Here is a 69,659-nt window from a genome sequence, read left to right on the forward strand (position 1 = left end):
ACTCGTGGGGATGCCGGCTAAGCTCACTCGGGAAGTACAAGTGCCAGAGATCCTTTCCGGGGCACCATCAAGAGATCAAATTCGTAGCATGCGGGTAAAGCTTTACTCCTAACCTGTGCATTCGCAGGGAGCTTCAAGTTGTTGTTTTGTGGTTACACTCTCGTGGAGAGGCCGGCTAAGCTCACTTGAGAAGTACAAGTGCCAGAGTTCCTTTCCGGGGCACCATCAAGACATCAAATTCATTGCAGGCGGGTAAGGTTTCCTCCTAAACTGTGCATTCGCAGGCAGGTTCAAGGTGTTCCTTTTGTGGATAGACTCTCGTGGAAATGCCAGCTAAGCTCACTTGAGAAGTACAAGTGCCAGAGTTCCTTTCCAGGACACCATAAAGAGATCAAATTCGTAGCATGCGGGTACTGCTTTCCTCCTAAGCTGTGCATTCACAGGCAGCTTGAAGCTGTTCATTTTGTGGATAGAGTCTCCTGGGGATGCCGGCCTAGCTCACTCGGGAAGTACAAGTGCCAGAGTTCCTTTCGGGGGCACCATCAAGTGATCAAATTCGTAGCATGCGGGTACTGCTTTCCTCCTAAGCTGTGCATTCGCAGCCAGCTTGAAGGTGTTCATTTTTTGAATGGATTCTCGTGGGGATGCCGGCTAAATTAACTTGGGAAGTTCAAGTGCCAGAGTTCCTTTCCGGGGCACCATCAAGAGATCAAATCCGTACCATGCGGGTAAAGCTTTCCTCCTATGCTGTGCATTCGCAGGCAGCTTCAAGTTGTTGTTTTGTGGTTACACTCTCGTGGAGAGGCCGGCTAAGCTCACTTGAGAAGTACAAGTGCCAGAGTTCCTTTCCGGGGCACCATCAAGAGATCAAATTCGTAGCATGCGGGTACTGCTTTCCTCCTAAGCTGTGCCTTTGCAGCCAGCTTGAAGGTGTTTATTTTTTGGATAGAGTCTCGTGGGGATGCCGGCTAAGTTAACTTGGGAAGTTCAAGTGCCAGAGTTCCTTTCCGGGGCACCATCAAGAGATCAAATTCGTAGCATGCGGGTAAAGCTTTCCTCCTAAGCTGTGCATTCGCAGGGAGCTTCAAGTTGTTGTTTTGTGGTTACACTCTCGTGGAGAGCCCGGCTAAGCTCACTTGAGAAGTACAAGTGCCAGAGTTCCTTTCCGGGGCACCATCAAGACATCAAATTCGTAGCAGGCGGGTAAGTTTTCCTCCTAAACTGTGCATTCGCAGGCAGGTTCAAGGTGTTCCTTTTGTGGTTAGACTCTCGTGGAAATGCCAGCTAAGCTCACTTGAGAAGTACAAGTGCCAGAGTTCCTTTCCAGGACACCATAAAGAGATCAATTCCGTTGCATGCGGGTACTGCTTTCCTCCTAAGCTGTGCATTCACAGGCAGCTTGAAGGTGTTCATTTTGTGCATAGAGTCTCGTGGGGAGGCCGGCTAAGCTCCCTCGGGAAGTACAAGTGCCAGAGTTTCTTTCGGGGGCACCATCAAATGATCAAATTCGTAGCATGCGGATACTGCTTTCCTCCTAAGCTGTGCATTCGCAGCCAGCTTGAAGGTGTTTATTTTTTGGATAGAGTCTCGTGGGGATGCCGGATAAGTTAACTTGGGAAGTTCAAGTGCCAGAGTTCCTTTCCGGGGCACCATCAAGAGATCAAATTCGTAGCATGCGGGTAAAGCTTTCCTCCTATGCTGTGCATTCGCAGGTAGCTTCAAGGTGTTGTTTTGTGGTTACACTCTCGTGGAGAGTCCTGCGAAGCTCACTTGAGAAGTTCAAGTGCCAGGGATCATTCCGGGGCACCTTCAAGACATCAAATTCGTAGCATGCGGGTAAAGCTTTCCTACTAACCTGTGCATTCGCAGGCAGCTTCAAGGTGTTGTTTTGTGGTTACACTCCCGTGGAGAGGCCCGCTAAGCTCACTTGAGAAGTACAAGTGCCAGAGTTACTTTCCGGGGCACTTTCAAGACATCAAATTCGTAGCTTGCGGGTAAAGCTTTCCTCCTAACCTGTGCATTCGCAGGGAGCTTCAAGGCGTTGTTTTGTGGTTACACTCCCGTGGAGCGGCCCGCTAAGCTCACTTGAGAAGTACAAGTGCCAGAGTTACTTTCCGGGGCACCTTCAAGACATCAAATTCGTAGCAGGCGGGTAAGGTTTCCTCCTAAACTGTGCATTCGCAGGCAGGTTCAAGGTGTTCCTTTTGTGGTTAGACTCTCGTGGAAATGCCAGCTAAGCTCACTTGAGAAGTACAAGTGCCAGAGTTCCTTTCCAGGGCAGCATAAAGAGATCAAATTCGTAGCATGCGGGTACTGCTTTCCTCCTAAGCTGTGCATTCACAGGCAGCTTGAATGTGTTCATTTTGTGGATACAGACTCGTGGGGATGCCGGCTAAGCTAACTCGGGAAGTACAAGTGCCAGAGATCCTTTCCGGGGCACCATCAAGAGATCAAATTCGTAGCATGCGGGTAAAGCTTTCCTCCTAACCTGTGCATTCGCAGGGAGCTTCAAGTTGTTGTTTTGTGGTTACACTCTCGTGGAGAGGCCGGCTAAGCTCACTTGAGTAGTACAAGTGCTAGAGTTCCTTTCCGGGGCACCATCAAGACATCAAATTCGTTGCAGGCGGGTAAGGTTTCCTCCTAAACTGTGCATTCGCAGGCAGGTTCAAGGTGTTCCTTTTGTGGATAGACTCTCGTGGAAATGCCAGCTAAGCTCACTTGAGAAGTACAAGTGCCAGAGTTCCTTTCCAGGACACCATAAAGAGATCAAATTCGTAGCATGCGGGTACTGCTTTCCTCCTAAGCTGTGCATTCACAGGCAGCTTGAAGCTGTTCATTTTGTGGATAGAGTCTCGTGGGGATGCGGGCCTAGCTCACTCGGGAAGTACAAGTGCCAGATTTCCTTTCGGGGGCACCATCAAGTGATCAAATTCGTAGCATGCGGGTACTGCTTTCCTCCTAAGCTGTGCATTCGCAGCCAGCTTGAAGGTGTTCATTTTTTGCATGGATTCTCGTGGGGATGCCGGCTAAGTTAACTTGGGAAGTACAAGTGACAGACTTCCTTTCCGGGGCACCATCAAGAGATCAAATTCGTACCATGCGGGTAAAGCTTTCCTCCTAAGCTGTGCATTCGCAGGCAGCTTCAAGTTGTTGTTTTGTGGTTACACTCTCGTGGAGAGGCCGGCTAAGCTCACTTGAGAAGTACAAGTGCCAGAGTTCTTTTCCAGGACACCATAAAGTGATCAAATTCGTAGCATGCGGGTACTGCTTTCCTCCTAAGCTGTGCATTCACAGGCAGCTTGAAGGTGTTCATTTTGTGCATAGAGTCTCTTGGGGATGCCGGCTAAGCTCACTCGGGAAGTACAAGTGCCAGAGTTCCTTTCGGGGGCACCATCAAGTGATCAAATTCGTAGCATGCGGGTACTGCTTTCCTCCTAAGCTGTGCATTCGCAGCCAGCTTGAAGGTGTTTATTTTTTGGATAGAGTCTCGTGGGGATGCCGGCTAAGTTAACTTGGGAAGTTCAAGTGCCAGAGTTCCTTTCCGGGGCACCATCAAGAGATCAAATTCGTAGCATGCGGGTAAAGCTTTCCTCCTATGCTGTGCATTCGCAGGTAGCTTCAAGGTGTTGTTTTGTGGTTACACTCTCGTGGAGAGTCCGGCAAAGCACACTTGAGAAGTTCAAGTGCCAGAGATCATTTCCGGGGCACCTTCAAGACATCAAATTCGTAGCATGCGGGTAAAGATTTCCTCCTAAACTGTGCATTCGCAGGCAGGTTCAAGGTGTTCCTTTTGTGGTTAGACTCTCGTGGAAATGCCAGCTAAGCTCACTTGAGAAGTACAAGTGCCAGAGTTCCTTTCCGGGGCACCATCAAGAGATCAAATTCGTAGCATGCGGGTACTGCTTTCCTCCTAAGCTGTGCATTCGCAACCAGCTTGAAGGTGTTCATTTTTTGGATGGATTCTCGTGGGGATGCCGGCTAAGTTAACTTGGGAACTACAAGTGCCAGAGTTCCTTTCCGGGGCACCATCAAGAGATCAAATTCGTAGCATGCGGGTAAAGCTTTCCTCCGAAGCTGTGCATTCGCAGGCAGCTTCAAGTTGTTGTTTTGTGGTTACACTCTCGTGGAGAGGCCGGCTAAGCTCACTTGAGAAGTACAAGTGCCAGAGTTCCTTTCCGGGGCACCATCAAGAGATCAAATTCGTAGCATGCGGGTACTGCTTTCCTCCTAAGCTGTGCCTTTGCAGCCAGCTTGAAGGTGTTTATTTTTTGGATAGAGTCTCGTGGGGATGCCGGCTAAGTTAACTTGGGAAGTTCAAGTGCCAGAGTTCCTTTCCGGGGCAGCATAAAGAGATCAAATTCGTAGCATGCGGGTACTGCTTTCCTCCTAAGCTGTGCATTCACAAGCAGCTTGAATGTGTTCATTTTGTGGATAGAGACTCGTGGGGATGCCGGCTAAGCTCACTCGGGAAGTACAAGTGCCAGAGTTCCTTTCCGGGGCACCATCAAGAGATCAAATTCGTAGCATGCGGGTAAAGCTTTCCTCCTAAGCTGTGCATTCGCAGGGAGCTTCAAGTTGTTGTTTTGTGGTTACACTCTCGTGGAGAGGCCGGCTAAGCTCACTTGAGAAGTACAAGTGCCAGAGTTCCTTTCCAGGGCACCATCAAGACATCAAATTCGTAGCATGCGGGTAAGGTTTCCTCGTAAACTGTGCATTCGCAGGCAGGTTCAAGGTGTTCATTTTGTGCATAGAGTCTCGTGGGGATGCCGGCTAAGCTCCCTCGGGAAGTACATGTGCCAGAGTTCCTTTCGGGGGCACCATCAAATGATCAAATTCGTAGCATGCGGATACTGCTTTCCTCCTAAGCTGTGCATTCGCAGCCAGCTTGAAGGTGTTCATTTTTTGGATGGAGTCTCGTGGGGATGCCGGCTAAGTTAACTTGGGAAGTACAAGTGCCAGAGTTCTTTTCCGGGGCACCATCAAGAGATCAAATTCGTACCATGCGGGTAAAGCTTTCCTCCTATGCTGTGCATTCGCAGGCAGTTTCAAGTTGTTGTTTTGTGGTTACACTCTCGTGGAGAGTCCGGCGAAGCTCACTTGAGAAGTTCAAGTGCCAGAGATCATTTCCGGGGCACCTTCAAGAAATCAAATTCGTAGCATGCGGGTAAAGATTTCCTCCTATGCTGTGCATTCGCAGGCAGGTTGAAGGTGATCATTATGTGGATAGAGTCTCGTGGGGATGCCGGCTAAGCTCACTTGGGAAGAACAAGTGCCAGAGTTCCTTTCCGGGGCACCATCAAGAGATCAAATTCGTAGCATGCGTGTAAAGCTTTCCTCCTAACCTGTGCATTCGAAGGCAGCTTCAAGGCGTTGTTTTGTGGTTACAGTCCCGTGGAGAGGCCCGCTAAGCTCACTTGAGAAGTACAAGTGCCAGAGTTACTTTCCGGGGCACCTTCAAGACATCAAATTCGTAGCAGGCGGGTAAGGTTTCCTCCTAAACTGTGCATTCGCAGGCAGGTTCAAGGTGTTCCTTTTGTGGTTAGACTCTCGTGGAAATGCCAGCTAAGCTCATTTGAGAAGTACAAGTGCCAGAGTTCCTTTCCGGGGCACCATCAAGAGATCAAATTCGTAGCATGCGGGTACTGCTTTCCTCCTAAGCTGTGCATTCGCAGCCAGCTTGAAGGTGTTCATTTTTTGGATGGATTCTCGTGGGGATGCCGGCTTAGTTAACTTGGGAACTACAAGTGCCAGAGTTCCTTTCCGGGGCACCATCAAGAGATCAAATTCGTACCATGCGGGTAAAGCTTTCCTCCGAAGCTGTGCATTCGCAGGCAGCTTCAAGTTGTTGTTTTGTGGTTACACTCTCGTGGAGAGGCCGGCTAAGCTCACTTGAGAAGTACAAGTGCCAGAGTTCCTTTCCGGGGCACCATCAAGAGATCAAATTCGTAGCATGCGGGTACTGCTTTCCTCCTAAGCTGTGCCTTTGCAGCCAGCTTGAAGGTGTTTATTTTTTGGATAGAGTCTCGTGGGGATGCCGGCTAAGTTAACTTGGGAAGTTCAAGTGCCAGAGTTCCTTTCCGGGGCAGCATAAAGAGATCAAATTCGTAGCATGCGGGTACTGCTTTCCTCCTAAGCTGTGCATTCACAAGCAGCTTGAATGTGTTCATTTTGTGGATAGAGACTCGTGGGGATGCCGGCTAAGCTCACTCGGGAAGTACAAGTGCCAGAGTTCCTTTCCGGGGCACCATCAAGAGATCAAATTTGTAGCATGCGGGTAAAGCTTTCCTCCTAAGCTGTGCATTCGCAGGGAGCTTCAAGTTGTTGTTTTGTGGTTACACTCTCGTGGAGAGGCCGGCTAAGCTCACTTGAGTAGTACAAGTGCTAGAGTTCCTTTCCGGGGCACCATCAAGACATCAAATTCGTTGAAGGCGGGTAAGGTTTCCTCCTAAACTGTGCATTCGCAGGCAGGTTCAAGGTGTTCCTTTTGTGGATAGACTCTCGTGGAAATGCCAGCTAAGCTCACTTGAGAAGTACAAGTGCCAGAGTTCCTTTCCAGGACACCATAAAGAGATCAAATTCGTAGCATGCGGGTACTGCTTTCCTCCTAAGCTGTGCATTCACAGGCAGCTTGAAGCTGTTCATTTTGTGGATAGAGTCTCGTGGGGATGCCGGCTAAGCTCACTCGGGAAGTACAAGTGCCAGAGTTCCTTTCGGGGGCACCATCAAGTGATCAAATTCGTAGCATGTGGGTACTGCTTTCCTCCTAAGTTGTGCATTCGCAGCCAGCTTGAAGGTGTTCATTTTTTGGATGGAGTCTCGTGGGGATGCCGGCTAAATTAACTTGGGAAGTACAAGTGCCAGAGTTCCTTTCCGGGGCACCATCAAGAGATCAAATTCGTACCATGCGGGTAAAGCTTTCCTCCTATGCTGTGCATTCGCAGGCAGCTTCAAGTTGTTGTTTTGTGGTTACACTCTCGTGGAGAGGCCAGCTAAGCTCACTTGAGAAGTACAAGTGCCAGAGTTCCTTTCCGGGGCACCATCAAGAGATCAAATTCGTAGCATGCGGGTACTGCTTTCCTCCTAAGCTGTGCCTTTGCAGCCAGCTTGAAGGTGTTTATTTTTTGGATAGAGTCTCGTGGGGATGCCGGCTAAGTTAACTTGGGAAGTTCAAGTGCCAGAGTTCCTTTCCGGGGCACCATCAAGAGATCAAATTCGTAGCATGCGGGTAAAGCTTTCCTCCTATGCTGTGCATTCGCAGGTAGCTTCAAGGTGTTGTTTTGTGGTTACACTCTCGTGGAGAGTCCGACGAAGCTCACTTGAGAAGTTCAAGTGCCAGAGATCATTTCCGGGGCACCATCAAGAGATCAAATTCGTAGCATGCGGGTACTGCTTTCCTCCTAAGCTGTGCCTTTGCAGCCAGCTTGAAGGTGTTTATTTTTTGGATAGAGTCTCGTGGGGATGCCGGCTAAGTTAACTTGGGAAGTTCAAGTGCCAGAGTTCCTTTCCGGGGCAGCATAAAGAGATCAAACCCGTAGCATGCGGGTACTGCTTTCCTCCTAAGCTGTGCATTCACAAGCAGCTTGAATGTGTTCATTTTGTGGATAGAGACTCGTGGGAATGCCGGCTAAGCTCACTCGGGAAGTACAAGTGCCAGAGTTCCTTTCCGGGGCACCATCAAGAGATCAAATTCGTAGCATGCGGGTAAAGCTTTCCTCCTAAGCTGTGCATTGGCAGGGAGCTTCAAGTTGTTGTTTTGTGGTTACACTCTCGTGGAGAGGCCGGCTAAGCTCACTTGAGAAGTACAAGTGCCAGAGTTCCTTTCCGGGGCACCATCAAGACATCAAATTCGTAGCAGGCGGGTAAGTTTTCCTCCTAAACTGTGCATTCGCAGGCAGGTTCAAGGTGTTCCTTTTGTGGTTAGACTCTCGTGGAAATGCCAGCTAAGCTCACTTGAGAAGTACAAGTGCCAGAGTTCCTTTCCAGGACACCATAAAGAGATCAATTCCGTTGCATGCGGGTACTGCTTTCCTCCTAAGCTGTGCATTCACAGGCAGCTTGAAGGTGTTCATTTTGTGCATAGAGTCTCGTGGGGAGGCCGGCTAAGCTCCCTCGGGAAGTGCAAGTGCCAGAGTTTCTTTCGGGGGCACCATCAAATGATCAAATTCGTAGCATGCGGATACTGCTTTCCTCCTAAGCTGTGCATTCGCAGCCAGCTTGAAGGTGTTTATTTTTTGGATAGAGTCTCGTGGGGATGCCGGATAAGTTAACTTGGGTAGTTCAAGTGCCAGAGTTCCTTTCCGGGGCACCATCAAGAGATCAAATTCGTAGCATGCGGGTAAAGCTTTCCTCCTATGCTGTGCATTCGCAGGTAGCTTCAAGGTGTTGTTTTGTGGTTACACTCTCGTGGAGAGTCCTGCGAAGCTCACTTGAGAAGTTCAAGTGCCAGGGATCATTCCGGGGCACCTTCAAGACATCAAATTCGTAGCATGCGGGTAAAGCTTTCCTCCTAACCTGTGCATTCGCAGGCAGCTTCAAGGTGTTGTTTTGTGGTTACACTCCCGTGGAGAGGCCCGCTAAGCTCACTTGAGAAGTACAAGTGCCAGAGTTACTTTCCGGGGCACTTTCAAGACATCAAATTCGTAGCTTGCGGGTAAAGCTTTCCTCCTAACCTGTGCATTCGCAGGGAGCTTCAAGGTGTTGTTTTGTGGTTACACTCCCGTGGAGCGGCCCGCTAAGCTCACTTGAGAAGTACAAGTGCCAGAGTTACTTTCCGGGGCACCTTCAAGACATCAAATTCGTAGCAGGCGGGTAAGGTTTGCTCCTACACTGTGCATTCGCAGGCAGGTTGAAGGTGTTCCTTTTGTGGTTAGACTCTCGTGGAAATGCCAGCTAAGCTCACTTGAGAAGTACAAGTGCCAGAGTTCCTTTCCAGGGCAGCATAAAGAGATCAAATTCGTAGCATGCGGGTACTGCTTTCCTCCTAAGCTGTGCATTCACAGGCAGCTTGAATGTGTTCATTTTGTGGATACAGACTCGTGGGGATGCCGGCTAAGCTCACTCGGGAAGTACAAGTGCCAGAGATCCTTTCCGGGGCACCATCAAGAGATCAAATTCGTAGCATGCGGGTAAAGCTTTCCTCCTAACCTGTGCATTCGCAGGGAGCTTCAAGTTGTTGTTTTGTGGTTACACTCTCGTGGAGAGGCCGGCTAAGCTCACTTGAGTAGTACAAGTGCTAGAGTTCCTTTCCGGGGCACCATCAAGACATCAAATTCGTTGCAGGCGGGTAAGGTTTCCTCCTAAACTGTGCATTCGCAGGCAGGTTCAAGGTGTTCCTTTTGTGGATAGACTCTCGTGGAAATGCCAGCTAAGCTCACTTGAGAAGTACAAGTGCCAGAGTTCCTTTCCAGGACACCATAAAGAGATCAAATTCGTAGCATGCGGGTACTGCTTTCCTCCTAAGCTGTGCATTCACAGGCAGCTTGAAGCTGTTCATTTTGTGGATAGAGTCTCGTGGGGATGCGGGCCTAGCTCACTCGGGAAGTACAAGTGCCAGATTTCCTTTCGGGGGCACCATCAAGTGATCAAATTCGTAGCATGCGGGTACTGCTTTCCTCCTAAGCTGTGCATTCGCAGCCAGCTTGAAGGTGTTCATTTTTTGCATGGATTCTCGTGGGGATGCCGGCTAAGTTAACTTGGGAAGTACAAGTGACAGACTTCCTTTCCGGGGCACCATCAAGAGATCAAATTCGTACCATGCGGGTAAAGCTTTCCTCCTAAGCTGTGCATTCGCAGGCAGCTTCAAGTTGTTGTTTTGTGGTTACACTCTCGTGGAGAGGCCGGCTAAGCTCACTTGAGAAGTACAAGTGCCAGAGTTCTTTTCCAGGACACCATAAAGTGATCAAATTCGTAGCATGCGGGTACTGCTTTCCTCCTAAGCTGTGCATTCACAGGCAGCTTGAAGGTGTTCATTTTGTGCATAGAGTCTCTTGGGGATGCCGGCTAAGCTCACTCGGGAAGTACAAGTGCCAGAGGTCCTTTCGGGGGCACCATCAAGTGATCAAATTCGTAGCATGCGGGTACTGCTTTCCTCCTAAGCTGTGCATTCGCAGCCAGCTTGAAGGTGTTTATTTTTTGGATAGAGTCTCGTGGGGATGCCGGCTAAGTTAACTTGGGAAGTTCAAGTGCCAGAGTTCCTTTCCGGGGCACCATCAAGAGATCAAATTCGTAGCATGCGGGTAAAGCTTTCCTCCTATGCTGTGCATTCGCAGGTAGCTTCAAGGTGTTGTTTTGTGGTTACACTCTCGTGGAGAGTCCGGCAAAGCACACTTGAGAAGTTCAAGTGCCAGAGATCATTTCCGGGGCACCTTCAAGACATCAAATTCGTAGCATGCGGGTAAAGCTTTCCTCCTGCACTGTGCATTCGCAGGCAGGTTGAAGGTGATCATTTTGTGGATAGAGTCTCGTGGGGATGCCGGCTAAGCTCACTTGGGAAGAACAAGTGCCAGAGTTCCTTTCCGGGGCACCACCAAGAGATCAAATTCGTAGCATGCGTGTAAAGCTTTCCTCCTAACCTGTGCATTCGAAGGCAGCTTCAAGGCGTTGTTTTGTGGTTACACTCCCGTGGAGAGGCCCGCTAAGCTCACTTGAGAAGTACAAGTGCCAGAGTTACTTTCCGGGGCACCTTCAAGACATCAAATTCGTAGCAGGCGGGTAAGATTTCCTCCTAAACTGTGCATTCGCAGGCAGGTTCAAGGTGTTCCTTTTGTGGTTAGACTCTCGTGGAAATGCCAGCTAAGCTCACTTGAGAAGTACAAGTGCCAGAGTTCCTTTCCGGGGCACCATCAAGAGATCAAATTCGTAGCATGCGGGTACTGCTTTCCTCCTAAGCTGTGCATTCGCAGCCAGCTTGAAGGTGTTCATTTTTTGGATGGATTCTCGTGGGGATGCCGGCTAAGTTAACTTGGGAACTACAAGTGCCAGAGTTCCTTTCCGGGGCACCATCAAGAGATCAAATTCGTACCATGCGGGTAAAGCTTTCCTCCGAAGCTGTGCATTCGCAGGCAGCTTCAAGTTGTTGTTTTGTGGTTACACTCTCGTGGAGAGGCCGGCTAAGCTCACTTGAGAAGTACAAGTGCCAGAGTTCCTTTCCGGGGCACCATCAAGAGATCAAATTCGTAGCATGCGGGTACTGCTTTCCTCCTAAGCTGTGCCTTTGCAGCCAGCTTGAAGGTGTTTATTTTTTGGATAGAGTCTCGTGGGGATGCCGGCTAAGTTAACTTGGGAAGTTCAAGTGCCAGAGTTCCTTTCCGGGGCAGCATAAAGAGATCAAATTCGTAGCATGCGGGTACTGCTTTCCTCCTAAGCTGTGCATTCACAAGCAGCTTGAATGTGTTCATTTTGTGGATAGAGACTCGTGGGGATGCCGGCTAAGCTCACTCGGGAAGTACAAGTGCCAGAGTTCCTTTCCGGGGCACCATCAAGAGATCAAATTTGTAGCATGCCGGTAAAGCTTTCCTCCTAAGCTGTGCATTCGCAGGGAGCTTCAAGTTGTTGTTTTGTGGTTACACTCTCGTGGAGAGGCCGGCTAAGCTCACTTGAGAAGTACAAGTGCCAGAGTTCCTTTCCAGGGCACCATCAAGACATCAAATTCGTAGCAGGCGGGTAAGGTTTCCTCCTAAACTGTGCATTCGCAGGCAGGTTCAAGGTGTTCCTTTTGTGGTTAGACTCTCGTGGAAATGCCAGCTAAGCTCACTTGAGAAGTACAAGTGCCAGAGTTCCTTTCCAGGACACCATAAAGAGATCAAATTCGTAGCATGCGGGTACTGCTTTCCTCCTAAGCTGTGCATTCACAGGCAGTTTGAAGGTGTTCATTTTGTGCATAGAGTCTCGTGGGGATGCCGGCTAAGCTCCCTCGGGAAGTACAAGTGCCAGAGTTCCTTTCGGGGGTACCATCAAATGATCAAATTCGTAGCATGCGGATACTGCTTTCCTCCTAAGCTGTGCATTCGCAGCCAGCTTGAAGGTGTTCATTTTTTGGATGGAGTCTCGTGGGGATGCCGGCTAAGTTAACTTGGGAAGTACAAGTGCCAGAGTTCTTTTCCGGGGCACCATCAAGAGATCAAATTCGTACCATGCGGGTAAAGCTTTCCTCCTATGCTGTGCATTCGCAGGCAGTTTCAAGTTGTTGTTTTGTGGTTACACTCTCGTGGAGAGTCCGGCGAAGCTCACTTGAGAAGTTCAAGTGCCAGAGATCATTTCCGGGGCACCTTCAAGAAATCAAATTCGTAGCATGCGGGTAAAGCTTTCCTCCTATGCTGTGCATTCGCAGGCAGGTTGAAGGTGATCATTATGTGGATAGAGTCTCCTGGGGATGCCGGCTCAGCTCACTTGGGAAGAACAAGTGCCAGAGTTCCTTTCCGGGGCACCATCAACAGATCAAATTCGTAGCATGCGTGTAAAGCTTTCCTCCTAACCTGTGCATTCGAAGGCAGCTTCAAGGCGTTGTTTTGTGGTTACACTCCCGTGGAGAGGCCCGCTAAGCTCACTTGAGAAGTACAAGTGCCAGAGTTACTTTCCGGGGCACCTTCAAGACATCAAATTCGTAGCAGGCGGGTAAGGTTTCCTCCTAAACTGTGCATTCGCAGGCAGGTTCAAGGTGTTCCTTTTGTGGTTAGACTCTCGTGGAAATGCCAGCTAAGCTCACTTGAGAAGTACAAGTGCCAGAGTTCCTTTCCGGGGCACCATCAAGAGATCAAGTTCGTAGCATGCGGGTACTGCTTTCCTCCTAAGCTGTGCATTCGCAGCCAGCTTGAAGGTGTTCATTTTTTGGATGGATTCTCGTGGGGATGCCGGCTTAGTTAACTTGGGAACTACAAGTGCCAGAGTTCCTTTCCGGGGCACCATCAAGAGATCAAATTCGTACCATGCGGGTAAAGCTTTCCTCCGAAGCTGTGCATTCGCAGGCAGCTTCAAGTTGTTGTTTTGTGGTTACACTCTCGTGGAGAGGCCGGCTAAGCTCACTTGAGAAGTACAAGTGCCAGAGTTCCTTTCCGGGGCACCATCAAGAGATCAAATTCGTAGCATGCGGGTACTGCTTTCCTCCTAAGCTGTGCCTTTGCAGCCAGCTTGAAGGTGTTTATTTTTTGGATAGAGTCTCGTGGGGATGCCGGCTAAGCTCACTCGGGAAGTACAAGTGCCAGAGTTCCTTTCGGGGGCACCATCAAGTGATCAAATTCGTAGCATGTGGGTACTGCTTTCCTCCTAAGTTGTGCATTCGCAGCCAGCTTGAAGGTGTTCATTTTTTGGATGGAGTCTCGTGGGGATGCCGGCTAAATTAACTTGGGAAGTACAAGTGCCAGAGTTCCTTTCCGGGGCACCATCAAGAGATCAAATTCGTACCATGCGGGTAAAGCTTTCCTCCTATGCTGTGCATTCGCAGGCAGCTATAAGTTGTTGTTTTGTGGTTACACTCTCGTGGAGAGGCCAGCTAAGCTCACTTGAGAAGTACAAGTGCCAGAGTTCCTTTCCGGGGCACCATCAAGAGATCAAATTCGTAGCATGCGGGTACTGCTTTCCTCCTAAGCTGTGCCTTTGCAGCCAGCTTGAAGGTGTTTATTTTTTGGATAGAGTCTCGTGGGGATGCCGGCTAAGTTAACTTGGGAAGTTCAAGTGCCAGAGTTCCTTTCCGGGGCACCATCAAGAGATCAAATTCGTAGCATGCGGGTAAAGCTTTCCTCCTATGCTGTGCATTCGCAGGTAGCTTCAAGGTGTTGTTTTGTGGTTACACTCTCGTGGAGAGTCCGGCGAAGCTCACTTGAGAAGTTCAAGTGCCAGAGATCATTTCCGGGGCACCATCAAGAGATCAAATTCGTAGCATGCGGGTACTGCTTTCCTCCTAAGCTGTGCCTTTGCAGCCAGCTTGAAGGTGTTTATTTTTTGGATAGAGTCTCGTGGGGATGCCGGCTAAGTTAACTTGGGAAGTTCAAGTGCCAGAGTTCCTTTCCGGGGCAGCATAAAGAGATCAAACCCGTAGCATGCGGGTACTGCTTTCCTCCTAAGCTGTGCATTCACAAGCAGCTTGAATGTGTTCATTTTGTGGATAGAGACTCGTGGGAATGCCGGCTAAGCTCACTCGGGAAGTACAAGTGCCAGAGTTCCTTTCCGGGGCACCATCAAGAGATCAAATTCGTAGCATGCGGGTAAAGCTTTCCTCATAAGCTGTGCATTCGCAGGGAGCTTCAAGTTGTTGTTTTGTGGTTACACTCTCGTGGAGAGGCCGGCAAAGCTCACTTGAGAAGTACAAGTGCCAGAGTTCCTTTCCAGGGCACCATCAGGACATCAAATTCGTAGCAGGCGGGTAAGGTTTCCTCCTAAACTGTGCATTCGCAGGCAGGTTCAAGGTGTTCCTTTTGTGGTTAGACTCTCGTGAAAATGCCAGCTAAGCTCACTTGAGAAGTACAAGTGCCAGAGTTCCTTTCCAGGACACCATAAAGAGATCAAATTCGTAGCATGCGGGTACTGCTTTCCTCCTAAGCTGTGCATTCATAGGCAGCTTGAAGGTGTTCATTTTGTGCATAGAGTCTCGTGGGGATGCCGGCTAAGCTCCCTCGGGAAGTACAAGTGCCAGAGTTCCTTTCGGGGGCACCATCAAATGATCAAATTCGTAGCATGCGGATACTGCTTTCCTCCTAAGCTGTGCATTCGCAGCCAGCTTGAAGGTGTTCATTTTTTGGATGGAGTCTCGTGGGGATGCCGGCTAAGTTAACTTGGGAAGTAAAAGTGCCAGAGTTCTTTTCCAGGGCACCATCAAGAGATCAAATTCGTACCATGCGGGTAAAGCTTTCCTCCTATGCTGTGCATTCGCAGGCAGCTTCAAGTTGTTGTTTTGTGGTTACACTCTCGTGGAGAGTCCGGCGAAGCTCACTTGAGAAGTTCAAGTGCCAGAGATCATTTCCGGGGCACCTTCAAGACATCAAATTCGTAGCATGCGGGTTAAGCTTTCCTCCTATGCTGTGCATTCGCAGGCAGGTTGAAGGTGATCATTTTGTGGATAGAGTCTCGTGGGGATGCCGGCTAAGCTCACTTGGGAAGAACAAGTGCCAGAGTTCCTTTCCGGGGCACCACCAAGAGATCAAATTCGTAGCATGCGTGTAAAGCTTTCCTCCTAACCTGTGCATTCGAAGGCAGCTTCAAGGCGTTGTTTTGTGGTTACACTCCCGTGCAGAGGCCCGCTAAGCTCATTTGAGAAGTACAAGTGCCAGAGTTACTTTCCGGGGCACCTTCAAGACATCAAATTCGTAGCAGGCGGGTAAGGTTTCCTCCTAAACTGTGCATTCGCAGGCAGGTTCAAGGTGTTCCTTTTGTGGTTAGACTCTCGTGGAAATGCCAGCTAAGCTCACTTGAGAAGTACAAGTGCCAGAGTTCCTTTCCGGGGCACCATAAAGAGATCAAATTCGTAGCATGCGGGTACTGCTTTCCTCCTAAGCTGTGCATTCACAGGCAGCTTGAAGCTGTTCATTTTGTGGATAGAGTCTCGTGGGGATGCCAGCTAAGCTCACTCGGGAAGTACAAGTGCCAGAGTTCCTTTCCGGGGCACCATCAAGAGATCAAATTCGTACCATGCGGGTAAAGCTTTCCTCCGAAGCTGTGCATTCGCAGGCAGCTTCAAGTTGTTGTTTTGTGGTTACACTCTCGTGGAGAGGCCGGCTAAGCTCACTTGAGAAGTACAAGTGCCAGAGTTCCTTTCCGGGGCACCATCAAGAGATCAAATTCGTAGCATGCGGGTACTGCTTTCCTCCTAAGCTGTGCCTTTGCAGCCAGCTTGAAGGTGTTTATTTTTTGGATAGAGTCTCGTGGGGATGCCGGCTAAGTTAACTTGGGAAGTTCAAGTGCCAGAGTTCCTTTCCGGGGCAGCATAAAGAGATCAAATTCGTAGCATGCGGGTACTGCTTTCCTCCTAAGCTGTGCATTCACAAGCAGCTTGAATGTGTTCATTTTGTGGATAGAGACTCGTGGGGATGCCGGCTAAGCTCACTCGGGAAGTACAAGTGCCAGAGTTCCTTTCCGGGGCACCATCAAGAGATCAAATTCGTAGCATGCGGGTAAAGCTTTCCTCCTAAGCTTTGCATTCGCAGGGAGCTTCAAGTTGTTGTTTTGTGGTTACACTCTCGTGGAGAGGCCGGCTAAGCTCACTTGAGAAGTACAAGTGCCAGAGTTCCTTTCCGGGGCACCATCAAGACATCAAATTCGTAGCAGGCGGGTAAGGATTCCTCCTAAACTGTGCATTCGCAGGCAGGTTCAAGGTGTTCCTTTTGTGGTTAGACTCTCGTGGAAATGCCAGCTAAGCTCACTTGAGAAGTACAAGTGCCAGAGTTCCTTTCCAGGACACCATAAAGAGATCAAATTCGTAGCATGCGGGTACTGCTTTCCTCCTAAGCTGTGCATTCACAGGCAGCTTGAAGGTGTTCATTTTGTGCATAGAGTCTCTTGGGGATGCCGGCTAAGCTCACTCGGGAAGTACAAGTGCCAGAGTTCCTTTCGGGGGCACCATCAAATGATCAAATTCGTAGCATGTGGGTACTGCTTTCCTCCTAAGTTGTGCATTCGCAGCCAGCTTGAAGGTGTTCATTTTTTGGATGGAGTCTCGTGGGGATGCCGGCTAAATTATCTTCGGAAGTACAAGTGCCAGAGTTCCTTTCCGGGGCACCATCAAGAGATCAAATTCGTACCATGCGGGTAAAGCTTTCCTCCTATGCTGTGCATTCGCAGGCAGCTTCAAGTTGTTGTTTTGTGGTTACACTCTCGTGGAGAGGCCAGCTAAGCTCACTTGAGAAGTACAAGTGCCAGAGTTCCTTTCCGGGGCACCATCAAGAGATCAAATTCGTAGCATGCGGGTACTGCTTTCCTCCTAAGCTGTGCCTTTGCAGCCAGCTTGAAGGTGTTTATTTTTTGGATAGAGTCTCGTGGGGATGCCGGCTAAGTTAACTTGGGAAGTTCAAGTGCCAGAGTTCCTTTCCGGGGCACCATCAAGAGATCAAATTCGTAGAATGCGGGTAAAGCTTTCCTCCTATGCTGTGCATTCGCAGGTAGCTTCAAGGTGTTGTTTTGTGGTTACACTCTCGTGGAGAGTCCGGCGAAGCTCACTTGAGAAGTTCAAGTGCCAGAGATCATTTCCGGGGCACCTTCAAGAGATCAAATTCGTAGCATGCGGGTAAAGCTTTCCTCCTACACTGTGCATTCGCAGGCAGGTTGAAGGTGATCATTTTGTGGAAAGAGTCTCGTGGGGATGCCGGCTAAGCTCACTTGGGAAGAACAAGTGCCAGAGTTCCTTTCCGGGGCACCACCAAGAGATCAAATTCGTAGCATGCGTGTAAAGCTTTCCTCCTAACCTGTGCATTCGAAGGCAGCTTCAAGTTGTTGTTTTGTGGTTACACTCTCGTGGAGAGGCCGGCTAAGCTCACTTGAGAAGTACAAGTGCCAGAGTTACTTTCCGGGGCACCTACAAGACATCAAATTCGTAGCAGGCGGGTAAGGTTTCCTCCTAAACTGTGCATTCGCAGGCAGGTTCAAGGTGTTCCTTTTGTGGTTAGACTCTCGTGGAAATGCCAGCTAAGCTCACTTGAGAAGTACAAGTGCCAGAGTTCCTTTCCGGGGCAGCATAAAGAGATCAAATTCGTAGCATGCGGGTACTGCTTTCCTCCTAAGCTGTGCATTCACAGGCAGCTTGAATGTGTTCATTTTGTGGATAGAGACTCGTGGGGATGCCGGCTAAGCTCACTCGGGAAGTACAAGTGCCAGAGTTCCTTTCCGGGGCACCATCAAGAGATCAAATTCGTAGCATGCGGGTAAAGCTTTCCTCCTAACCTGTGCATTCGCAGGCAGCTTCAAGGTGTTGTTTTTTGGTTACACTCCCGTGGAGAGGCCCGCTAAGCTCACTTGAGAAGTACAAGTGCCAGAGTTACTTTCCGGGGCACCTTCAAGACATCAAATTCGTAGCAGGCGGGTAAGGTTTCCTCCTAAGCTGTGCATTCGCAGGGAGCTTCAAGTTGTTGTTTTGTGGTTACACTCTCGTGGAGAGGCCGGCTAAGCTCACTTGAGAAGTACAAGTGCCAGAGTTCCTTTCCGGGGCACCATCAAGAGATCAAATTCGTAGCATGCGGGTACTGCTTTCCTCCTAAGCTGTGCCTTTGCAGCCAGCTTGAAGGTGTTTATTTTTTGGATAGAGTCTCGTGGGGATGCCGGCTAAGTTAACTTGGGAAGTTCAAGTGCCAAAGTTCCTTTCCGGGGCACCATCAAGAGATCAAATTCGTAGCATGCGGGTAAAGCTTTCCTCCTAAGCTGTGCATTCACAGGCAGCTTCAAGTTGTTGTTTTGTGGTTACACTCTCGTGGAGAGGCCGGCTAAGCTCACTTGAGAAGTACAAGTGCCAGAGTTCCTTTCCGGGGCACCATCAAGAGATCAAATTCGTAGCATGCGGGTAAAGCTTTCCTCCTAACCTGTGCATTCGCAGGCAGCTTCAAGGTGTTGTTTTTTGGTTACACTCCCGTGGAGAGGCCCGCTAAGCTCACTTGAGAAGTACAAGTGCCAGAGTTACTTTCCGGGGCACCTTCAAGAGATCAAATTCGTAGCATGCGGGTAAAGCTTTCCTCCTACACTGTGCATTCGCAGGCAGGTTGAAGGTGATCATTTTGTGGAAAGAGTCTCGTGGGGATGCCGGCTAAGCTCACTTGGGAAGAACAAGTGCCAGAGTTCCTTTCCGGGGCACCACCAAGAGATCAAATTCGTAGCATGCGTGTAAAGCTTTCCTCCTAACCTGTGCATTCGAAGGCAGCTTCAAGTTGTTGTTTTGTGGTTACACTCTCGTGGAGAGGCCGGCTAAGCTCACTTGAGAAGTACAAGTGCCAGAGTTACTTTCCGGGGCACCTACAAGACATCAAATTCGTAGCAGGCGGGTAAGGTTTCCTCCTAAACTGTGCATTCGCAGGCAGGTTCAAGGTGTTCCTTTTGTGGTTAGACTCTCGTGGAAATGCCAGCTAAGCTCACTTGAGAAGTACAAGTGCCAGAGTTCCTTTCCGGGGCAGCATAAAGAGATCAAATTCGTAGCATGCGGGTACTGCTTTCCTCCTAAGCTGTGCATTCACAGGCAGCTTGAATGTGTTCATTTTGTGGATAGAGACTCGTGGGGATGCCGGCTAAGCTCACTCGGGAAGTACAAGTGCCAGAGTTCCTTTCCGGGGCACCATCAAGAGATCAAATTCGTAGCATGCGGGTAAAGCTTTCCTCCTAACCTGTGCATTCGCAGGCAGCTTCAAGGTGTTGTTTTTTGGTTACACTCCCGTGGAGAGGCCCGCTAAGCTCACTTGAGAAGTACAAGTGCCAGAGTTACTTTCCGGGGCACCTTCAAGACATCAAATTCGTAGCAGGCGGGTAAGGTTTCCTCCTAAGCTGTGCATTCGCAGGGAGCTTCAAGTTGTTGTTTTGTGGTTACACTCTCGTGGAGAGGCCGGCTAAGCTCACTTGAGAAGTACAAGTGCCAGAGTTCCTTTCCGGGGCACCATCAAGAGATCAAATTCGTAGCATGCGGGTACTGCTTTCCTCCTAAGCTGTGCCTTTGCAGCCAGCTTGAAGGTGTTTATTTTTTGGATAGAGTCTCGTGGGGATGCCGGCTAAGTTAACTTGGGAAGTTCAAGTGCCAAAGTTCCTTTCCGGGGCACCATCAAGAGATCAAATTCGTAGCATGCGGGTAAAGCTTTCCTCCTAAGCTGTGCATTCACAGGCAGCTTCAAGTTGTTGTTTTGTGGTTACACTCTCGTGGAGAGGCCGGCTAAGCTCACTTGAGAAGTACAAGTGCCAGAGTTCCTTTCCGGGGCACCATCAAGAGATCAAATTCGTAGCATGCGGGTACTGCTTTCCTCCTAAGCTGTGCATTCACAGGCAGCTTGAAGGTGTTCATTTTGTGCATGGAGTCTCGTGAGGATGCCGGCTAAGCTCACTCGGGAAGTACAAGTGCCAGAGTTCCTTTCGGGGGCACCATCAAGTGATCTAATTCGTAGCATGCGGCTACTGCTTTCCTCCTAAGCTGTGCATTCGCAGGTAGCTTCAAGGTGTTGTTTTGTGGTTACACTCTCGTGGAGAGTCCGGCGAAGCTCACTTGAGAAGTTCAAGTGCCAGAGATCATTTCCGGGGCACCTTCAAGACATCAAATTCGTAGCATGCGGGTAAGGCTTTCCTCCTACACTGTGCATTCGCAGGCAGGTTGAAGGTGATCATTTTGTGGATAGAGTCTCGTGGGGATGCCGGCTAAGCTCACTTGGGAAGAACAAGTGCCAGAGTTCCTTTCCGGGGCACCACCAAGAGTTCAAATTCGTAGCATGCGGGTAAAGCTTTCCTCCTAACCTGTGCATTCGCAGGCAGCTTCAAGGTGTTGTTTTTTGGTTACACTCCCGTGGAGAGGCCCGCTAAGCTCACTTGACAAGTACAAGTGCCAGAGTTACTTTCCGGGGCACCTTCAAGACCTCAAATTCGTAGCAGGCGGGTAAGGTTTCCTCCTAAACTGTGCATTCGCAGGCAGGTTCAAGGTGTTCCTTTTGTGGTTAGACTCTCGTGGAAATGCCACCTAAGCTCACTTGAGAAGTACAAGTGCCAGAGTTCCTTTCCGGGGCAGCATAAAGAGATCAAATTCGTAGCATGCGGGTACTGCTTTCCTCCTAAGCTGTGCATTCACAGCCAGCTTGAAGGTGTTCATTTTTTGGATGGAGTCTCGTGTGGATGCCGGCTAAGTTAACTTGGGAAGTACAAGTGCCAGAGTTCCTTTCCGGGGCAGCATAAAGAGATCAAATTCGTAGCATGCGGGTACTGCTTTCCTCCTAAGCTGTGCATTCACAGGCAGCTTGAATGTGTTCATTTTGTGGATAGAAACTCGTGGGGAAGCCGGCTAACCTCACTCAGTAAGTACAAGTGCCAGAGTTCCTTTCCGGGGCACCATCAAGAGATCAAATTCGTAGAATGCGGGTAAAGCTTTCCTCCTAAGCTGTGCATTCGCAGGGAGCTTCAAGTTGTTGTTTTGTGGTTACACTCTCGTGGAGAGGCTGGCTAAGCTCACTTGAGAAGTACAAGTGCCACAGTTCCTTTCCGGGGCACCATCAAGACATCAAATTCGTAGCAGGCGGGTAAGGTTTCCTCCTAAACTGTGCATTCGCAGGCAGGTTCAAGGTGTTCCTTTTGTGGTTAGACTCTCGTGGAAATGCCAGCTAAGCTCACTTGAGAAGTACAAGTGGCAGAGTTCCTTTCCGGGGCAGCATAAAGAGATCAAATTCGTAGCATGCGGGTACTGCTTTCCTCCTAAGCGGTGCATTCACAGGCAGCTTGAAGGTGTTCATTTTGTGCATAGAGTCTCGTGGGGATGCCGGCAAAGCTCACTCGGGAAGTACGAGTGCCAGAGTTCCTTTCGGGGGCACCATCAAGTGATCAATTTCGTAGCATGCGGGTACTGCTTTCCTCCTAAGCTGTGCATTCGCAGCCAGCTTGAAGGTGTTCATTTTTTGGATGGAGTCTCGTGGGGATGCCGGCTAAGTTAACTTGGGAAGTACAAGTTCCAGAGTTCCTTTCCGGGGCACCATCAAGAGATCAAATTCGTACCATGCGGGTAAAGCTTTCCTCCTAAGCTGTGCATTCGCAGGCAGCTTCAAGTTGTTGTTTTGTGCTTACACTCTCGTGGAGAGGCCGGCTAAGCTCACTTGAGAAGTACAAGTGCCAGAGTTCCTTTCCGGGGCACCATCAAGAGATCAAATTCGTAGCATGCGGGTACTGCTTTCCTCCTAAGCTGTGCCTTTGCAGCCAGCCTGAAGATGTTTATTTTTTGGATAGAGTCTCGTGGGGATGCCGGCTAAGTTAACTTGGGAAGTTCAAGTGCCAGAGTTCCTTTCCAGGGCACCATCAAGAGATCAAATTCGTAGCATGCGGGTAAAGCTTTCCTCCTAAGCTGTGCATTCGCAGGTAGCTTCAAGGTGTTGTTTTCTGGTTACACTCTCGTGGAGAGTCCGGCGAAGCTCACTTGAGAAGTTCAAGTGCCAGAGATCATTTCCGGGGCACCTTCAAGACATCAAATTCGTAGCATGCGGGTAAAGCTTTCCTCCTACACTGTGCATTCGCAGGCAGGTTGAAGGTGATCATTTTGTGGATAGAGTCTCGTGGGGATGCCGGCTAAGCTCACTTGGGAAGAACAAGTGCCAGAGTTCCTTTCCGGGGCACCACCAAGAGATCAAATTCGTAGCCTGCGGGTAAAGCTTTCCTCCTAACCTGTGCATTCGCAGGCAGCTTCAAGGTGTTGTTTTGTGGTTACACTCCCGTGGAGAGGCCGGCTAAGCTCACTTGAGAAGTACAAGTGCCAGAGTTACTTTCCGGGGCACCTTCAAGATATCAAATTCGTAGCAGGCGGGTAAGGTTTCCTCCTAAACTGTGCATTCGCAGGCAGGTTCAAGGTGTTCCTTTTGTGGTTAGACTCTCGTGGAAATGCCAGCTAAGCTCACTTGAGAAGTACAAGTGCCAGAGTTCCTTTCAGGGCCAGCATAAAGAGATCAAATTCGTAGCATGCGGGTACTGCTTTCCTCCTAAGCTGTGCATTCACAGGCAGCTTGAATGTGTTCATTTTGTGGATAGAGACTCATGGGGATGCCGGCTAAGCTCACTCGGGAAGTACAAGTGCCAGAGTTCCTTTCCGGGGCACCATCAAGCGATCAAATTCGTAGCATGCGGGTAAAGCATTCCTCCTAACCTGTGCATTCGCAGGGAGCTTCAAGTTGTTGTTTTGTGGTTACACTCTCGTGGAGAGGCCGGCTAAGCTCACTTGAGTAGTACAAGGGCCAGAGTTCCTTTCCGGGGCACCATCAAGACATCAAATTCGTTGCAGGCGGGTAAGGTTTCCTCCTAAACTGTGCATTCGCAGGCAGCTTCAAGGTGTTCCTTTTGTGGTTAGACTCTCGTGGAAATGCCAGCTAAGCTCACTTGAGAAGTACAAGTGCCAGAGTTCCTTTCCAGGACACCATAAAGAGATCAAATTCGTAGCAGGCGGGTACTGCTTTCCTCCTAAGCTGTGCATTCACAGGCAGCTTGAAGGTGTTCATTTTGTGCATAGAGTCTCGTGGGGATGCCGGCTAAGCTCACTCGGGAAGTACAAGTGCCAGAGTTCTTTTCCGGGGCACCATCAAGTGATCAAATTCGTAGCATGCGGGTACTGCTTTCCTCCTAAGCTGTGCATTCGCAGCCAGCTTGAAGGTGTTCATTTTTTGGATGGAGTCTCGTGGGGATGCCGGCTAAGTTAACTTGGGAAGTACAAGTGCCAGAGTTCCTTTCCGGGGCACCAACAAGAGATCAAATTCGTACCATGCGGGTACTGCTTTCCTCCTAAGCTGTGCATTCACAGGCAGCTTGAAGGTGTTCATTTTGTGGATAGAGTCTCGTGGGGATGCCGGCTAAGCTCACTCGGAAAGTACAAGTGGCAGAGTTCCTTTCCGGGGCACCATCAAGTGATCAAATTCCTAGCATGCTGGTACTGCTTTCCTCCTAAGCTGTGCATTCGCAGCCAGCTTGAAGGTGTTCCTTTTTTGGATAGAGTCTCATGCGGATGCCGGCTAAGTTAACTTCGGAAGTACAAGAGCCAGAGTTCCTTTCCGGGGCACCATGAAGAGATCAAATTCGTACCATGCGGGTAAAGCTTTCCTCCTAAGCTGTGCATTCGCAGGGAGCTTCAAGTTGTTGTTTTGTGGTTACACTCTCGTGGAGAGGCCGGCTAAGCTCACTTGAGAAGTACAAGTGCCAGAGTTCCTTTCCGGGGCACCATCAAGAGATCAAATTCGTAGCATGCGGGTACTGCTTTCCTCCTAAGCTGTGCCTTTGCAGCCACCTTGAAGGTGTTTATTTTTTGGATAGAGTCTCGTGGGGATGCCGGCTAAGTTAACTTGGGAAGTTCAAGTGCCAGAGTTCCTTTCCGGGGCACCATCAAGAGATCAAATTCGTAGCATGCGGGTAAAGCTTTCCTCCTAAGCTGTGCATTCGCAGGCAGCTTCAAGTTGTTGTTTTGTGGTTACACTCTCGTGGAGAGGCCGGCTAAGCTCACTTGAGAAGTACAAGTGCCAGAGTTCCTTTCCGGGGCACCATCAAGAGATCAAATTCGTAGCATGCGGGTACTGCTTTCCTCCTAAGCTGTGCCTTTGCAGCCAGCTTGAAGGTGTTTATTTTTTGGATAGAGTCTCGTGCGGATGCCGGCTAAGTTAACTTGGGAAGTTCAAGTGCCAGAGTTCCTTTCCGGGGCACCACCAAGAGTTCAAATTCGTAGCATGCGGTTAAAGCTTTCCTCCTAACCTGTGCATTCGCAGGCAGCTTCAAGGTGTTGTTTTTTGGTTACACTCCCGTGGAGAGGCCCGCTAAGCTCACTTGAGTAGTACAAGTGCAAGAGTTACTTTCCGGGGCACCTCCAAGACATCAAATTCGTAGCAGGCGTGTAAGGTTTCCTCCTAAACTGTGCATTCGCAGGCAGGTTCAAGGTGTTCCTTTTGTGGTTAGACTCTCGTGGAAATGGCACGAAGCTCACTTGAGAAGTACAAGTGCCAGAGTTCCTTTCCAGGACACCATAAAGAGATCAAATTCGTAGCATGCGGGTACTGCTTTCCTCCTAAGCTGTGCATTCACAGGCAGCTTGAAGGTGTTCATTTTGTGCATAGAGTTTCGTGGGGATGCCGGCTAAGCTCACTCGGGTAGTACAAGTGCCAGAGTTCCTTTCGGGGGCACCATCAAGTGATCAAATTCGTAGCATGCGGCTACTGCTTTCCTCCTAAGCTGTGCATTCGCAGCCAGCTTGAAGGTGTTCATTTTTTGGATGGAGTCTCGTGGGGATGCCGGCTACGTTAACTTGGGAAGTACAAGTGCCAGAGTTCCTTTCCGGGGCACCAACAAGAGATCAAATTCGTACCATGCGGGTACTGCTTTCCTCCTAAGCTGTGCATTCACAGGCAGCTTGAAGGTGTTCATTTTGTGGATAGAGTCTCGTGGGGATGCCGGGTAAGCTCACTCGGAAAGTACAAGTGCCAGAGTTCCTTTCCGGGGCACCATCAATTGATCAAATTCGTAGCATGCGGGTACTGCTTTCCTCCTAAGCTGTGCATTCGCAGCCAGCTTGAAGGTGTTCCTTTTTTGGATAGAGTCTCATGCAGATGCAGGCTAAGTTAACTTCGGAAGTACAAGAGCCAGAGTTCCTTTCCGGGGCACCATGGAGAGATCAAATTCGTACCATGCGGGTAAAGCTTTCCTCCTAAGCTGTGCATTCGCAGGGAGCTTCAAGTTGTTGTTTTGTGGTTACACTCTCGTGGAGAGGCCGGCTAAGCTCACTTGAGAAGTACAAGTGCCAGAGTTCCTTTCCGGGGCACCATCAAGAGATCAAATTCGTAGCATGCGGGTACTGCTTTCCTCCTAAGCTGTGCCTTTGCAGCCAGTTTGAAGGTGTTTATTTTTTGGATAGAGTCTCGTGGGGATGCCGGCTAAGTTAACTTGGGAAGTTCAAGTGCCAAAGTTCCTTTCCGGGGCACCATCAAGAGATCAAATTCGTAGCATGCGGGTAAAGCTTTCCTCCTAAGCTGTGCATTCACAGGCAGCTTCAAGTTGTTGTTTTGTGGTTACACTCTCGTGGAGAGGCCGGCTAAGCTCACTTGAGAAGTACAAGTGCCAGAGTTCCTTTCCGGGGCACCATCAAGAGATCAAATTCGTAGCATGCGGGTACTGCTTTCCTCCTAAGCTGTGCCTTTGCAGCCAGCTTGAAGGTGTTTATTTTTTGGATAGAGTCTCGTGCGGATGCCGGCTAAGTTAACTTGGAAAGTTCAAGTGCCAGAGTTCCTTTCCGGGGCACCACCAAGAGTTCAAATTCGTAGCATGCGGGTAAAGCTTTCCTCCTAACCTGTGCATTCGCAGGCAGCTTCAAGGTGTTGTTTTTTGGTTACACTCCCGTGGAGAGGCCCGCTAAGCTCACTTGAGAAGTACAAGTGCCAGAGTTACTTTCCGGGGCACCTTCAAGACATCAAATTCGTAGCAGTCGGGTAAGGTTTCCTCCTAAGCTGTGCATTCGCAGGGAGCTTCAAGTTGTTGTTTTGTGGTTACACTCTCGTGGAGAGGCCGGCTAAGCTCACTTGAGAAGTACAAGTGCCAGAGTTCCTTTCCGGGGCACCATCAAGAGATCAAATTCGTAGCATGCGGGTACTGCTTTCCTCCTAAGCTGTGCCTTTGCAGCCAGCTTGAAGGTGTTTATTTTTTGGATAGAGTCTCGTGGGGATGCCGGCTAACTTAACTTGGGAAGTTCAAGTGCCAAAGTTCCTTTCCGGGGCACCATCAAGAGATCAAATTCGTAGCATGCGGGTAAAGCTTTCCTCCTAAGCTGTGCATTCACAGGCAGCTTCAAGTTGTTGTTTTGTGGTTACACTCTCGTGGAGAGGCCGGCTAAGCTCACTTGAGAAGTACAAGTGCCAGAGTTCCTTTCCGGGGCACCATCAAGAGATCAAATTCGTAGCATGCGGGTACTGCTTTCCTCCTAAGCTGTGCCTTTGCAGCCAGATTGAAGATGTTTATTTATTGGATAGAGTCTCGTGGGAATGCCGGCTACGTTCACTTGGGAAGTTCAAGTGCCAGAGTTCCTTTCCGGGGCACCATCAAGAGATCAAATTCGTAGCATGCGGGTAAAGCTTTACTCCTAAGCTGTGCATTCGCAGGTAGCTTCAAGGTGTTGTTTTGTGGTTACACTCTCGTGGAGAGTCCGGCGAAGCTCACTTGAGAAGTTCAAGTGTCAGAGATCATTTCCGGGGCACCTTCAAGACATCAAATTCGTAGCATGCGGGTAAAGCTTTACTCCTACACTGTGCATTCGCAGGCAGGTTGAAGGTGATCATTTTGTGGATAGAGTCTCGTGGGGATGCCGGCTAAGCTCACTTGGGAAGAACAAGTGCCAGAGTTCCTTTCCGGGACACCACCAAGAGATCAAATTCGTAGCATGCGGGTAAAGCTTTCCTCCTAACCTGTGCATTCGAACGCAGCTTCAAGGTGTTGTTTTGTGGTTACACTCCCCTGGAGAGGCCCGCTAAGCTCACTTGAGAAGTACAAGTGCCAGAGTTACTTTCCGGGGCACCTTCAAGACATCAAATTCGTAGCAGGCGGGTAAGGTTTCCTCCTAAACTGTGCATTCGCAGGCAGGTTCAAGGTGTTCCTTTTGTGGTTAGACTCTCGTGGAAATGCCAGCTAAGCTCACTTGAGAAGTACAAGTGCCAGAGTTCCTTTCCGGGGCAGCATAAAGAGATCAAATTCGTAGCATGCGGGTACTGCTTTCCTCCTAAGCTGTGCATTCACAGGCAGCTTCAATGTGTTCATTTTGTGGATAGAAACTCGAGGGGATGCTGGCTAAGCTCACTCGGGAAGTACAAGTGCCAGAGTTCCTTTCCGGGGCACCATCAAGAGATCAAATTCGTACCATGTGGGTAAAGCTTTCCTCCTAAGCTGTGCATTCGCAGGGAGCTTCAAGTTGTTGTTTTGTGGTTACACTCTCGTGGAGAGGCCGGCTAAGCTCACTTGAGAAGTACAAGTGCCAGAGTTCCTTTCCGGGGCACCATCAAGAGTTCAAATTCGTACCATGCGGGTAAAGCTTTCCTCCTAAGCTGTGCATTCGCAGGGAGCTTCAAGTTGTTGTTTTGTGGTTACACTCTCGTGGAGAGGCCGGCTAAGCTCACTTGAGAAGTACAAGTGCCAGAGTTCCTTTCCGGGGCACCATCAAGACATCAAATTCGTAGCAGGTGGGTAGGTTTCCTCCTAAACTGTGCATTCGCAGGCAGGTTCAAGGTGTTCCTTTTGTGGTTAGACTCTCGTGGAAATGCCAGCTAAGCTCACTTGAGAAGTACAAGTGCCAGAGTTCCTTTCCAGGACACCATAAAGAGATCAAATTCGTAGCATGCGGGTACTGCTTTCCTCCTAAGCTGTGCATTCACAGGCAGCTTGAAGGTGTTCATTTTGTGCATAGAGTCTCGTGGGGATGCCGGCAAAGCTCACTCGGGATGTACGAGTGCCAGAGTTCCTTTCGGGGGCACCATCAAGTGATCAAATTCGTAGCATGCGGGTACTGCTTTCCTCCTAAGCTGTGCATTCGCAGCCAGCTTGAAGGTGTTCATTTTTTGGAGGGAGTCTCGTGTGGATGCCGGCTACGTTAACTTGGGAAGTACAAGTGCCAGAGTTCCTTTCCGGGGCACCATCAAGAGATCAAATTCGTACCATGCGGGTAAAGCTTTCCTCCTAAGCTGTGCATTCGCAGGCAGCTTCAAGTTGTTGTTTTGTGGTTACACTCGTGGAGAGGCCGGCTAAGCACACTTGAGAAGTACAAGTGCCAGAGTTCCTTTCCGGGGCAGCATTAAGAGATCAAATTCGTAGCATGCGGGTACTGCTTTCCTCCTAAGCTGTGCATTCACAGGCAGCTTGAAGGTGTTCATTTTTTGGATGGAGTCTCGTGGGGATGCCAGCTAAGTTAACTTGGGAAGTACAAGTGCCAGAGTTCCTTTCCGGGGCACCAACAAGAGATCAAATTCGTACCATGCGGGTACTGCTTTCCTCCTAAGCTGTGCATTCACAGGCAGCTTGAAGGTGTTCATTTTGTGGATAGAGTCTCGTGGGGATGCCGGCTAAGCTCACTCGGAAAGTACAAGTGCCAGAGTTCCTTTCCGGGGCACCATCAAGTGATCAAATTCGTAGCATGCGGGTACTGCTTTCCTCCTAAGCTGTGCATTCGCAGCCAGCTTGAAAGTGTTCCTTTTTTGGATAGAGTCTCATGCTGATGCCAGCTAAGTTAACTTCGGAAGTACAAGAGCCAGAGTTCCTTTCCGGGGCACCATCAAGAGATCAGATTTGTACCATGCGGTAAAGATTTCCTCCTAAGCTGTGCATTCGCAGGGAGCTTCAAGTTGTTGTTTTGTGGTTACACTCTCGTGGAGAGGCCGGCTAAGCTCACTTGAGAAGTACAAGTGCCAGAGTTCCTTTCCGGGGCACCATCAAGAGATCAAATTCGTAGCATGCGGGTACTGCTTTCCTCCTAAGCTGTGCCTTTGCAGCCAGCTTGAAGGTGTTTATTTTTTGGATAGAGTCTCGTGGGGATGCCGGCTAAGTTAACTTGGGAAGTTCAAGTGCCAGAGTTCCTTTCCGGGGCACCATCAAGAGATCAAATTCGTAGCATGCGGGTAAAGCTTTCCTCCTAAGCTGTGCATTCGCAGGCAGCTTCAAGTTGTTGTTTTGTGGTTACACTCTCGTGGAGAGGCCGGCTAAGCTCACTTGAGAAGTACAAGTGCCAGAGTTCCTTTCCGGGGCACCATCAAGAGATCAAATTCGTAGCAGGCGGGTAGGTTTCCTCCTAAACTGTGCATTCGCAGGCAGGTTCAAGGTGTTCCTTTTGTGGTTAGACTCTCGTGGAAATGCCAGCTAAGCTCACTTGAGAAGTACAAGTGCCAGAGTTCCTTTCCAGGACACCATAAAGAGATCAAATTCGTAGCATGCGGGTACTGCTTTCCTCCTAAGCTTTGCATTCACAGGCAGATTGAAGGTGTTCATTTTGTGCATAGAGTCTCGTGGGGATGCCGGCAAAGCTCACTCGGGATGTACGAGTGCCAGAGTTCCTTTCGGGGGCACCATCAAGTGATCAAATTCGTAGCATGCGGGTACTGCTTTCCTCCTAAGCTGTGCATTCGCAGCCAGCTTGAAGGTGTTCATTTTTTGGATGGAGTCTCGTGGGGATGCCGGCTACGTTAACTTGGGAAGTACAAGTGCCAGAGTTCCTTTCTGGGGCACCATCAAGAGATCAAATTCGTACCATTCGGGTAAAGCTTTCCTCCTAAGCTGTGCATTCACAGGCAGCTTCAAGTTGTTGTTTTGGGGTTACACTCTCGTGGAGAGGCCGGCTAAGCTCACTTGAGAAGTACAAGTGCCAGAGTTCCTTTCCGGGGCAGCATTAAGAGATCAAATTCGTAGCATGCGGGTACTGCTTTCCTCCTAAGCTGTGCATTCACAGGCAGCTTGAAGGTGTTCATTTTTTGGATGGAGTCTCGTGGGGATGCCGGCTAAGTTAACTTGGGAAGTACAAGTGCCAGAGTTCCTTTCCGGGGCACCAACAAGAGATCAAATTCGTACCATGCGGGTACTGCTTTCCTCCTAAGCTGTGCATTCACAGGCAGCTTGAAGGTGTTCATTTTGTGGATAGAGTCTCGTGGGGATGCCGGGTAAGCTCACTCGGAAAGTACAAGTGCCAGATTTCCTTTCCGGGGCACCATCAAGTGATCAAATTCGTAGCATGCGGGTACTGCTTTCCTCCTAAGCTGTGCATTCGCAGCCAGCTTGAAGGTGTTCCTTTTTTGGATAGAGTCTCATGCGGATGCCGGCTAAGTTAACTTCGGAAGTACAAGAGCCAGAGTTCCTTTCCGGGGCACCATGAAGAGATCAAATTCGTACCATGCGAGTAAAGCTTTCCTCCTAAGCTGTGCATTCGCAGGGAGCTTCAAGTTGTTGTTTTGTGGTTACACTCTCGTGGAGAGGCCGGCTAAGCTCACTTGAGAAGTACAAGTGCCAGAGTTCCTTTCCGGCGCACCATCAAGAGATCAAATTCGTAGCATGCGGGTACTGCTTTCCTCCTAAGCTTTGCCTTTGCAGCCAGCTTGAAGGTGTTTATTTTTTGGATAGAGTCTCGTGGGGATGCCGGCTAAGTTAACTTGGGAAGTTCAAGTGCCAGAGTTCCTTTCCGGGGCACCATCAAGAGATCAAATTCGTAGCATGCGGGTAAAGCTTTCCTCCTAAGCTGTGCATTCGCAGGCAGCTTCAAGTTGTTGTTTTGTGGTTACACTCTCGTGGAGAGGCTGGCTAAACTCACTTGAGAAGTACAAGTGCCAGAGTTCCTTTCCAGGGCACCATCAAGAGATCAAATTCGTAGCATGCGGGTACTGCTTTCCTCCTAAGCTGTGCCTTTGCAGCCAGTTTGAAGGTGTTTATTTTTTGGATAGAGTCTCTTGCGGATGCCGGGTAAGTTAACTTGGGAAGTTCAAGTGCCAGAGTTCCTTTCCGGGGCACCATCAAGAGATCAAATTCGTAGCATGCGGGTAAAGCTTTCCTCCTAACCTGTGCATTCGCAGGCAGCTTCAAGGTGTTGTTTTGTGGTTACACTCCCGTGGAGAGGCCCGCTAAGCTCACTTGAGAAGTAGAAGTGCCAGAGTTACTTTCCGGGGCACCTTCAAGACATCAAATTCGTAGCAGGCGGGTAAGGTTTCCTCCTAAACTGTGCATTCGCAGGCAGGTTCAAGGTGTTCCTTTTGTGGTTAGACTCTCGTGGAAATGCCACCTAAGCTCACTTGAGAAGTACAAGTGCCAGAGTTCCTTTCCGGGGCAGCATAAAGAGATCAAATTCGTAGCATGCGGGTACTGCTTTCCTCCTAAGCTGTGCATTCGCAGGCAGCTTCAAGTTGTTGTTTTGTGGTTACACTCTCGTGGAGAGGCCGGCTAAGCTCACTTGAGAAGTACAAGTGCCAGAGTTCCTTTCCGGGGCACCATCAAGAGATCAAATTCGTAGCATGCGGGTACTGCTTTCCTCCTAAGCTTTGCCTTTGCAGCCAGCTTGAAGATGTTTATTTTTTGGATAGAGTCTCGTGGGGATGCCGGCTAAGTTCACTTGGGAAGTTCAAGTGCCAGAGTTCCTTTCCAGGGCACCATCAAGAGATCAAATTCGTAGCATGCGGGTAAAGCTTTCCTCCTAACCTGTGCATTCGCAGGCAGCTTCAAGGTGTTGTTTTGTGGTTACACTCTCGTGGAGAGGCCGGCTAAGCTCACTTGAGTAGTACAAGTGCAAGAGTTCCTTTCCGGGGCACCATCAAGACATCAAATTCGTTGCAGGCGGGTAAGGTTTCCTCCTAAACTGTGCATTCGCAGGCAGGTACAAGGTGTTCCTTTTGTGGTTAGACTCTCGTGGAAGTGCCAGCTAAGCTCACTTGAGAAGTACAAGTGCCAGAGTTCCTTTCCGGGGCAGCATAAAGAGATCAAATTCGTAGCATGCGGGTACTGCTTTCCTCCTAAGCTGTGCATTCACAGGCAGCTTCAATGTGTTCATTTTGTGGATAGAAACTCGTGGGGATGCTGGCTAAGCTCACTCGGGAAGTACAAGTGCCAGAGTTCCTTTCCGGGGCAACATCAAGAGATCAAATTCGTACCATGCGGGTAAAGCTTTCCTCCTAAGCTGTGCATTCGCAGGGAGCTTCAAGTTGTTGTTTTGTGGTTACACTCTCGTGGAGAGGCCGGCTAAGCTCACTTGAGAAGTACAAGTGCCAGAGTTCCTTTCCGGGGCACCATCAAGAGATCAAATTCGTACCATGCGGGTACTGCTTTCCTCCTAAGCTGTGCATTCACAGGCAGCTTGAAGGTGTTCATTTTGTGGATAGAGTCTCGTGGGGATGCCGGGTAAGCTCACTCGCAAAGTACAAGTGCCAGAGTTCCTTTCCGGGGCACCATCAAGTGATCAAATTCGTAGCATGCGGGTACTGCTTTCCTCCTAAGCTGTGCATTCGCAGCCAGCTTGAAGGTGTTCCTTTTTTGGATAGAGTCTCATGCGGATGGCGGCTAAGTTAACTTCGGAAGTACAAGAGCCAGAGTTCCTTTCCGGGGCACCATGAAGAGATCAAATTTGTACCATGCGAGTAAAGCTTTCCTCCTAAGCTGTGCATTCTCAGGGAGCTTCAAGTTGTTGTTTTGTGGTTACACTCTCGTGGAGAGGCCGGCTAAGCTCACTTGAGAAGTACAAGTGCCAGAGTTCCTTTCCGGGGCACCATCAAGACATCAAATTCGTAGCAGGCGGGTAGGTTAACTCCTAAACTGTGCATTCGCAGGCAGGTTCAAGGTGTTCCTTTTGTGGTTAGACTCTCGTGGAAATGCCAGCTAAGCTCACTTGAGAAGTACAAGTGCCAGAGTTCCTTTCCAGGACACCATAAAGAGATCAAATTCGTAGCATGCGGGTACTGCTTTCCTCCTAAGCTGTGCATTCACAGGCAGCTTGAAGGTGTTCATTTTGTGCATAGAGTCTCGTGGGAATGCCGGCAAAGCTCACTCGGGATGTACGAGTGCCAGAGTTCCTTTCGGGGGCACCATCAAGTGATCAAATTCGTAGCATGCGGGTACTGCTTTCCTCCTAAGCTGTGCATTCGCAGCCAGCTTGAAGGTGTTCATTTTTTGGATGGAGTCTCGTGGGGATGCCGGCTACGTTAACTTGGGAAGTACAAGTGCCAGAGTTCCTTTCCGGGGCACCATCAAGAGATCAAATTCGTACCATGCGGGTAAAGCTTTCCTCCTAAGCTGTGCATTCGCAGGGAGCTTCAAGTTGTTGTTTTGTGGTTACACTCTCGTGGAGAGGCCGGCTAAGCTCACTTGAGAAGTACAAGTGCCAGAGTTCCTTTCCGGGGCACCATCAAGAGATCAATTTCGTAGCATGCGGGTACTGCTTTCCTCCTAAGCTGTGCCTTTGCAGCCAGCTTGAAGGTGTTTATTTTTTGGATAGAGTCTCGTGGGGATGCCGGCTAAGTTAACTTGGGAAGTTCAAGTGCCAGAGTTCCTTTCCGGGGCACCATCAAGAGATCAAATTCGTAGCATGCGGGTAAAGCTTTCCTCCTAAGCTGTGCATTCGCAGGCAGCTTCAAGTTGTTGTTTTGTGGTTACACTCTCGTGGAGAGGCCGGCTAAGCTCACTTGAGAAGTACAAGTGCCAGAGTTCCTTTCCGGGGCACCATCAAGACATCAAATTCGTAGCATGCGGGTACTGCTTTCCTCCTAAGCTGTGCATTCACAGGCAGCTTGAAGGTGTTCATTTTTTGGATGGAGTCTCGTGGGGATGCCGGCTAAGTTAACTTGGGAAGTACAAGTGCCAGAGTTCCTTTCCGGGGCACCAACAAGAGATCAAATTCGTACCATGCGGGTACTGCTTTCCTCCTAAGCTGTGCATTCACAGGCAGCTTGAAGGTGTTCATTTTGTGGATAGAGTCTCGTGGGGATGCCGGCTAAGCTCACTCGGAAAGTACAAGTGCCAGAGTTCCTTTCCGGGGCACCATCAAGTGATCAAATTCGTAGCATGCGGGTACTGCTTTCCTCCTAAGCTGTGCATTCGCAGCCAGCTTGAAGGTGTTCCTTTTTTGGATAGAGTCTCATGCGGATGCCGGCTAAGTTAACTTCGGAAGTACAAGAGCCAGAGTTCCTTTCCGGGGCACCATGAAGAGATCAAATTCGTACCATGCGAGTAAAGCTTTCTTCCTAAGCTGTGCATTCGCAGGGAGCTTCAAGTTGTTGTTTTGTGGTTACACTCTCGTGGAGAGGCCGGCTAAGCTCACTTGAGAAGTACAAGTGCCAGAGTTCCTTTCCGGGGCACCATCAAGAGATCAAATTCGTAGCATGCGGGTACTGCTTTCCTCCTAAGCTGTGCCTTTGCAGCCAGCTTGAAGGTGTTTATTTTTTGGATAGAGTCTCGTGGGGATGCCGGCTAAGTTAACTTGGGAAGTTCAAGTGCCAGAGTTCCTTTCCGGGGCACCATCAAGAGATCAAATTCGTAGCATGCGGGTAAAGCTTTCCTCCTAAGCTGTGCATTCGCAGGCAGCTTCAAGTTTTTGTTTTGTGGTTACACTCTCGTGGAGAGGCTGGCTAACCTCACTTGAGAAGTACAAGTGCCAGAGTTCCTTTCCAGGGCACCATCAAGAGATCAAATTCGTAGCATGCGGGTACTGCTTTCCTCCTAAGCTGTGCCTTTGCAGCCAGCTTGAAGGTGTTTATTTTTTGGATAGAGTCTCGTGCGGATGCCGGCTAAGTTAACTTGGGAAGTTCAAGTGCCAGAGTTCCTTTCCGGGGCACCACCAAGAGATAAAATTCGTAGCATGCGGGTAAAGCTTTCCTCCTAACCTGTGCATTCGCAGGCAGCTTCAAGGTGTTGTTTTGTGGTTACACTCCCGTGGAGAGGCCCGCTAAGCTCACTTGAGAAGTAGAAGTGCCAGAGTTACTTTCCGGGGCACCTTCAAGACATCAAATTCGTAGCAGGCGGGTAAGGTTTCCTCCTAAACTGTGCATTCGCAGGCAGGTTCAAGGTGTTCCTTTTGTGGTTAGACTCTCGTGGAAATGCCAGCTAAGCTCACTTGAGAAGTACAAGTGCCAGAGTTCCGTTCCGGGGCAGCATAAAGAGATCAAATTCGTAGCATGCGGGTACTGCTTTCCTCCTAAGCTGTGCATTCACAGGCAGCTTGAATGTGTTCATTTTGTGGATAGAGACTCGTGGGGATGCCGGCTAAGCTCACTCGGGAAGTACAAGTGCCAGAGTTCCTTTCCGGGGCACCATCAAGAGATCAAATTCGTACCATGCGGGTAAAGCTTTCCTCCTAAGCTGTGCATTCGCAGGGAGCTTCAAGTTGTTGTTTTGTGGTTACACTCTCGTGGAGAGGCCGGCTAAGCTCACTTGAGAAGAACAAGTGCCAGAGTTCCTTTCCGGGGCACCATCAAGACATCAAATTCGTAGCAGGCGGGTAAGGTTTCCTCCTAAACTGTGCAGTCGCAGGCAGGTTCAAGGTGTTCCTTTTGTGGTTAGACTCTCGTGGAAATGCCAGCTAAGCTCACTTGAGAAGTACAAGTGCCAGAGTTCCTTTCCAGCACACCATAAAGAGATCAAATTCGTAGCATGCGGGTACTGCTTTCCTCCTAAGCTGTGCATTCACAGGCAGCTTGAAGGTGTTCATTTTGTGCATAGAGTCTCGTGGGGATGCCGGCTAAGCTCACTCGGGAAATTCGAGTGCCAGAGTTCCTTTCGGGGGCACCATCAGGTGATCAAATTCGTAGCATGCGGGTACTGCTTTCCTCCTAAGCTGTGCATTCGCAGCCAGCTTGAAGGTGTTCATTTTTTGGATGGAGTCTCGTGGGGATGCCGGCTAAGTTAACTTGGGAAGTACAAGTGCCAGAGTTCCTTTCCGGGGCACCATCAAGAGATCAAATTCGTACCATGCGGGTAAAGCTTTCCTCCTAAGCTGTGCATTCGCAGGCAGCTTCAAGTTGTTGTTTTGTGGTTACACTCTCGTGGAGCGGCCGGCTAAGCTCACTTGAGAAGTAGAAGTGCCAGAGTTCCTTTCCGGGGCACCATCAACAGATCAAATTCGTAGCATGCGGGTACTGATTTCCTCCTAAGCTGTGCCTTTGCAGCCAGCTTGAAGGTGTTTATTTTTTGGATAGAGTCTCGTGGGGATGCCGGCTAAGTTAACTTGGGAAGTTCAAGTGCCAGAGTTCCTTTCCGGGGCACCATCAAGAGATCAAATTCGTAGCATGCGGGTAAAGCTTTCCTCCTAAGCTGTGCATTCGCAGGCAGCTTCAAGTTGTTGTTTTGTGGTTACACTCTCGTGGAGAGGCTGGCTAACCTCACTTGAGAAGTACAAGTGCCAGAGTTCCTTTCCAGGGCACCATCAAGAGATCAAATTCGTAGCATGCGGGTACTGCTTTCCTCCTAAGCTGTGCCTTTGCAGCCAGCTTGAAGGTGTTTATTTTTTGGATAGAGTCTCGTGCGGATGCCGGCTAAGTTAACTTGGGAAGTTCAAGTGCCAGAGTTCCTTTCCCGGCACCACCAAGAGATCAAATTCGTAGCATGCGGGTAAAGCTTTCCTCCTAACCTGTGCATTCGCAGGCAGCTTCAAGGTGTTGTTTTGTGGTTACACTCCCGTGGAGAGGCCCGCTAAGCTCACTTGAGAAGTAGAAGTGCCAGAGTTACTTTCCGGGGCACCTTCAAGACATCAAATTCGTAGCAGGCGTGTAAGGTTTCCTCCTAAACTGTGCATTCGCAGGCAGGTTCAAGGTGTTCCTTTTGTGGTTAGACTCTCGTGGAAATGCCAGCTAAGCTCACTTGAGAAGTACAAGTGCCAGAGTTCCGTTCCGGGGCAGCATAAAGAGATCAAATTCGTAGCATGCGGGTACTGCTTTCCTCCTAAGCTGTGCATTCACAGGCAGCTTGAATGTGTTCATTTTGTGGATAGAGACTCGTGGGGATGCCGGCTAAGCTCACTCGGGAAGTACAAGTGCCAGAGTTCCTTTCCGGGGCACCATCAAGAGATCAAATTCGTACCATGCGGGTAAAGCTTTCCTCCTAAGCTGTGCATTCGCAGGGAGCTTCAAGTTGTTGTTTTGTGGTTACACTCTCGTGGAGAGGCCGGCTAAGCTCACTTGAGAAGAACAAGTGCCAGAGTTCCTTTCCGGGGCACCATCAAGACATCAAATTCGTAGCAGGCGGGTAAGGTTTCCTCCTAAACTGTGCATTCGCAGGCAGGTTCAAGGTGTTCCTTTTGTGGTTAGACTCTCGTGGAAATGCCAGCTAAGCTCACTTGAGAAGTACAAGTGCCAGAGTTCCTTTCCAGCACACCATAAAGAGATCAAATTCGTAGCATGCGGGTACTGCTTTCCTCCTAAGCTGTGCATTCACAGGCAGCTTGAAGGTGTTCATTTTGTGCATAGAGTCTCGTGGGGATGCCGGCTAAGCTCACTCGGGAAGTTCGAGTGCCAGAGTTCCTTTCGGGGGCACCATCAGGTGATCAAATTCGTAGCATGCGGGTACTGCTTTCCTCCTAAGCTGTGCATTCGCAGCCAGCTTGAAGGTGTTCATTTTTTGGATGGAGTCTCGTGGGGATGCCGGCTAAGTTAACTTGGGAAGTACAAGTGCCAGAGTTCCTTTCCGGGGCACCATCAAGAGATCAAATTCGTACCATGCGGGTAAAGCTTTCCTCCTAAGCTGTGCATTCGCAGGCAGCTTCAAGTTGTTGTTTTGTGGTTACACTCTCGTGGAGAGGCCGGCTAAGCTCACTTGAGAAGTACAAGTGCCAGAGTTCCTTTCCGGGGCACCATCAAAAGATCAAATTCGTAGCATGCGGGTACTGCTTTCCTCCTAAGCTGTGCCTTTGCAGCCAGCTTGAAGGTGTTTATTTTTTGGATAGAGTCTCGTGGGGATGCCGGCTAAGTTAACTTGGGAAGTTCAAGTGCCAGAGTTCCTTTCCGGGGCACCATCAAGAGATCAAATTCGTAGCATGCGGGTAAAGCTTTCCTCCTATGCTGTGCATTCGCAGGTAGCTTCAAGGTGTTGTTTTGTGGTTACACTCTCTTGGAGAGTCCGGCGAAGCTCACTTCAGATGTTAAAGTGCAAGAGATCATTTCGGGGGCACCTTGAAGACATCAAATTCCTGGCATGCGGGTAAAGCTTTCCTCCTTCACTGTGCATTCGCAGGCAGGTTGAAGGTGATCATTTTGTGGATAGAGTCTCGTGGGGATGCCGTCTAAGCTCACTTGGGAAGAACAAGTGCCAGAGTTCCTTTCCGGGGCACCACCAAGAGATCAAATTCGTAGCATGCGGGTAAAGCTTTCCTCCTAACCTGTGCATTCGCAGGGAGCTTCAAGTTGTTGTTTTGTGGTTACACTCTCGTGGAGAGGCCCGCTAAACTCACTAGAGAAGTACAAGTGCCAGAGTTACTTTCAGGGGCACCTTCAAGACATCAAATTCGTAGCAGGCGGGTAAGGTTTCCTCCTAAACTGTGCATTCGCAGGCAGGTTCAAGGTGTTCCTTTTGTGGTTAGACTCTCGTGGAAATGCCAGCTAAGCTCACTTGATAAGTATAAGTGCCAGAGTTCCTTTCCAGGGCAGCATAAAGAGATCAAATTCGTAGCATGCGGGTACTGCTTTCCTCCTAAGCTGTGCATTCACAGGCAGCTTGAAGGTGTTCATTTTGTGCATAGAGTCTCGTGGGGATGCCGGCGAAGCTCACTCGGGAAGTACGAGTGCCAGAGTTCCTTTCGGGGGCACCATCAAGTGATCAAATTCGTAGCATGCGGGTACTGCTTTCCTCCTAAGCTGTGCATTCGCAGCCAGCTTGAAGGTGTTCATTTTTTGGATGGAGTCTCGTGGGGATGCCGGCTACGTTAACTTGAGAAGTACAAGTGCCAGAGTTCCTTTCCGGGGCACCATCAAGAGATCAAATTCGTACCATGCGGGTAAAGCTTTCCTCCTAAGCTGTGCATTCGCAGGCAGCTTCAAGTTGTTGTTTTGTGGTTACACTCTCGTGGAGAGGCCGGCTAATCTCACTTGAGAAGTACAAGTGCCAGAGTTCCTTTCCGGGGCAGCATTAAGAGATCAAATTCGTAGCATGCGGGTACTGCTTTCCTCCTAAGCTGTGCATTCACAGGCAGCTTGAAGGTGTTCATTTTTTGGATGGAGTCTCGTGGGGATGCCAGCTAAGTTAACTTGGGAAGTACAAGTGCCAGAGTTCCTTTCCGGGGCACCAACAAGAGATCAAATTCGTACCATGCGGGTACTGCTCTCCTCCTAAGCTGTGCATTCACAGGCAGCTTGAAGGTGTTCATTTTGTGGATAGAGTCTCGTGGGGATGCCGGCTAAGCTCACTCGGAAAGTACAAGTGCCAGAGTTCCTTTCCGGGGCACCATCAAGTGATCAAATTCGTAGCATGCGGGTACTGCTTTCCTCCTAAGCTGTGCATTCGCAGCCAGCTTGAAAGTGTTCCTTTTTTGGATAGAGTCTCATGCGGATGCCGGCTAAGTTAACTTCGGAAGTACAAGTGCCAGAGTTCCTTTCCGGGGCACCATCAAGAGATCAAATTTGTACCATGCGGTAAAGATTTCCTCCTAAGCTGTGCATTCGCAGGGAGCTTCAAGTTGTTGTTTTGTGGTTACACTCTCGTGGAGAGGCCGGCTAAGCTCACTTGAGAAGTACAAGTGCCAGAGTTCCTTTCCGGGGCACCATCAAGAGATCAAATTCGTAGCATGCGGGTACTGCTTTCCTCCTAAGCTGTGCCTTTGCAGCCAGCTTGAAGGTGTTTATTTTTTGGATAGAGTCTCGTGGGGATGCCGGCTAAGTTAACTTGGGAAGTTCAAGTGCCAGAGTTCCTTTCCGGGGCACCATCAAGAGATCAAATTCGTAGCATGCGGGTAAAATTTTCCTCCTAAGCTGTGCATTCGCAGGCAGCTTCAAGTTGTTGTTTTGTGGTTACACTCCCGTGGAGAGTCCGGCTAAGCTCACTTGAGAAGTACAAGTGCCAGAGTTCCTTTCCGGGGCACCATCAAGGGATCAAATTCGTACCATGCGGGTAAAGCTTTCCTCCTAAGCTGTGCATTCGCAGGGAGCTTCAAGTTGTTGTTTTGTGGTTACACTCTCGTGGAGAGGCCGGCTAAGCTCACTTGAGAAGTACAAGTGCCAGAGTTCCTTTCCGGGGCACCATCAAGACATCAAATTCGTAGCAGGCGGGTAGGTTAACTCCTAAACTGTGCATTCGCAGGCAGGTTCAAGGTGTTCCTTTTGTGGTTAGACTCTCGTGGAAATGCCAGCTAAGCTCACTTGAGAAGTACAAGTGCCAGAGTTCCTTTCCAGGACACCATAAAGAGATCAAATTCGTAGCACGCGGGTACTGCTTTCCTCCTAAGCTGTGCATTCACAGGCAGCTTGAAGGTGTTCATTTTGTGCATAGAGTCTCGTGGGGATGCCGGCAAAGCTCACTCGGGATGTACGAGTGCCTGAGTTCCTTTCGGGGGCACCATCAAGTGATCAAATTCGTAGCATGCGGGTACTGCTTTCCTCCTAAGCTGTGCATTCGCAGCCAGCTTGAAGGTGTTCATTTTTTGGATGGAGTCTCGTGGGGATGCCGGCCACGTTAACTTGGGAAGTACAAGTGCCAGAGTTCCTTTCCGGGGCACCATCAAGAGATCAAATTCGTACCATGCGGGTAAAGCTTTCCTCCTAAGCTGTGCATTCGCAGGGAGCTTCAAGTTGTTGTTTTGTGGTTACACTCTCGTGGAGAGTCCGGCTAAGCTCACTTGAGCAGTACAAATGCCAGAGTTCCTTTCCGGGGCACCATCAAGAGATCAAATTCGTACCATGCGGGTAAAGCTTTCCTCCTAAGCTGTGCATTCGCAGGGAGCTTCAAGTTGTTGTTTTGTGGTTACACTCTCGTGGAGAGGCCGGCTAAGCTCACTTGAGAAGTACAAGTGCCAGAGTTCCTTTCCGGGGCACCATCAAGAGATCAAATTCGTAGCATGCGGGTACTGCTTTCCTCCTAAGCTGTGCCTTTGCAGCCAGCTTGAAGGTGTTTATTTTTTGGATAGAGTCTCGTGGGGATGCCGGCTAAGTTAACTTGGGAAGTTCAAGTGCCAGAGTTCCTTTCCGGGGCACCATCAAGAGATCAAATTCGTAGCATGCGGGTAAAGCTTTCCTCCTAAGCTGTGCATTTGCAGGCAGCTTCAACTTGTTGTTTTGTGGTTACACTCTCGTGGAGAGGCTGGCTAACCTCACTTGAGAAGTACAAGTGCCAGAGTTCCTTTCCAGGGCACCATCAAGAGATCAAATTCGTAGCATGCGGGTACTGCTTTCCTCCTAAGCTGTGCCTTTGCAGCCAGCTTGAAGGTGTTTATTTTTTGGATAGAGTCTCGTGCGGATGCAGGCTAAGTTAACTTGGGAAGTTCAAGTGCCAGAGTTCCTTTCCGGGGCACCACCAAGAGATCAAATTCGTAGCATGCGGGTAAAGCTTTCCTCCTAACCTGTGCATTCGCAGGCAGCTTCAAGGTGTTGTTTTGTGGTTACACTCCCGTGGAGAGGCCCGCTAAGCTCACTTGAGAAGTAGAAGTGCCAGAGTTACTTTCCGGGGCACCTTCAAGACATCAAATTCGTAGCAGGCGGGTAAGGTTTCCTCCTAAACTGTGCATTCGCAGGCAGGTTCAAGGTGTTCCTTTTGTGGTTAGACTCTCGTGGAAATGCCAGCTAAGCTCACTTGAGAAGTACAAGTGCCAGAGTTCCGTTCCGGGGCAGCATAAAGAGATCAAATTCGTACCATGCGGGTAAAGCTTTCCTCCTAAGCTGTGCATTCGAAGGGAGCTTCAAGTTGTTGTTTTGTGGTTACACTCTCGTGGAGAGGCCGGCTAAGCTCACTTGAGAAGAACAAGTGCCAGAGTTCCTTTCCGGGGCACCATCAAGACATCAAATTCGTAGCAGGCGGGTAAGGTTTCCTCCTAAACTGTGCATTCGCAGGCAGGTTCAAGGTGTTCCTTTTGTGGTTAGACTCTTGTGGAAATGCCAGCTAAGCTCACTTGAGAAGTACAAGTGCCAGAGTTCCTTTCCAGCACACCATAAAGAGATCAAATTCGTAGCATGCGGGTACTGCTTTCCTCCTAAGCTGTGACTTTGCAGCCACCTTGAAGGTGTTTATTTTTTGGATAGAGTCTCGTGGGGATGCCGGCTAAGTTAACTTGGGAAGTTCAAGTGCCAGAGTTCCTTTCCGGGGCACCATCAAGAGATCAAATTCGTAGCATGCGGGTAAAGCTTTCCTCCTATGCTGTGCATTCGCAGGTAGCTTCAAGGTGTTGTTTTGTGGTTACACTCTCTTGGAGAGTGCGGCGAAGCTCACTTCAGAAGTTAAAGTGCAAGAGATCATTTCCGGGGCACCTTGAAGACATCAAATTCCTGGCATGCGGGTAAAGCTTTCCTCCTTCACTGTGCATTCGCAGACAGGTTGAAGGTGATCATTTTGTGGATAGAGTCTCGTGGGGATGCCGTCTAAGCTCACTTGGGAAGCACAAGTGCCAGAGTTCCTTTCCGGGGCACCACCAAGAGATCAAATTCGTAGCATGCGGGTAAAGCTTTCCTCCTAACCTGTGCATTCGCAGGGAGCTTCAAGTTGTTGTTTTGTGGTTACACTCTCGTGGAGAGGCCCGCTAAACTCACTAGAGAAGTACAAGTGCCAGAGTTACTTTCAGGGGCACCTTCAAGACATCAAATTCGTAGCAGGCGGGTAAGGTTTCCTCCTAAACTGTGCATTCGCAGGCAGGTTCAAGGTGTTCCTTTTGTGGTTAGACTCTCGTGGAAATGCCAGCTAAGCTCACTTGATAAGTATAAGTGCCAGAGTTCCTTTCCAGGGCAGCATAAAGAGATCAAATTCGTAGCATGCGGGTACTGCTTTCCTCCTAAGCTGTGCATTCACAGGCAGCTTGAAGGTGTTCATTTTGTGCATAGAGTCTCGTGGGGATGCCGGCTAAGCTCACTCGGGAAGTACGAGTGCCAGAGTTCCTTTCGGGGGCACCATCAAGTGATCAAATTCGTAGCATGCGGGTACTGCTTTCCTCCTAAGCTGTGCATTCGCAGCCAGCTTGAAGGTGTTCATTTTTTGGATGGAGTCTCGTGGGGATGCCGGCTACGTTAACTTGGGAAGTACAAGTGCCAGAGTTCCTTTCCGGGGCACCATCAAGAGATCAAATTCGTACCATGCGGGTAAAGCTTTCCTCCTAAGCTGTGCATTCGCAGGCAGCTTCAAGTTGTTGTTTTGTGGTTACACTCTCGTGGAGAGGCCGGCTAAGCTCACTTGAGAAGTACAAGTGCCAGAGTTCCTTTCCGGGGCAGCATTAAGAGATCAAATTCGTAGCATGCGGGTACTGCTTTCCTCCTAAGCTGTGCATTCACAGGCAGCTTGAAGGTGTTCATTTTTTGGATGGAGTCTCGTGGGGATGCCAGCTAAGTTAACTTGGGAAGTACAAGTGCCAGAGTTCCTTTCCGGGGCACCAACAAGAGATCAAATTCGTAGCATGCGGGTACTGCTTTCCTCCTAAGCTGTGCATTCACAGGCAGCTTGAAGGTGTTCATTTTGTGGATAGAGTCTCGTGGGGATGCCGGCTAAGCTCACTCGGAAAGTACAAGTGCCAGAGTTCCTTTCCGGGGCACCATCAAGTGATCAAATTCGTAGCATGCGGGTACTGCTTTCCTCCTAAGCTGTGCATTCGCAGCCAGCTTGAAAGTGTTCCTTTTTTGGATAGAGTCTCATGCGGATGCCGGCTAAGTTAACTTCGGAAGTACAAGTGCCAGAGTTCCTTTCCGGGGCACCATCAAGAGATCAAATTTGTACCATGCGGTAAAGATTTCCTCCTAAGCTGTGCATTCGCAGGGAGCTTCAAGTTGTTGTTTTGTGGTTACACTCTCGTGGAGAGGCCGGCTAAGCTCACTTGAGAAGTACAAGTGCCAGAGTTCCTTTCCGGGGCACCATCAAAAGATCAAATTCGTAGCATGCGGGTACTGCTTTCCTCCTAAGCTGTGCCTTTGCAGCCAGCTTGAAGGTGTTTATTTTTTGGATAGAGTCTCGTGGGGATGCCGGCTAAGTTAACTTGGGAAGTTCAAGTGCCAGAGTTCCTTTCCGGGGCACCATCAAGAGATCAAATTCGTAGCATGCGGGTAAAGCTTTCCTCCTAAGCTGTGCATTCGCAGGCAGCTTCAAGTTGTTGTTTTGTGGTTACACTCCCGTGGAGAGTCCGGCTAAGCTCACTTGAGAAGTACAAGTGCCAGAGTTCCTTTCCGGGGCACCATCAAGAGATCAAATTCGTACCATGCGGGTAAAGCTTTCCTCCTAAGCTGTGCATTCGCAGGGAGCTTCAAGTTGTTGTTTTGTGGTTACACTCTCGTGGAGAGGCCGGCTAAGCTCACTTGAGAAGTACAAGTGCCAGAGTTCCTTTCCGGGGCACCATCAAGACATCAAATTCGTAGCAGGCGGGTAGGTTAACTCCTAAACTGTGCATTCGCAGGCAGGTTCAAGGTGTTCCTTTTGTGGTTAGACTCTCGTGGAAATGCCAGCTAAGCTCACTTGAGAAGTACAAGTGCCAGAGTTCCTTTCCAGGACACCATAAAGAGATCAAATTCGTAGCATGCGGGTACTGCTTTCCTCCTAAGCTGTGCATTCACAGGCAGCTTGAAGGTGTTCATTTTGTGCATAGAGTCTCGTGGGGATGCCGGCAAAGCTCACTCGGGATGTACGAGTGCCTGAGTTCCTTTCGGGGGCACCATCAAGTGATCAAATTCGTAGCATGCGGGTACTGCTTTCCTCCTAAGCTGTGCATTCGCAGCCAGCTTGAAGGTGTTCATTTGTTGGATGGAGTCTCGTGGGGATGCCGGCTACGTTAACTTGGGAAGTACAAGTGCCAGAGTTCCTTTCCGGGGCACCATCAAGAGATCAAATTCGTACCATGCGGGTAAAGCTTTCCTCCTAAGCTGTGCATTCGCAGGGAGCTTCAAGTTGTTGTTTTGTGGTTACACTCTCGTGGAGAGTCCGGCTAAGCTCACTTGAGAAGTACAAGTGCCAGAGTTCCTTTCCGGGGCACCATCAAGAGATCAAATTCGTACCATGCGGGTAAAGCTTTCCTCCTAAGCTGTGCATTCGCAGGGAGCTTCAAGTTGTTGTTTTGTGGTTACACTCTCGTGGAGAGGCCGGCTAAGCTCACTTGAGAAGTACAAGTGCCAGAGTTCCTTTCCGGGGCACCATCAAGAGATCAAATTCGTAGCATGCGGGTACTGCTTTCCTCCTAAGCTGTGCCTTTGCAGCCAGCTTGAAGGTGTTTATTTTTTGGATAGAGTCTCGTGGGGATGCCGGCTAAGTTAACTTGGGAAGTTCAAGTGCCAGAGTTCCTTTCCGGGGCACCATCAAGAGATCAAATTCGTAGCATGCGGGTAAAGCTTTCCTCCTAAGCTGTGCATTCGCAGGCAGCTTCAAGTTGTTGTTTTGTGGTTACACTCTCGTGGAGAGGCTGGCTAGCCTCACTTGAGAAGAACAAGTGCCAGAGTTCCTTTCCAGGGCACCATCAAGAGATCAAATTCGTAGCATGCGGGTACTGCTTTCCTCCTAAGCTGTGGCTTTGCAGCCACCTTGAAGGTGTTTATTTTTTGGATAGAGTCTCGTGCGGATGCCGGCTAAGTTAACTTGGGAAGTTCAAGTGCCAGAGTTCCTTTCCGGGGCACCACCAAGAGTTCAAATTCGTAGCATGCGGGTAAAGCTTTCCTCCTAACCTGTGCATTCGCAGGCAGCTTCAAGGTGTTGTTTTGTGGTTACACTCCCGTGGAGAGGCCCGCTAAGCTCACTTGAGAAGAACAAGTGCCAGAGTTCCGTTCCGGGGCAGCATAAAGAGATCAAATTCGTAGCATGCGGGTACTGCTTTCCTCCTAAGCTGTGCATTCGCAGCCAGCTTGAAGGTGTTCATTTTTTGGATGGAGTCTCGTGGGGATGCCGGCTAAGCTCACTCGGGAAGTACAAGTGCCAGAGTTCCTTTCCGGGGCACCATCAAGAGATCAAATTCGTACCATGCGGGTAAACCTTTCCTCCTAAGCTGTGCATTCGCAGGGAGCTTCAAGTTGTTGTTTTGTGGTTACACTCTCGTGGAGAGGCCGGCTAAGCTCACTTGAGAAGTACAAGTGCCAGAGTTCCTTTCCGGGGCACCATCAAAAGATCAAATTCGTAGCATGCGGGTACTGCTTTCCTCCTAAGCTGTGCCTTTGCAGCCAGCTTGAAGGTGTTTATTTTTTGGATAGAGTCTCGTGGGGATGCCGGCTAAGTTAACTTGGGAAGTTCAAGTGCCAGAGTTCCTTTCCGGGGCACCATCAAGAGATCAAATTCGTAGCATGCGGGTAAAGCTTTCCTCCTATGCTGTGCATTCGCAGGTAGCTTCAAGGTGTTGTTTTGTGGTTACACTCTCGTGGAGAGTCCGGCGAAGCTCACTTCAGAAGTTAAAGTGCCAGAGATCATTTCCGGGGCATCTTGAAGACATCAAATTCCTGGCATGCGGGTAAAGCTTTCCTCCTTCACTGTGCATTCGCAGGCAGGTTGAAGGTGATCATTTTGTGGATAGAGTCTCGTGGGGATGCCGTCTAAGCTCACTTGGGAAGAACAAGTGCCAGAGTTCCTTTCCGGGGCACCACCAAGAGATCAAATTCGTAGCATGCGGGTAAAGCTTTCCTCCTAACCTGTGCATTCGCAGGGAGCTTCAAGTTGTTGTTTTGTGGTTACACTCTCGTGGAGAGGCCCGCTAAACTCACTAGAGAAGTACAAGTGCCAGAGTTACTTTCAGGGGCACCTTCAAGACATCAAATTCGTAGCAGGCGGGTAAGGTTTCCTCCTAAACTGTGCATTCGCAGGCAGGTCCAAGGTGTTCCTTTTGTGGTTAGACTCTCGTGGAAATGCCAGCTAAGCTCACTTGAGAAGTACAAGTGCCAGAGTTCCTTTCCGGGGCAGCATTAAGAGATCAAATTCGTAGCATGCGGGTACTGCTTTCCTCCTAAGCTGTGCATTCACAGGCAGCTTGAAGGTGTTCATTTTTTGGATGGAGTCTCGTGGGGATGCCAGCTAAGTTAACTTGGGAAGTACAAGTGCCAGAGTTCCTTTCCGGGGCACCAACAAGAGATCAAATTCGTACCATGCGGGTACTGCTTTCCTCCTAAGCTGTGCATTCACAGGCAGCTTGAAGGTGTTCATTTTGTGGATAGAGTCTCGTGGGGATGCCGGCTAAGCTCACTCGGAAAGTACAAGTGCCAGAGTTCCTTTCCGGGGCACCATCAAGTCATCAAATTCGTAGCATGCGGGTACTGCTTTCCTCCTAAGCTGTGCATTCGCAGCCAGCTTGAAAGTGTTCCTTTTTTGGATAGAGTCTCATGCGGATGCCGGCTAAGTTAACTTCGGAAGTACAAGAGCCAGAGTTCCTTTCCGGGGCACCATCAAGAGATCAAATTTGTACCATGCGGTAAAGATTTCCTCCTAAGCTGTGCATTCGCAGGGAGCTTCAAGTTGTTGTTTTGTGGTTACACTCTCGTGGAGAGGCCGGCTAAGCTCACTTGAGAAGTACAAGTGCCAGAGTTCCTTTCCGGGGCACCATCAAGAGATCAAATTCGTAGCATGCGGGTACTGCTTTCCTCCTAAACTGTGCCTTTGCAGCCAGCTTGAAGGTGTTTATTTTTTGGATAGAGTCTCGTGGGGATGCCGGCTAAGTTAACTTGGGAAGTTCAAGTGCCAGAGTTCCTTTCCGGGGCACCATCAAGAGATCAAATTCGTAGCATGCGGGTAAAGCTTTCCTCCTAAGCTGTGCATTCGCAGGCAGCTTCAAGTTGTTGTTTTGTGGTTACACTCTCGTGGAGAGTCCGGCTAAGCTCACTTGAGAAGTACAAGTGCCAGAGTTCCTTTCCGGGGCACCATCAAGAGATCAAATTCGTACCATGCGGGTAAAGCTTTCCTCCTAAGCTGTGCATTCGCAGGGAGCTTCAAGTTGTTGTTTTGTGGTTACACTCTCGTGGAGAGGCCGGCTAAGCTCACTTGAGAAGTACAAGTGCCAGAGTTCCTTTCCGGGGCACCATCAAGACATCAAATTCGTAGCAGGCGGGTAGGTTAACTCCTAAACTGTGCATTCGCAGGCAGGTTCAAGGTGTTCCTTTTGTGGTTAGACTCTCGTGGAAATGCCAGCTAAGCTCACTTGAGAAGTACAAGTGCCAGAGTTCCTTTCCAGGACACCATAAAGAGATCAAATTCGTAGCATGCGGGTACTGCTTTCCTCCTAAGCTGTGCATTCACAGGCAGCTTGAAGGTGTTCATTTTGTGCATAGAGTCTCGTGGGGATGCCGGCAAAGCTCACTCGGGATGTACGAGTGCCAGAGTTCCTTTCAGGGGCACCATCAAGTGATCAAATTCGTAGCATGCGGGTACTGCTTTCCTCCTAAGCTGTGCATTCGCAGCCAGCTTGAAGGTGTTCATTTTTTGGATGGAGTCTCGTGGGGATGCCGGCTACGTTAACTTGGGAAGTACAAGTGCCAGAGTTCCTTTCCGGGGCACCATCAAGAGATCAAATTCGTACCATGCGGGTAAAGCTTTCCTCCTAAGATGTGCATTCGCAGGGAGCTTCAAGTTGTTGTTTGGTGGTTACACTCTCGTGGAGAGGCCGGCTAAGCTCACTTGAGAATTACAAGTGCCAGAGTTCCTTTCCGGGGCACCATCAAGAGATCAAATTCGTAGCATGCGGGTACTGCTTTCCTCCTAAGCTGTGCCTTTGCAGCCAGCTTGAAGGTGTTTATTTTTTGGATAGAGTCTCGTGGGGATGCCGGCTAAGTTAACTTGGGAAGTTCAAGTGCCAGAGTTCCTTTCCGGGGCACCATCAAGAGATCAAATTCGTAGCATGCGGGTAAAGCTTTCCTCCTAAGCTGTGCATTCGCAGGCAGCTTCAAGTTGTTGTTTTGTGGTTACACTCCCGTGGAGAGTCCGGCTAAGCTCACTTGAGAAGTACAAGTGCCAGAGTTCCTTTCCGGGGCACCATCAAGAGATCAAATTCGTACCATGCGGGTAAAGCTTTCCTCCTAAGCTGTGCATTCGCAGGGAGCTTCAAGTTGTTGTTTTGTGGTTACACTCTCGTGGAGAGGCCGGCTAAGCTCACTTGAGAAGTACAAGTGCCAGAGTTCCTTTCCGGGGCACCATCAAGACATCAAATTCGTAGCAGGCGGGTAGGTTAACTCCTAAACTGTGCATTCGCAGGCAGGTTCAAGGTGTTCCTTTTGTGGTTAGACTCTCGTGGAAATGCCAGCTAAGCTCACTTGAGAAGTACAAGTGCCAGAGTTCCTTTCCAGGACACCATAAAGAGATCAAATTCGTAGCATGCGGGTACTGCTTTCCTCCTAAGCTGTGCATTCACAGGCAGCTTGAAGGTGTTCATTTTGTGCATAGAGTCTCGTGGGGATGCCGGCAAAGCTCACTCGGGATGTACGAGTGCCTGAGTTCCTTTCGGGGGCACCATCAAGTGATCAAATTCGTAGCATGCGGGTACTGCTTTCCTCCTAAGCTGTGCATTCGCAGCCAGCTTGAAGGTGTTCATTTGTTGGATGGAGTCTCGTGGGGATGCCGGCTACGTTAACTTGGGAAGTACAAGTGCCAGAGTTCCTTTCCGGGGCACCATCAAGAGATCAAATTCGTACCATGCGGGTAAAGCTTTCCTCCTAAGCTGTGCATTCGCAGGGAGCTTCAAGTTGTTGTTTTGTGGTTACACTCTCGTGGAGAGTCCGGCTAAGCTCACTTGAGAAGTACAAGTGCCAGAGTTCCTTTCCGGGGCACCATCAAGAGATCAAATTCGTACCATGCGGGTAAAGCTTTCCTCCTAAGCTGTGCATTCGCAGGGAGCTTCAAGTTGTTGTTTTGTGGTTACACTCTCGTGGAGAGGCCGGCTAAGCTCACTTGAGAAGTACAAGTGCCAGAGTTCCTTTCCGGGGCACCATCAAGAGATCAAATTCGTAGCATGCGGGTACTGCTTTCCTCCTAAGCTGTGCCTTTGCAGCCAGCTTGAAGGTGTTTATTTTTTGGATAGAGTCTCGTGGGGATGCCGGCTAAGTTAACTTGGGAAGTTCAAGTGCCAGAGTTCCTTTCCGGGGCACCATCAAGAGATCAAATTCGTAGCATGCGGGTAAAGCTTTCCTCCTAAGCTGTGCATTCGCAGGCAGCTTCAAGTTGTTGTTTTGTGGTTACACTCTCGTGGAGAGGCTGGCTAGCCTCACTTGAGAAGAACAAGTGCCAGAGTTCCTTTCCAGGGCACCATCAAGAGATCAAATTCGTAGCATGCGGGTACTGCTTTCCTCCTAAGCTGTGGCTTTGCAGCCACCTTGAAGGTGTTTATTTTTTGGATAGAGTCTCGTGCGGATGCCGGCTAAGTTAACTTGGGAAGTTCAAGTGCCAGAGTTCCTTTCCGGGGCACCACCAAGAGTTCAAATTCGTAGCATGCGGGTAAAGCTTTCCTCCTAACCTGTGCATTCGCAGGCAGCTTCAAGGTGTTGTTTTGTGGTTACACTCCCGTGGAGAGGCCCGCTAAGCTCACTTGAGAAGAACAAGTGCCAGAGTTCCGTTCCGGGGCAGCATAAAGAGATCAAATTCGTAGCATGCGGGTACTGCTTTCCTCCTAAGCTGTGCATTCGCAGCCAGCTTGAAGGTGTTCATTTTTTGGATGGAGTCTCGTGGGGATGCCGGCTAAGCTCACTCGGGAAGTACAAGTGCCAGAGTTCCTTTCCGGGGCACCATCAAGAGATCAAATTCGTACCATGCGGGTAAACCTTTCCTCCTAAGCTGTGCATTCGCAGGGAGCTTCAAGTTGTTGTTTTGTGGTTACACTCTCGTGGAGAGGCCGGCTAAGCTCACTTGAGAAGTACAAGTGCCAGAGTTCCTTTCCGGGGCACCATCAAAAGATCAAATTCGTAGCATGCGGGTACTGCTTTCCTCCTAAGCTGTGCCTTTGCAGCCAGCTTGAAGGTGTTTATTTTTTGGATAGAGTCTCGTGGGGATGCCGGCTAAGTTAACTTGGGAAGTTCAAGTGCCAGAGTTCCTTTCCGGGGCACCATCAAGAGATCAAATTCGTAGCATGCGGGTAAAGCTTTCCTCCTATGCTGTGCATTCGCAGGTAGCTTCAAGGTGTTGTTTTGTGGTTACACTCTCGTGGAGAGTCCGGCGAAGCTCACTTCAGAAGTTAAAGTGCCAGAGATCATTTCCGGGGCATCTTGAAGACATCAAATTCCTGGCATGCGGGTAAAGCTTTCCTCCTTCACTGTGCATTCGCAGGCAGGTTGAAGGTGATCATTTTGTGGATAGAGTCTCGTGGGGATGCCGTCTAAGCTCACTTGGGAAGAACAAGTGCCAGAGTTCCTTTCCGGGGCACCACCAAGAGATCAAATTCGTAGCATGCGGGTAAAGCTTTCCTCCTAACCTGTGCATTCGCAGGGAGCTTCAAGTTGTTGTTTTGTGGTTACACTCTCGTGGAGAGGCCCGCTAAACTCACTAGAGAAGTACAAGTGCCAGAGTTACTTTCAGGGGCACCTTCAAGACATCAAATTCGTAGCAGGCGGGTAAGGTTTCCTCCTAAACTGTGCATTCGCAGGCAGGTCCAAGGTGTTCCTTTTGTGGTTAGACTCTCGTGGAAATGCCAGCTAAGCTCACTTGAGAAGTACAAGTGCCAGAGTTCCTTTCCGGGGCAGCATTAAGAGATCAAATTCGTAGCATGCGGGTACTGCTTTCCTCCTAAGCTGTGCATTCACAGGCAGCTTGAAGGTGTTCATTTTTTGGATGGAGTCTCGTGGGGATGCCAGCTAAGTTAACTTGGGAAGTACAAGTGCCAGAGTTCCTTTCCGGGGCACCAACAAGAGATCAAATTCGTACCATGCGGGTACTGCTTTCCTCCTAAGCTGTGCATTCACAGGCAGCTTGAAGGTGTTCATTTTGTGGATAGAGTCTCGTGGGGATGCCGGCTAAGCTCACTCGGAAAGTACAAGTGCCAGAGTTCCTTTCCGGGGCACCATCAAGTCATCAAATTCGTAGCATGCGGGTACTGCTTTCCTCCTAAGCTGTGCATTCGCAGCCAGCTTGAAAGTGTTCCTTTTTTGGATAGAGTCTCATGCGGATGCCGGCTAAGTTAACTTCGGAAGTACAAGAGCCAGAGTTCCTTTCCGGGGCACCATCAAGAGATCAAATTTGTACCATGCGGTAAAGATTTCCTCCTAAGCTGTGCATTCGCAGGGAGCTTCAAGTTGTTGTTTTGTGGTTACACTCTCGTGGAGAGGCCGGCTAAGCTCACTTGAGAAGTACAAGTGCCAGAGTTCCTTTCCGGGGCACCATCAAGAGATCAAATTCGTAGCATGCGGGTACTGCTTTCCTCCTAAACTGTGCCTTTGCAGCCAGCTTGAAGGTGTTTATTTTTTGGATAGAGTCTCGTGGGGATGCCGGCTAAGTTAACTTGGGAAGTTCAAGTGCCAGAGTTCCTTTCCGGGGCACCATCAAGAGATCAAATTCGTAGCATGCGGGTAAAGCTTTCCTCCTAAGCTGTGCATTCGCAGGCAGCTTCAAGTTGTTGTTTTGTGGTTACACTCTCGTGGAGAGTCCGGCTAAGCTCACTTGAGAAGTACAAGTGCCAGAGTTCCTTTCCGGGGCACCATCAAGAGATCAAATTCGTACCATGCGGGTAAAGCTTTCCTCCTAAGCTGTGCATTCGCAGGGAGCTTCAAGTTGTTGTTTTGTGGTTACACTCTCGTGGAGAGGCCGGCTAAGCTCACTTGAGAAGTACAAGTGCCAGAGTTCCTTTCCGGGGCACCATCAAGACATCAAATTCGTAGCAGGCGGGTAGGTTAACTCCTAAACTGTGCATTCGCAGGCAGGTTCAAGGTGTTCCTTTTGTGGTTAGACTCTCGTGGAAATGCCAGCTAAGCTCACTTGAGAAGTACAAGTGCCAGAGTTCCTTTCCAGGACACCATAAAGAGATCAAATTCGTAGCATGCGGGTACTGCTTTCCTCCTAAGCTGTGCATTCACAGGCAGCTTGAAGGTGTTCATTTTGTGCATAGAGTCTCGTGGGGATGCCGGCAAAGCTCACTCGGGATGTACGAGTGCCAGAGTTCCTTTCAGGGGCACCATCAAGTGATCAAATTCGTAGCATGCGGGTACTGCTTTCCTCCTAAGCTGTGCATTCGCAGCCAGCTTGAAGGTGTTCATTTTTTGGATGGAGTCTCGTGGGGATGCCGGCTACGTTAACTTGGGAAGTACAAGTGCCAGAGTTCCTTTCCGGGGCACCATCAAGAGATCAAATTCGTACCATGCGGGTAAAGCTTTCCTCCTAAGATGTGCATTCGCAGGGAGCTTCAAGTTGTTGTTTGGTGGTTACACTCTCGTGGAGAGGCCGGCTAAGCTCACTTGAGAATTACAAGTGCCAGAGTTCCTTTCCGGGGCACCATCAAGAGATCAAATTCGTAGCATGCGGGTACTGCTTTCCTCCTAAGCTGTGCCTTTGCAGCCAGCTTGAAGGTGTTTATTTTTTGGATAGAGTCTCGTGGGGATGCCGGCTAAGTTAACTTGGGAAGTTCAAGTGCCAGAGTTCCTTTCCGGGGCACCATCAAGAGATCAAATTCGTAGCATGCGGGTAAAGCTTTCCTCCTAAGCTGTGCATTCGCAGGCAGCTTCAAGTTGTTGTTTTGTGGTTACACTCTCGTGGAGAGGCCGGCTAAGCTCACTTGAGAAGTACAAGTGCCAGAGTTCCTTTCCGGGGCACCATCAAGAGATCAAATTCGTACCATGCGGGTAAAGCTTTCCTCCTAAGCTGTGCATTCGCAGGGAGCTTCAAGTTGTTGTTTGGTGGTTACACTCTCGTGGAGAGGCCGGCTAAGCTCACTTGAGAAGTACAAGTGCCAGAGTTCCTTTCCGGGGCACCATCAAGAGATCAAATTCGTAGCATGCGGGTACTGCTTTCCTCCTAAGCTGTGCCTTTGCAGCCAGCTTGAAGGTGTTTATTTTTTGGATAGAGTCTCGTGGGGATGCCGGCTAAGTTAACTTGGGAAGTTCAAGTGCCAGAGTTCCTTTCCAGGGCACCATCAAGAGATCAAATTCGTAGCATGCGGGTAAAGCTTTCCTCCTAAGCTGTGCATTCGCAGGCAGCTTCAAGTTGTTGTTTTGTGGTTACACTCTCGTGGAGAGGCTGGCTAACCTTACTTGAGAAGTACAAGTGCCAGAGTTCCTTTCCAGGGCACCATCAAGAGATCAAATTCGTAGCATGCGGGTACTGCTTTCCTCCTAAGCTGTGCCTTTGCAGCCAGCTTGAAGGTGTTTATTTTTTGGATAGAGTCTCGTGCGGATGCCGGCTAAGTTAACTTGGGAAGTTCAAGTGCCAGAGTTCCTTTCCGGGGCACCATCAAGAGATCAAATTCGTAGCATGCGGGTAAAGCTTTCCTCCTAACCTGTGCATTCGCAGGCAGCTTCAAGGTGTTGTTTTGTGGTTACACTCCCGTGGAGAGGCCCGCTAAGCTCACTTGAGAAGTAGAAGTGCCAGAGTTACTTTCCGGGGCACCTTCAAGACATCAAATTCGTAGCAGGCGGGTAAGGTTTCCTCCTAAACTGTGCATTCGCAGGCAGGTTCAAGGTGTTCCTTTTGTGGTTAGACTCTCGTGGAAATGCCAGCTAAGCTCACTTGAGAAGTACAAGTGCCAGAGTTCCGTTCCGGGGCAGCATAAAGAGATCAAATTCGTAGCATGCGGGTACTGCTTTCCTCCTAAGCTGTGCATTCACAGGCAGCTTGAAGGTGTTCATTTTGTGCATAGAGTCTCGTGGGGATGCCGGCTAAGCTCACTCGGGAAGTTCGAGTGCCAGAGTTCCTTTCGGGGGCACCATCAAGTGATCAAATTCGTAGCATGCGGGTACTGCTTTCCTTCTAAGCTGTGCATTCGCAGCCAGCTTGAAGGTGTTCATTTTTTGGATGGAGTCTCGTGGGGATGCCGGCTAAGTTAACTTGGGAAGTACAAGTGCCAGAGTTCCTTTCCGGGGCACCATCAAGAGATCAAATTCGTACCATGCGGGTAAAGCTTTCCTCCTAAGCTGTGCATTCGCAGGCAGCTTCAAGTTGTTGTTTTGTGGTTACACTCTCGTGGAGAGGCCGGCTAAGCTCACTTGAGAAGTACAAGTGCCAGAGTTCCTTTCCAGGGCACCATCAAGAGATCAAATTCGTAGCATGCGGGTACTGCTTTCCTCCTAAGCTGTGCCTTTGCAGCCAGCTTGAAGGTGTTTATTTTTTGGATAGAGTCTCGTGGGGATGCCGGCTAAGTTAACTTGGGAAGTTCAAGTGCCAGAGTTCCTTTCCAGGGCACCATCAAGAGATCAAATTCGTAGCATGCGGGTAAAGCTTTCCTCCTAAGCTGTGCATTCGCAGGCAGCTTCAAGTTGTTGTTTTGTGGTTACACTCTCGTGGAGAGGCTGGCTAACCACACTTGAGAAGTACAAGTGCCAGAGTTCCTTTCCAGGGCACCATCAAGAGATCAAATTCGTAGCATGCGGGTACTGCTTTCCTCCTAAGCTGTGCCTTTGCAGCCAGCTTGAAGGTGTTTATTTTTTGGATAGAGTCTCGTGCGGATGCCGGCTAAGTTTACTTGGGAAGTTCAAGTGCCAGAGTTCCTTTCCGGGGCACCACCAAGAGATCAAATTCGTAGCATGCGGGTAAAGCTTTCCTCCTAACCTGTGCATTCGCAGGCAGCTTCAAGGTGTTGTTTTGTGGTTACACTCCCGTGGAGAGGCCCGCTAAGCTCACTTGAGAAGTAGAAGTGCCAGAGTTACTTTCCGGGGCACCTTCAAGACATCAAATTCGTAGCAGGCGGGTAAGGTTTCCTCCTAAACTGTGCATTCGCAGGCAGGTTCAAGGTGTTCCTTTTGCGGTTAGACTCTCGTGGAAATGCCAGCTAAGCTCACTTGAGAAGTACAAGTGCCAGAGTTCCGTTCCGGGGCAGCATAAAGAGATCAAATTCGTAGCATGCGGGTACTGCTTTCCTCCTAAGCTGTGCATTCACAGGCAGCTTGAAGGTGTTCATTTTGTGCATAGAGTCTCGTGGGGATGCCGGCTAAGCTCACTCGGGAAGTTCGAGTGCCAGAGTTCCTTTCGGGGGCACCATCAAGTGATCAAATTCGTAGCATGCGGGTACTGCTTTCCTCCTAAGCTGTGCATTCGCAGCCAGCTTGAAGGTGTTCATTTTTTGGATGGAGTCTCGTGGGGATGCCGGCTACGTTAACTTGGGAAGTACAAGTGCCAGAGTTCCTTTCCGGGGCACCATCAAGAGATCAAATTCGTACCATGCGGGTAAAGCTTTCCTCCTAAGCTGTGCATTCGCAGGCAGCTTCAAGTTGTTGTTTTGTGGTTACACTCTCGTGGAGAGGCCGGCTAAGCTCACTTGAGAAGTACAAGTGCCAGAGTTCCTTTCCGGGGCAGCATTAAGAGATCAAATTCGTAGCATGCGGGTACTGCTTTCCTCCTAAGCTGTGCATTCACAGGCAGCTTGAAGGTGTTCATTTTTTGGATGGAGTCTCGTGGGGATGCCAGCTAAGTTAACTTGGGAAGTACAAGTGCCAGAGTTCCTTTCCGGGGCACCAACAAGAGATCAAATTCGTACCATGCGGGTACTGCTTTCCTCCTAAGCTGTGCATTCACAGGCAGCTTGAAGGTGTTCATTTTGTGGATAGAGTCTCGTGGGGATGCCGGCTAAGCTCACTCGGAAAGTACAAGTGCCAGAGTTCCTTTCCGGGGCACCATCAAGTGATCAAATTCGTAGCATGCGGGTACTGCTTTCCTCCTAAGCTGTGCATTCGCAGCCAGCTTGAAAGTGTTCCTTTTTTGGATAGAGTCTCATGCGGATGCCGGCTAAGTTAACTTCGGAAGTACAAGTGCCAGAGTTCCTTTCCGGGGCACCATCAAGAGATCAAATTTGTACCATGCGGTAAAGATTTCCTCCTAAGCTGTGCATTCGCAGGGAGCTTCAAGTTGTTGTTTTGTGGTTACACTCTCGTGGAGAGGCCGGCTAAGCTCACTTGAGAAGTACAAGTGCCAGAGTTCCGTTCCGGGGCAGCATAAAGAGATCAAATTCGTAGCATGCGGGTACTGCTTTCCTCCTAAGCTGTGCATTCACAGGCAGCTTGAAGGTGTTCATTTTGTGCATAGAGTCTCGTGGGGATGCCGGCTAAGCTCACTCGGGAAGTTCGAGTGCCAGAGTTCCTTTCGGGGGCACCATCAAGTGATCAAATTCGTAGCATGCGGGTACTGCTTTCCTCCTAAGCTGTGCATTCGCAGCCAGCTTGAAGGTGTTCATTTTTTGGATGGAGTCTCGTGGGGATGCCGGCTACGTTAACTTGGGAAGTACAAGTGCCAGAGTTCCTTTCCGGGGCACCATCAAGAGATCAAATTCGTACCATGCGGGTAAAGCTTTCCTCCTAAGCTGTGCATTCGCAGGCAGCTTCAAGTTGTTGTTTTGTGGTTACACTCTCGTGGAGAGGCCGGCTAAGCTCACTTGAGAAGTACAAGTGCCAGAGTTCCTTTCCGGGGCAGCATTAAGAGATCAAATTCGTAGCATGCGGGTACTGCTTTCCTCCTAAGCTGTGCATTCACAGGCAGCTTGAAGGTGTTCATTTTTTGGATGGAGTCTCGTGGGGATGCCAGCTAAGTTAACTTGGGAAGTACAAGTGCCAGAGTTCCTTTCCGGGGCACCAACAAGAGATCAAATTCGTACCATGCGGGTACTGCTTTCCTCCTAAGCTGTGCATTCACAGGCAGCTTGAAGGTGTTCATTTTGTGGATAGAGTCTCGTGGGGATGCCGGCTAAGCTCACTCGGAAAGTACAAGTGCCAGAGTTCCTTTCCGGGGCACCATCAAGTGATCAAATTCGTAGCATGCGGGTACTGCTTTCCTCCTAAGCTGTGCATTCGCAGCCAGCTTGAAAGTGTTCCTTTTTTGGATAGAGTCTCATGCGGATGCCGGCTAAGTTAACTTCGGAAGTACAAGTGCCAGAGTTCCTTTCCGGGGCACCATCAAGAGATCAAATTTGTACCATGCGGTAAAGATTTCCTCCTAAGCTGTGCATTCGCAGGGAGCTTCAAGTTGTTGTTTTGTGGTTACACTCTCGTGGAGAGGCCGGCTAAGCTCACTTGAGAAGTACAAGTGCCAGAGTTCCTTTCCGGGGCACCATCAAGAGATCAAATTCGTAGCATGCGGGTACTGCTTTCCTCCTAAGCTGTGCCTTTGCAGCCAGCTTGAAGGTGTTTATTTTTTGGATAGAGTCTCGTGGGGATGCCGGCTAAGTTAACTTGGGAAGTTCAAGTGCCAGAGTTCCTTTCCGGGGCACCATCAAGAGATCAAATTCGTAGCATGCGGGTAAAGCTTTCCTCCTAAGTTGTGCATTCGCAGGCAGCTTCAAGTTGTTGTTTTGTGGTTACACTCTCGTGGAGAGTCCGGCTAAGCTCACTTGAGAAGTACAAGTGCCAGAGTTCCTTTCCGGGGCACCATCAAGAGATCAAATTCGTACCATGCGGGTAAAGCTTTCCTCCTAAGCTGTGCATTCGCAGGGAGCTTCAAGTTGTTGTTTTGTGGTTACACTCTCGTGGAGAGGTCGGCTAAGCTCACTTGAGAAGTACAAGTGCCAGAGTTCCTTTCCGGGGCACCATCAAGACATCAAATTCGTAGCAGGCGGGTAGGTTAACTCCTAAACTGTGCATTCGCAGGCAGGTTCAAGGTGTTCCTTTTGTGGTTAGACTCTCGTGGAAATGCCAGCTAAGCTCACTTGAGAAGTACAAGTGCCAGAGTTCCTTTCCAGGACACCATAAAGAGATCAAATTCGTAGCATGCGGGTACTGCTTTCCTCCTAAGCTGTGCATTCACAGGCAGCTTGAAGGTGTTCATTTTGTGCATAGAGTCTCGTGGGGATGCCGGCAAAGCTCACTCGGGATGTACGAGTGCCAGAGTTCCTTTCGGGGGCACCATCAAGTGATCAAATTCGTAGCATGCGGGTACTGCTTTCCTCCTAAGCTGTGCATTCGCAGCCAGCTTGAAGGTGTTCATTTTTTGGATGGAGTCTCGTGGGGATGCCGGCTACGTTAACTTGGGAAGTACAAGTGCCAGAGTTCCTTTCCGGGGCACCATCAAGAGATCAAATTCGTACCATGCGGGTAAAGCTTTCCTCCTAAGCTGTGCATTCGCAGGGAGCTTCAAGTTGTTGTTTTGTGGTTACACTCTCATGGAGAGGCCGGCTAAGCTCACTTGAGAAGTACAAGTGCCAGAGTTCCTTTCCGGGGCACCATCAAAAGATCAAATTCGTAGCATGCGGGTATTGCTTTCCTCCTAAGCTGTGCCTTTGCAGCCAGCTTGAAGGTGTTTATTTTTTGGATAGAGTCTCGTGGGGATGCCGGCTAAGTTAACTTGGGAAGTTCAAGTGCCAGAGTTCCTTTCCGGGGCACCATCAAGAGATCAAATTCGTAGCATGCGGGTAAAGCTTTCCTCCTATGCTGTGCATTCGCAGGTAGCTTCAAGGTGTTGTTTTGTGGTTACACTCTCGTGGAGAGTCCGGCGAAGCTCACTTGAGAAGTTCAACTGCCAGAGATAATTTCCGGGGCACCTTGAAGACATCAAATTCCTGGCATGCGGGTAAAGCTTTCCTCCTTCACTGTGCATTCGCAGGCAGGTTGAAGGTGATCATTTTGTGGATAGAGTCTCGTGGGGATGCCGTCTAAGCTCACTTGGGAAGAACAAGTGCCAGAGTTCCTTTCCGGGGCACCACCAAGAGATCAAATTCGTAGCATGCGGGTAAAGCTTTCCTCCTAACCTGTGCATTCGCAGGGAGCTTCAAGTTGTTGTTTTGTGGTTACACTCTCGTGGAGAGGCCCGCTAAACTCACTAGAGAAGTACAAGTGCCAGAGTTACTTTCAGGGGCACCTTCAAGACATCAAATTCGTAGCAGGCGGGTAAGGTTTCCTCCTAAACTGTGCATTCGCAGGCAGGTTCAAGGTGTTCCTTTTGTGGTTAGACTCTCGTGGAAATGCCAGCTAAGCTCACTTGAGAAGTACAAGTGCCAGAGTTCCGTTCCGGGGCAGCATAAAGAGATCAAATTCGTAGCATGCGGGTACTGCTTTCCTCCTAAGCTGTGCATTCACAGGCAGCTTGAATGTGTTCATTTTGTGGATAGAGACTCGTGGGGATGCCGGCTAAGCTCACTCGGGAAGTACAAGTGCCAGAGTTCCTTTCCGGGGCACCATCAAGAGATCAAATTCGTAGCATGCGGGTAAAGCTTTCCTCCTAACCTGTGCATTCGCAGGGAGCTTCAAGTTGTTGTTTTGTGGTTACACTCTCGTGGAGAGGCCGGCTAAGCTCACTTGAGAAGTACAAGTGCCAGAGTTCCTTTCCGGGGCACCATCAAGACATCAAATTCATAGCAGGCGGGTAAGGTTTCCTCCTAAACTGTGCATTCGCAGGCAGGTTCAAGGTGTTCCTTTTGTGGTTAGACTCTCGTGGAAATGCCAGCTAAGCACACTTGATAAGTATAAGTGACAGAGTTCCTTTCCAGGGTAGCATAAAGAGATCAAATTCGTAGCATGCGGGTACTGCTTTCCTCCTAAGCTGTGCATTCACAGGCAGCTTGAAGGTTTTCATTTTGTGCATAGAGTCTCGTGGGGATGCCGGCTAAGCTCACTCGGGAAGTACGAGTGCCAGAGTTCCTTTCGGGGGCACCATCAAGTGATCAAATTCGTAGCATGCGGGTACTGCTTTCCTCCTAAGCTGTGCATTCGCAGCCAGCTTGAAGGTGTTCATTTTTTGGATGGAGTCTCTTGGGGATGCCGGCTACGTTAACTTGGGAAGTACAAGTGCCAGAGTTCCTTTCCGGGGCACCATCAAGAGATCAAATTCGTACCATGCGGGTAAAGTTTCCTCCTAAGCTGTGCATTCACAGGCAGCTTCAAGTTGTTGTTTTGTGGTTACACTCTCGTGGAGAGGCCGGCTAAGCTCACTTGAGAAGTACAAGTGCCAGAGTTCCTTTCCGGGGCAGCATTAAGAGATCAAATTCGTAGCATGCGGGTACTGCTTTCCTCCTAAGCTGTGCATTCACAGGCAGCTTGAAGGTGTTCATTTTTTGGATGGAGTCTCGTGGGGATGCCAGCTAAGTTAACTTGGGAAGTACAAGTGCCAGAGTTCCTTTCCGGGGCACCAACAAGAGATCAAATTCTTACCATGCGGGTACTGCTTTCCTCCTAAGCTGTGCATTCACAGGCAGCTTGAAGGTGTTCATTTTGTGGATAGAGTCTCGTGGGGATGCCGGCTAAGCTCACTCGGAAAGTACAAGTGCCAGAGTTCCTTTCCGGGGCACCATCAAGTGATCAAATTCGTAGCATGCGGGTACTGCTTTCCTCCTAAGCTGTGCATTCGCAGCCAGCTTGAAAGTGTTCCTTTTTTGGATAGAGTCTCATGCGGATGCCGGCTAAGTTAACTTCGGAAGTACAAGAGCCAGAGTTCCTTTCCGGGGCACCATCAAGAGATCAAATTTGTACCATGCGGTAAAGATTTCCTCCTAAGCTGTGCATTCGCAGGGAGCTTCAAGTTGTTGTTTTGTGGTTACACTCTCGTGGAGAGGCCGGCTAAGCTCACTTGAGAAGTACAAGTGCCAGAGTTCCTTTCCGGGGCACCATCAAGAGATCAAATTCGTAGCATGCGGGTACTGCTTTCCTCCTAAACTGTGCCTTTGCAGCCAGCTTGAAGGTGTTTATTTTTTGGATAGAGTCTCGTGGGGATGCCGGCTAAGTTAACTTGGGAAGTTCAAGTGCCAGAGTTCCTTTCCGGGGCACCATCAAGAGATCAAATTCGTAGCATGCGGGTAAAGCTTTCCTCCTAAGCTGTGCATTCGCAGGCAGCTTCAAGTTGTTGTTTTGTGGTTACACTCTCGTGGAGAGTCCGGCTAGGCTCACTTGAGATGTACAAGTGCCAGAGTTCCTTTCCGGGGCACCATCAAGAGATCAAATTCGTACCATGCGGGTAAAGCTTTCCTCCTAAGCTGTGCATTCGCAGGGAGCTTCAAGTTGTTGTTTTGTGGTTACACTCTCGTGGAGAGGCCGGCTAAGCTCACTTGAGAAGTACAAGTGCCAGAGGTCCTTTCCGGGGCACCATCAAGACATCAAATTCGTAGCAGGCGGGTAGGTTAACTCCTAAACTGTGCATTCGCAGGCAGGTTCAAGGTGTTCCTTTTGTGGTTAGACTCTCGTGGAAATGCCAGCTAAGCTCACTTGAGAAGTACAAGTGCCAGAGTTCCTTTCCGGGGCACCATCAAGAGATCAAATTCGAACCATGCGGGTAAAGCTTTCCTCCTAAGCTGTGCATTCGCAGGGAGCTTCAAGTTGTTGTTTTGTGGTTACACTCTCGTGGAGAGGCCGGCTAAGCTCAGTTGAGAAGTACAAGTGCCAGAGTTCCTTTCCGGGGCACCATCAAGAGATCAAATTCGTAGCATGCGGGTACTGCTTTCCTCCTAAGCTGTGCCTTTGCAGCCAGCTTGAAGGTGTTTATTTTTTGGATAGAGTCTCGTGGGGATGCCGGCTAAGTTAACTTGGGAAGTTCAAGTGCCAGAGTTCCTTTCCGGGGCACCATCAAGAGATCAAATTCGTAGCATGCGGGTAAAGCTTTCCTCCTAAGTTGTGCATTCGCAGGCAGCTTCAAGTTGTTGTTTTGTGGTTACACTCTCGTGGAGAGTCCGGCTAAGCTCACTTGAGAAGTACAAGTGCCAGAGTTCCTTTCCGGGGCACCATCAAGAGATCAAATTCGTACCATGCGGGTAAAGCTTTCCTCCTAAGCTGTGCATTCGCAGGGAGCTTCAAGTTGTTGTTTTGTGGTTACACTCTCGTGGAGAGGCCGGCTAAGCTCACTTGAGAAGTACAAGTGCCAGAGTTCCTTACCGGGGCACCATCAAGACATCAAATTCGTAGCAGGCGGGTAGGTTAACTCCTAAACTGTGCATTCGCAGGCAGGTTCAAGGTGTTCCTTTTGTGGTTAGACTCTCGTGGAAATGCCAGCTAAGCTCACTTGAGAAGTACAAGTGCCAGAGTTCCTTTCCAGGACACCATAAAGAGATCAAATTCGTAGCATGCGGGTACTGCTTTCCTCCTAAGCTGTGCATTCACAGGCAGCTTGAAGGTGTTCATTTTGTGCATAGAGTCTCGTGGGGATGCCGGCAAAGCTCACTCGGGATGTACGAGTGCCAGAGTTCCTTTCGGGGGCACCATCAAGTGATCAAATTCGTAGCATGCGGGTACTGCTTTCCTCCTAAGCTGTGCATTCGCAGCCAGCTTGAAGGTGTTCATTTTTTGGATGGAGTCTCGTGGGGATGCCGGCTACGTTAACTTGGGAAGTACAAGTGCCAGAGTTCCTTTCCGGGGCACCATCAAGAGATCAAATTCGTACCATGCGGGTAAAGCTTTCCTCCTAAGCTGTGCATTCGCAGGGAGCTTCAAGTTGTTGTTTTGTGGTTACACTCTCATGGAGAGGCCGGCTAAGCTCACTTGAGAAGTACAAGTGCCAGAGTTCCTTTCCGGGGCACCATCAAAAGATCAAATTCGTAGCATGCGGGTACTGCTTTCCTCCTAAGCTGTGCCTTTGCAGCCAGCTTGAAGGTGTTTATTTTTTGGATAGAGTCTCGTGGGGATGCCGGCTAAGTTAACTTGGGAAGTTCAAGTGCCAGAGTTCCTTTCCGGGGCACCATCAAGAGATCAAATTCGTAGCATGCGGGTAAAGCTTTCCTCCTATGCTGTGCATTCGCAGGTAGCTTCAAGGTGTTGTTTTGTGGTTACACTCTCGTGGAGAGTCCGGCGAAGCTCACTTGAGAAGTTCAACTGCCAGAGATCATTTCCGGGGCACCTTGAAGACATCAAATTCCTGGCATGCGGGTAAAGCTTTCCTCCTTCACTGTGCATTCGCAGGCAGGTTGAAGGTGATCATTTTGTGGATAGAGTCTCGTGGGGATGCCGTCTAAGCTCACTTGGGAAGAACAAGTGCCAGAGTTCCTTTCCGGGGCACCACCAAGAGATCAAATTCGTAGCATGCGGGTAAAGCTTTCCTCCTAACCTGTGCATTCGCAGGGAGATTCAAGTTGTTGTTTTGTGGTTACACTCTTGTGGAGAGGCCGGCTAAGCTCACTTGAGAAGTACAAGTGCCAGAGTTCCTTTCCGGGGCACCATCAAGACATCAAATTCATAGCAGGCGTGTAAGGTTTCCTCCTAAACTGTGCATTCGCAGGCAGGTTCAAGGTGTTCCTTTTGTGGTTAGACTCTCGTGGAAATGCCAGCTAAGCTCACTTGATAAGTATAAGTGACAGTGTTCCTTTCCAGGGCAGCATAAAGAGATCAAATTCGTAGCATGCGGGTACTGCTTTCCTCCTAAGCTGTGCATTCACAGGCAGCTTGAAGGTGTTCATTTTGTGCATAGAGTCTCGTGGGGATGCCGGCTAAGCTCACTCGGGAAGTACGAGTGCCAGAGTTCCTTTCGGGGGCACCATCAAGTGATCAAATTCGTAGCATGCGGGTACTGCTTTCCTCCTAAGCTGTGCATTCGCAGCCAGCTTGAAGGTGTTCATTTTTTGGATGGAGTCTCCTGGGGATGCCGGCTACGTTAACTTGGGAAGTACAAGTGCCAGAGTTCCTTTCCGGGGCACCATCAAGAGATCAAATTCGTACCATGCGGGTAAAGTTTCCTCCTAAGCTGTGCATTCGCAGGCAGCTTCAAGTTGTTGTTTTGTGGTTACACTCTCGTGGAGAGGCCGGCTAAGCTCACTTGAGAAGTACAAGTGCCAGAGTTCCTTTCCGGGGCAGCATTAAGAGATCAAATTCGTAGCATGCGGGTACTGCTTTCCTCCTAAGCTGTGCATTCACAGGCAGCTTGAAGGTGTTCATTTTTTGGATGGAGTCTCGTGGGGATGCCAGCTAAGTTAACTTGGGAAGTACAAGTGCCAGAGTTCCTTTCCGGGGCACCAACAAGAGATCAAATTCTTACCATACGGGTACTGCTTTCCTCCTAAGCTGTGCATTCACAGGCAGCTTGAAGGTGTTCATTTTGTGGATAGAGTCTCGTGGGGATGCCGGCTAAGCTCACTCGGAAAGTACAAGTGCCAGAGTTCCTTTCCGGGGCACCATCAAGTGATCAAATTCGTAGCATGCGGGTACTGCTTTCCTCCTAAGCTGTGCATTCGCAGCCAGCTTGAAAGTGTTCCTTTTTTGGATAGAGTCTCATGCGGATGCCGGCTAAGTTAACTTCGGAAGTACAAGAGCCAGAGTTCCTTTCCGGGGCACCATCAAGAGATCAAATTTGTACCATGCGGTAAAGATTTCCTCCTAAGCTGTGCATTCGCAGGGAGCTTCAAGTTGTTGTTTTGTGGTTACACTCTCGTGGAGAGGCCGGCTAAGCTCACTTGAGAAGTACAAGTGCCAGAGTTCCTTTCCGGGGCACCATCAAGAGATCAAATTCGTAGCATGCGGGTACTGCTTTCCTCCTAAACTGTGCCTTTGCAGCCAGCTTGAAGGTGTTTATTTTTTGGATAGAGTCTCGTGGGGATGCCGGCTAAGTTAACTTGGGAAGTTCAAGTGCCAGAGTTCCTTTCCGGGGCACCATCAAGAGATCAAATTCGTAGCATGCGGGTAAAGCTTTCCTCCTAAGCTGTGCATTCGCAGGCAGCTTCAAGTTGTTGTTTTGTGGTTACACTCTCGTGGAGAGTCCGGCTAAGCTCACTTGAGAAGTACAAGTGCCAGAGTTCCTTTCCGGGGCACCATCAAGAGATCAAATTCGTACCATGCGGGTAAAGCTTTCCTCCTAAGCTGTGCATTCGCAGGGAGCTTCAAGTTGTTGTTTTGTGGTTACACTCTCGTGGAGAGGCCGGCTAAGCTCACTTGAGAAGTACAAGTGCCAGAGTTCCTTTCCGGGGCACCATCAAGACATCAAATTCGTAGCAGGCGGGTAGGTTAACTCCTAAACTGTGCATTCGCAGGCAGGTTCAAGGTGTTCCTTTTGTGGTTAGACTCTCGTGGAAATGCCAGCTAAGCTCACTTGAGAAGTACAAGTGCCAGAGTTCCTTTCCGGGGCACCATCAAGAGATCAAATTCGTACCATGCGGGTAAAGCTTTCCTCCTAAGCTGTGCATTCGCAGGGAGCTTCAAGTTGTTGTTTTGTGGTTACACTCTCGTGGAGAGGCCGGCTAAGCTCACTTGAGAAGTACAAGTGCCAGAGTTCCTTTCCGGGGCACCATCAAGAGATCAAATTCGTAGCATGCGGGTACTGCTTTCCTCCTAAGCTGTGCCTTTGCAGCCAGCTTGAAGGTGTTTATTTTTTGGATAGAGTCTCGTGGGGATGCCGGCTAAGTTAACTTGGGAAGTTCAAGTGCCAGAGTTCCTTTCCGGGGCACCATCAAGAGATCAAATTCGTAGCATGCGGGTAAAGCTTTCCTCCTAAGCTGTGCATTCGCAGGCAGCTTCAAATTGTTGTTTTGTGGTTACACTCTCGTGGAGAGGCCGGCTAAGCTCACTTGAGAAGTACAAGTGCCAGAGTTCCTTTCCGGGGCACCATCAAGAGATCAAATTCGTACCATGCGGGTAAAGCTTTCCTCCTAAGCTGTGCATTCGCAGGGAGCTTCAAGTTGTTGTTTTGTGGTTACACTCTCGTGGAGAGGCCGGCTAAGCTCACTTGAGAAGTACAAGTGCCAGAGTTCCTTTCCGGGGCACCATCAAGACATCAAATTCGTAGCAGGCGGGTAGGTTTCTTCCTACACTGTGCATTCGCAGGCAGGTTCAAGGTGTTCCTTTTGTGGTTAGACTCTCGTGGAAATGCCAGCTAAGCTCACTTGAGAAGTACAAGTGCCAGAGTTCCTTTCCAGGACACCATAAAGAGATCAAATTCGTAGCATGCGGGTACTGCTTTCCTCCTAAGCTTTGCATTCACAGGCAGCTTGAAGGTGTTCATTTTGTGCATAGAGTCTCGTGGGGATGCCGGCAAAGCTCACTCGGGATGTACGAGTGCCAGAGTTCCTTTCGGGGGCACCATCAAGTGATCAAATTCGTAGCATGCGGGTACTGCTTTCCTCCTAAGCTGTGCATTCGCAGCCAGCTTGAAGGTGTTCATTTTTTGGATGGAGTCTCGTGGGGATGCCGGCTACGTTAACTTGGGAAGTACAAGTGCCAGAGTTCTTTTCTGGGGCACCATCAAGAGATCAAATTCGTACCATGCGGGAAAAGCTTTCCTCCTAAGCTGTGCATTCGCAGGCAGCTTCAAGGTGTTGTTTTGGGGTTACACTCTCGTGGAGAGGCCGGCTAAGCTCACTTGAGAAGTACAAGTGCCACAGTTCCTTTCCGGGGCAGCATTAAGAGATCAAATTCGTAGCATGCGGGTACTGCTTTCCTCCTAAGCTGTGCATTCACAGGCAGCTTGAAGGTGTTCATTTTTTGGATGGAGTCTCGTGGGGATGCCGGCTAAGTTAACTTGGGAAGTACAAGTGCCAGAGTTCCTTTCCGGGGCACCAACAAGAGATCAAATTCGTACCATTCGGGTACTGCTTTCCTCCTAATCTGTGCATTCACAGGCAGCTTGAAGGTGTTCATTTTGTGGATAGAGTCTCGTGGGGATGCCGGCTAAGCTCACTCGGAAAGTACAAGTGCCAGAGTTCCTTTCCGGGGCACCATCAAGTGATCAAATTCGTAGCATGCGGGTACTGCTTTCCTCCTAAGCTGTGCATTCGCAGCCAGCTTGAAGGTGTTCCTTTTTTGGATAGAGTCTCATGCGGATGCCGGCTAAGTTAACTTCGGAAGTACAAGAGCCAGAGTTCCTTTCCGGGGCACCATCAAGAGATCAAATTCGTACCATTCGAGTAAAGCTTTCCTCCTAAGCTGTGCATTCGCAGGGAGCTTCAAGTTGTTGTTTTGTGGTTACACTCTCGTGGAGAGGCCGGCTAAGCTCTCTTGAGAAGTACAAGTGCCAGAGTTCCTTTCCGGGGCACCATCAAGAGATCAAACTCGTAGCATGCGGTTACTGCTTTCCTCCTAAGCTGTGCCTTTGCAGCCAGCTTGAAGGTGTTTATTTTTTGGATAGAGTCTCGTGGGGATGCCGGCTAAGTTAACTTGGGAAGTTCAAGTGCCAGAGTTCCTTTCCGGGGCACCATCAAGAGATCAAATTCGTAGCATGCGGGTAAAGCTTTCCTCCTAAGCTGTGCCTTTGCAGCCAGCTTGAAGGTGTTTATTTTTTGGATAGAGTCTCGTGCGGATGCCGGCTAAGTTAACTTGGGAAGTTCAAGTGCCAGAGTTCCTTTCCGGGGCACCATCAAGAGATCAAATTCGTAGCATGCGGGTAAAGCTTTCCTCCCAACCTGTGAATTCGCAGGTAGCTTCAAGGTGTTGTTTTGTGGTTACACTCTCGTGGAGAGTCCGGCGAAGCTCAGTTGAGAAGTTCAAGTGTCAGAGATCATTTCCGGGGCACCTTCAAGACATCAAATTCGTAGCATGCGGGTAAAGCTTTCCTCCTACACTGTGCATTCGCAGGCAGTTTGAAGGTGATCATTTTGTGGATAGAGTCTCGTGGGGATGCCGGCTAAGATCACTTGGGAAGAACAAGTGCCAGAGTTCCTTTCCGGGGCACCACCAAGAGATCAAATTCGTAGCATGGGGGTAAAGCTTTCCTCCTAACCTGTGCATTCGCAGGCAGCTTCAAGGTGTTGTTTTGTGGTTACACTCCCGTGGAGAGGCCCGCTAAGCTCACTTGAGAAGAAGAAGTGCCAGAGTTACTTTCCGGGGCACCTTCAAGACATCAAATTCGTAGCAGGCGGGTAAGGTTTCCTCCTAAACTGTGCATTCGCAGGCAGGTTCAAGGTGTTCCTTTTGTGGTTAGACTCTCGTGGAAATGCCACCTAAGCTCACTTGAGAAGTACAAGTGCCAGAGTTCTTTTCCGGGGCAGCATAAAGAGATCAAATTCGTAGCATGCGGGTACTGCTTTCCTCCTAAGCTGTACAGTCACAGGCAGCTTGAATGTGTTTATTTTGTGGATAGAGACTCGTGGGGATGCCGGCTAAGCTCACTCGGGAAGTACAAGTGCCAGAGTTCCTTTCCGGGGCACCATTAAGAGATCAAATTCGTACCATGCGGGTAAAGCATTCCTACTAAGCTGTGCATTCGCAGGGAGCTTCAAGTTGTTGTTTTGTGGTTACACTCTCGTGGAGAGGCCGGCTAAGCTCACTTGAGAAGAACAAGTGCCAGAGTTCCTTTCCGGGGCACCATCAAAACATCAAATTCGTAGCAGGCGGGTAAGGTTTCCTCCTAAACTGTGCATTCGCAGGCAGGTTCAAGGTGTTCCTTTTGTGGTTAGACTCTCGTGGAAATGCCAGCTAAGCTCACTTGAGAAGTACAAGTGCCAGAGTTCCTTTCCAGCACACCATAAAGAGATCAAATTCGTAGCATGCGGGTACTGCTTTCCTCCTAAGCTG

This window comes from Kogia breviceps, chromosome 5, assembly GCF_026419965.1.
Source record: "Kogia breviceps isolate mKogBre1 chromosome 5, mKogBre1 haplotype 1, whole genome shotgun sequence".
In the NCBI taxonomy this organism is placed as follows: domain Eukaryota; kingdom Metazoa; phylum Chordata; class Mammalia; order Artiodactyla; family Physeteridae; genus Kogia; species Kogia breviceps.